The sequence below is a fragment of the Pseudopipra pipra genome, chromosome 4 (assembly GCF_036250125.1).
Source record: "Pseudopipra pipra isolate bDixPip1 chromosome 4, bDixPip1.hap1, whole genome shotgun sequence".
NCBI lineage: Eukaryota > Metazoa > Chordata > Aves > Passeriformes > Pipridae > Pseudopipra > Pseudopipra pipra.
The window spans coordinates 5,775,753-5,847,841 of NC_087552.1; the positions used below are offsets into that span (position 1 = coordinate 5,775,753).

General features: G+C 39.1%; 1 protein-coding gene across 1 annotated transcript; it reads right to left on the minus strand.

Moving 5' to 3' along the window:
• Positions 1-1,148: 1,148 nt before the first annotated feature.
• On the minus strand, positions 1,149-42,270 carry ANKRD50 (ankyrin repeat domain containing 50). The gene is made up of 5 exons (XM_064651469.1): positions 41,977-42,270; positions 39,972-41,232; positions 18,384-18,613; positions 6,446-9,993; positions 1,149-4,144 (listed from the first exon to the last, which is right to left on the minus strand). The coding sequence occupies exons 2-4, from the start codon at positions 40,448-40,450 to the stop codon at positions 6,449-6,451; spliced, it is 4,254 nt and encodes a 1,417-aa protein (XP_064507539.1). The 5' UTR covers positions 40,451-41,232; positions 41,977-42,270; the 3' UTR covers positions 1,149-4,144; positions 6,446-6,448.
• Positions 42,271-72,089: the final 29,819 nt, after the last annotated feature.

Here is a 72,089-nt window from a genome sequence, read left to right on the forward strand (position 1 = left end):
CTTTGTAGCATAAAATGATTAGGATGTAGATCAATGCCAAATTGTCACTGCTGTCTCTCAAAGGGCCTCCAACTGAAAAGCTTTAGTTGACTGAGCCAACTAGTCTCAGCTTTTTTTTGAAAAATACATTTTGGTACTACTTGGTAATAATATACAAATCAAATTGTAGTAAAGATCTCCCAGAAGATATGAAGTGCTATTCAATGAGATTGCTTATATTCCATAGAATAAGAGATTTGAAACAGGTGTTGGACAATTTTATTTAATTATTAGTACAGTGATTATCTGAAGAAAATGTCTGTATCTGAAACATAATAGAAGTTACTCAAAGATTAATTCAGTGAAAATGATTCTTTGCCTCAATGAAAAATAGCCACTGAATTAATGCTCCTCATACTTTGTTATTTCAGATATAGAAAACTTAACAAAAGAGGGTCAATAATTGCTGTGAGAAACAACAGAAATACATAGAAAACAAGTCAACAATTAATGACAATTTTGTCATTCTCCTAATCTTAGAAATCAGTTGATCCATGTCCACTAACCACTGAAATAAATCTGTGTGAATGAAAATACCTGGAGGTAAACCTGAGCCATCATTTGCAGAAGGCACAGCCGAACTCTTCCTTCACACTCAACAACTCTCTGCAGAGAAATCACAGCACCTTTATAATCCAAAGTGGAAGTGAGACAGGATCACAAAGGCAAAGGGGATTATTGCAATGACCAGAAAACTTTTCTCTCCTGCCTTTTCTAATAACAAATTCAAGAAAAACGAGTAGCCACCATCAGTAGGAGAGCTTTTGCTTAAACTGAAAATACTACAGGGTAACACTGATCAAGGTGATAATTAACAAAATCCATTTGAAGTGGTAAAGGACTTATAGCAACTAAAACAGTGAATTTATTGGCCCTCCTGGTCTTTACAGTATATAACAGTCATTTTAAACAGAAGGACACACAGCAAATTTTCTCCTGCAAATGCTCAGGGTCATAGGAATTAACATTGAGGTCTGAGGTTTGCTAGCCTGGACTGCTTACTGGACACATATATAATGTTTCATTTAGTATTACACAAATGTTAATCAAGTTTAATAACCTTTTCCTGAAATGTCCCAGGAAATGAGGTAGAAAAATTAAAACAGATGTCTGCTGAAAAGCAAATATATTTATTATGCACTTTAATATACACAGGGATTTTCGCTTAATATAATACAAGGAATAAAATAAAAATTTTACAATGTGAAATTCACTCAATGTACATTAAAGGCTATTTACAACCCACTCCAGGAAAAAAACAGTCTATCTGCAAACCAAGTTAACTGAGGAGTTCAGATGGGGAGTATTAAGCATAACAGACATTTGCATAGCAGAGTAACTGAGGAGGGAAAATACCTTTTTAGTTTTAAAGAAATGGTAATGCTTTCAATACTGATCACAGAGAAGACAAAAATGCATCAGTTGTGCCTCTGTATCTCTTAATGCATTTCTCTTCTGACGTGTTTTTCCACATGCACACAGTATTGACATCCATGTCCACAAAACAGTCTTTTTCCCTAGTTCTCCCATCAAGAATTTTAGACGTCTTGTGGAGATGATCTTGGAAGGACCAGCAAAATGGGATGCAGAAAAAGAGGATTCATGTTTTATTCAGGTTTTTTAGGCTGTGAGAATTGTTACATTGGCAAAAGAAACCGTGCTGAGTCACAGCTCTGAACCTCTGCTCACCTCCACTCCATTGTACGGACACAAAAGGGAAGAGCAGAGGGAATAACATGGGGAACAGCAACTTTGCTTGGCACACAAAACCCTCACAAACGGTGGTGCTAAAAATCACACGCAACGGCAACATGGAATTACGCAGACCTTCTGAGAAAGTGGATGATTTAAAACAATCCATGCTCTGTTCCAAAGTGATATTCAAAGTGTGGAAGAATTGTCATTCTGGAAACATTTTCAACAGGTCTACTTTCTGCTGATTTGGATGGAGGGTTTCACCAGCGACTGCTTCAAACGTAAATATTATTCACAAAAAACCCACCAGACTATCTATCTATATATTGTGGCCCCTTGTGAAACTGGCCATATTTTTACGTCCTCTTTCCACAAGGTGCAATTAATAACAACACAATAAAATTAAATAAATATAATCCCAATGACAGTCAAGGTCAGTAGAAAAATGTTGGCAATCAGGGATCCCTTTCTACAGAACAAAACATACATCTAATAACTAAGAGAAGTTGTATTCTTGCACAGTATTGCAAATGTACTACACTTGAGGTTTGGAACAAGTTTGCTGAAAACATTTTGGTACTTTCTCTTTACTGAGCCTCTTAAGGCCATTCTGCCAGACTCCTGTTATGTTTAATTTATAATTGTCCCACGGGGACAAGAAATTCAATACATGAAACATTCAGAATAATCAATATTGCCTTGTGTTAACTTCTAACATCTAATTTTACTATATGCTCAATGCCTGACTATAAAAGATTCTTTTTACATTTAGTAGCAAGCAAATAAAAATGGAGGTGCAAGATTTAAAAAAAAATGTTCTGATGACTGTTGGATCACAATAACCAGACATGAAGCCCTTCAGTGCCTCAGAATATGCACTACATCTACATCCAGGGGCCATTTATCGAAGTTTAAGGATCTAATTAATCATCTATGAAAAATAACCTCAGCTTTCTATCATCTTATTTCTGGAATGATCAGAATTAGAGTATGAAAAAGATGAAACCTAAGCCTTTAGAAGAAATACGTGCATACAAAAATAGGCTTATTTTCTAAAGAGCAAGGCTGTGTAATGGTGAATAGTAGAATATAGCTTGCATTTGTAGGAGAAAATAACCCACTAGTTTTATTTCATCACTTGCAGAACTGTGCAAGTAAGATGTGCACATTCAAAGGAAAAATTTCACACTGTTCACTTTCACAGCAATGACCTTGACTTTGCTCTCTTTCATTTAAGTAAAATTCTTCTGCTGTAAGAGCGGGAAACCAGCTTTCCATTATCTGTAGATGGACTATCCAGACTGCTGATTAACCAAGCTCCAGGTACAGACACACTCACACTGGCTCTACCTGAGCCACCTGAAGCAGCAACCACATTCATACAAGTTTGTGCTTTAAAGAGTTATTGTCTCAGGACAGGGCTAACTCAGTAATCTCTGTACTCCCCAGGCAACGCTGTCACTGACTGTGTGCTTTTCCACTGTACTCCGGCTGTATATTCCCTCAGCCCCATTAACAAAGTGTCTGCATTTTCCACCGTTTGTTTTACTGACATTCTCAATACAGTCCTTGGAATAAAGAAAGAGCTGTTTCTAATGTATAAAGATATACATGAAAGCAGGATCAGACCTTTAGCACCTCAAACATACCCATATTAGTTACCTCATTACCGTAACAATAACGGAGGCTTTTGAAGACCAAGTGCCCAAGAGAAAATTCACCTATTGCTTTCAGTGGTCCCAGTCTGCCATCCAGATTTGGTGCTGTAGTACCAGAGAGTGGATTTTTGCCTCTCAAAAATCCCAAAGACACTGCAGATGGTTGCAGTCCGACTCCTTTGCTACCACTGAACAGCGATTACACAGACAGAACACACAAGTACAGTATTTATAAAATACTGTTACGAGACTTGTAATTCTGGAGAGAACTTTTTGAAGTACACAGGGAACTGACCATACAGGACAACAATGCAAATGTGACAAACTCTTTGCTTATTTTCTTTGCTTATTACAGAAAAATAAATACAAAAAGCACTGCCTCTCCATACACAGTTCACTGTGGCACATGCACCTCTACAAGCGATCTGGAATAGGAAATCAGAATTCCTGGTTCTTACCATTTTCAGCTGTGGTCAGGGAAATACAGCATATATCTTCCTGCAATTAAAAAAAGTGCTCATTCTGTGTATTAAATACAAAGTACACAAAATAAAATTTCGAAGCACAGAGGGTTATACTGAGAAGGCAGCCTGAAAATGTAGGCACGTTACAGTAATTAAGGTAACTGTACTGTAGTAATCACATTCTTGAATTTCTAGGTGGACTAAACAAGCATTATATGCTTTCATCCCAGCCAGCTGATAAATCTTTCGGAGCAGAAGGGCTTCTGTTCACAGCATCATGGAATTGGCCTGGAAGGACAAAATAAAAAACATTAAGTTTTGAAATAGTCCATAATACAAACAGTATCGTCAGAAAGGGAGCTATATCATCTCTAATTAAAGTTTAAAGCACACAACAACCACCTGATGATGGAAAGTGCTTCCTGCCTAACCCAAATCCCATGATTGATTCTCTGTGCTCTCTGCCATCCAAAGCAGCTACAAGGTCCCCACAGCAGGAGAGCTTCCTGAATAGTGCTGGGAAGCAGCAGCCAGGGAAGGAAAACCATTCCTCCGGTGCTCCCGTAGAGTATTTCTGATGGGATTCTCCACAGGTGACTAATTTATTCACCGGTCAGGGAAATTACAGTTTCTGTGCTTGAGACTTGGCTAAAGAGGAGGTAAATTATTGCCTGTGCCAAGCAATTCATAATCCACACAAAATTGTTTTAAACTGCCATCTTTACAATGAAGCAATGAAAAACAGTTAAGAGAAAAAGCAAAAGGAACCATTTGGTTATTTGTACTCCTTTGTTTAGCCAAATGCTATTCTTAACCAAGAACTTCACAGAGAAAACCCCTGAATTTTCAGTAATGCACCATTTGTTCCAGATAAAGCAAAGCCCAATTTTAAAGTTATGTATAGATTGTTCAGATTTTTTTTATATGCTGTTTATATTTTAAAACCAACAAAGTTGGAAAAAATCATCAAAACTAGTTTTTTGATGACAAGTCAGGTAGATCAACACTTCCCAGGTGAACCAAACAATGGATTTACAATAAAGTGTAACATGAAAGCAAGCAATGAACATCAGGTGCAGGTACATAAGAGTTAGGAAACACAATTCTTAATTATATGTTTTGATGTTTTATGGAGGCAGGAAAAAATTACAATTTAAATCCTGTCTGGGCATGATGTACAACTGTGGGAATCTGAAATGCTTATAACTTTTAAGAAGATTTAGGGCCCATTCTCTCTCAGCTGATGATTCCTTTCTATGCTGGTTCCTGCTGTGCTGCCTCATCCCTTCTTCCTGCCCTACAGCTCATCTGACCCTTTGCTAATATTTGCATTTTACAAATGTGCTGGCTGTAGTACGTATGTTTTTGAAACACTTTATTGTTTCAAATATGTTAATTTAACCAAAATGCCAAGCCCAACCTAGGGTCCTGCAGAATATTCCAATACTCTCCAATTCACAAGGGTCCGCAGCTACGTTTACAGTTCTTCCATTAAAGTGAAATCATTTTCCAGGACACTTTGGGAAAACTCCCATCTGTGTGTTTTTGACAGCTGAAAACTTCGCATTTGTGGATTCTGCACCACCTGCAATTGTCCTAGAACACGAGGTCTGTGATGACCTGCAGCAGAACTGAGTCAGCTGGCAAGAACATTCTTGTTCTAAGGAGCAGCAGTTTGAGCTGTCAAAAATGCTGCATTTACGCAAAAAAAAAAAGTTTTCAGAAATAAGCAAAAAAGCAATAAGAGAAGGGCATACATATCATACAGATGCTGCTTCTCTGAAATTCAAATAGAAAATATATTAATTATTAACACATTCCAGATACCCTAAAAAAGATTAAACTCAATAGGAACAGGGAGAAAAATAGAACTATTTTAGCTGACTCACTGACAGTTCAGGCCTAAAAAAACTACTTATAATTACTTTTTCAGTTTAAAATTCAGTATGGGACAGAAAGTGAGAAATCTAAATTACCCCCACTGATTTAGAACTACAGAATGGTCTGAAAGTTGGCACCATATATAATTTCTAATCTTCCTCTGAGAAAAGCCACCTCTTTTATAGGAGGGTTACCTTTACAGTAACAGAAACATAAAATCAAAGCTTAAGAATAGCATGTTTACTTTTTAATTTCTAGATAATTGTGCTACTGTGATTCAGAAGAGTGCTTGCCTGTAACTTATAAGAACCTTCAGAAGCTTACTGAAAAGTATTTTTGTAAATAATGAAATAATGACTATATCTGAAAATACCACATATTAGATTTCCCATCTATCCTTATGTTTGAAAATTTGAAATCAATGCTAGGTGAAACTTGCTCTTTTATTTATTCACATATCAAAGACAGTGGGGGCACAGTTTGAGCAATCTGAATTCAACAGAAAACATGACAGTGACCCAATTCCTCTACAGCTGATGCTTTTAAGTGACAGCAAAACAAACAGTTGCCAGTTTAAGATTTTAACATTTGTGGTTTTCATTATGAAAGTAATTATGAAGAGAAATGATAATAAAATGTTATTTAGCATCTTTTAAATGCTAATGATGACATACAGACATTTGGTTCCTTTGTGACAGGGTAAGTTACCTTTTACAATGGTGTTTCCTTCTTGTAGTTGAAACTTGGGTCGCTACCTTCAATCTGAAGTTTTAAGGCTTGCTTAAGGCTGAGTTCCGTTTCCGCAGAAGGATAACCTTCCAGTACATCCTGATGCCCTCTATCCTGCACTGTTCGTGGGACAGAAACCCTGCCAAGAAAAACCTGATTGCTCTGGAGATGGTAGTTTGGATTCGTCATAATCCCATTCCTCTTCTTCTGCTCTCCACTCTGTTGGTGAATCAGGAACTGCTGCTGAGATCGACCAACTTCTTGCTGAGCTGGTGGGACCAAAATTTTGCACTGTGGCTCTGCCGGCATTGACTTCAGTGGCATGCTTGGGCCAGATTTGGCAATAGGTACTCGCTTATCAAACTGAGTCATTTCATATTCTAACACTTTGGGTTGGGAGGAACTGCTCTGCTTTATTTTCTTTCCAGCTGACCCAGACTTGCTGGAGTTGTCCGTTTTCCCTCCCTTGTTGCCCTTTGTTGATTTCAAACTAGGTTTTACTTGGCTCCACTCAAACTCACTACTTGGTGAATTATGATTTTGACTTAGGGAATGAGTTGTGGAAGAAGGAGAAACAATGGACTGCCTGCTTCTGCTGCGTGGCAGGGAATGCTGCTGTATCTGCTCCGTGAACGACAGGCTGTGGAAACTATCAATGGGCACTGTCTGGGCAGTCGCTGTTGAGGACGTGGTGCGGAGAGAAGAATTTTTGGAGCTTTTCAGGGAATTATTTGATAAAGATGACTTTTGACGGTCAACTGTAGAGTCAGGGGACTCAGAAGGAGAACTGAAGGCGTGCGCAGGCCCGTTAGATAATCCCCGCATACTGGGCTGCATATCTCCACCAGTACTCCCCGAACTATTGGACTTCATTGTTAAGGACTGCATTTTAGAAGAGACTGACTGTAAGGGTTTTTGCTCCATTGTGTGTACTGGAGATGGAGTGCAACCATTCAGAGTTGATGCACCATATTTTTCCAGTAATTTAATAATCTGAGAGTGTCCATTTTTAGCTGCAACTCGCATAGCTGTGCGCCCAAATTGGTCGGCATGATTTGGATCAGCACCATGCTCCAGTAATATCTGGACAACGTCAATATGCCCTTCTTGGGCTGCAATGCAGAGTCCAGTAGCACCTTGATTACATGTATGGTCAACCAGAGCTCCATGCTCAATGAGAAGCTGCACTACCTTCACATGACCTTGCCATGCAGCAGACTGCAAAGCAGATCTCTTCTCGTTATCTGCAGCGTTCACATCAGCGTGGTACGTTATCAGCACCTGTACCATCTCCAAATGGCCCTGCCAGCAGGAAACATGGAGTGCTGTTCTTCCTTCAGCATCACTTGCTTCTACGTTTGCACCGTTTTCTAAAAAATACTCAGCCATTGTAAGCTGGTTTTCTAACGCTAAGATATAAAGTGTTGGCCGGCCATCAGCATCTTTGTAGTTCACATCTGCTCCATGGCTGAGCAGTAGTTCAACTATATCTCTGTGACCTTCTAAGGCAGCAACTCGGAGAGCATTTCTCCCATCATAGCCTCTTTGATCAATGTTGGATTTATTTTCCAGTAACATCTGCACACAATCATAGTGACCCTCTTGTGCAGCTAATATGAAAGGTATACGTCCATCATTATCGATTTCATTTGTTCTAGCACCTTGTTCTATAAGAGCTTCACATATCAACCTGTGACCTTCAAAAGCTGCCATATGCAAAGGTGTCCAGCCTGCATCGTCTCTATGATTTTCATCTAGCCCCCTGTCCAGCAGAGTCCGTACTACTTCAACATTGCCCTGTGCAGATGCTATGCTCAGAACTGTTCTACCTTCACTATCAATGCTATCAACAGCTGCACCCCAAAATAAGAGAGTATTTACAACTGAAGCGTGGCCCATGGAGGCTGCTGCCAGAAGCGGTGTACGACCGTTGTTGTCTGTGTGATCAACATCAGCTCCTCCTTCTAGAAGCAGATCAACAACGTCCACGTGTCCTTCATAAGCAGCCACCAGCAGTGGGGTCATGCCATCTTTGTCACAGTGGTCAACCTCAGCCCCGCGGTCGATAAGCAGGCTGACAACCGAGGCGTGTCCCTTGCTGGCCGGCACACAGAGTGCGGCAACAGACAGAGCCGTTCTTCCATCCACGTCCTCGTGGTTCACCTCTGCACCGTGATCCAGCAGGTGCTCCACAATCTCTTTGTGCCCCATGTAGGCAGCCGCAATCAACGCCGTTCTGCCCTCGTTGTCAGCTTTATTAACTTCAGCGCCGTGCTGAAGCAGATTCAGTACAATATCTTCATGTCCCCCCCATGCCGCTGCTCTCAGCGCCGTTCGACTGTCAGCATCCGCACAGTCCACTTTGACTCCCGCATAAAGGAGTGCAGAGACCACCTCTGTGTGCCCTCCCCACGCTGCAGACCGCAGCGCCGTCCAGCCGTCGTGATCCGTGTGATTGACGTTAGCCCCGCATCCGATCAGGCAATTGACAACCTTGGTGTGTCCCTGACGAGAAGCCAAGGTAAGTGCTGTTTGCCCATGAGTATCTTCTATCTCTAAATCTGCTCCCCTCGAGACCAGCAGGTTGACGACATCGAGGTTGCCGCTGTATGCTGCATTGGCCAAGAGCGTTCTCCCATTGGAATCGCACTGGTTTACTGACGCTCCGTTGTCTAACAAGGTGCGGATGGAGTCCTCTCTCTCCAGAGCCTGCCGGACGATGCAAGACGTGCGGTCATCTTCGCTGTTGACGTGAGCACCAGCTTTTACCAGCAGCTGTAATACTTCTTGTTCTTTAGGAATTAAGGTTGACAGGGAGTCTTTGACAGGTGTGCCATTCCATATCATCCATAAGGCCAGCTCTGAGGTCTCTAACTGTAAATTTGAATTTATCAGATGCAATGCAAACTCTTGAGCTTCTAATGGTGTTAAATCCTTTGCTCGGCAGGTGTAGCTCATTGCCAGCATCCTGTGTCCCTCCGCTGCATTACACAAGTATTTCTGTGTACAGTGCTTTACATCCAGCAACCATTCTGCAAAACTGTAATGGAACAAGATTTTTGTATTTCCAAGGCCATCGATAAGGACTTTTGACAGGACATCCAATTTGCGTTGGAAGTCTTCCATCGTCAGCGTCATGTTTTTGGTCCACACTGCATGATACAACTCCGTGGTGGTTAAGGGTCTACAGGCTGCAAGAATTACATTAAGAATGGGCTGGACCTTCGCAAACTGTTTTCTCACAAAAAGTCTCTGGCAGAGCCAAAGGTAGAGGCCGTTTAATGTTCCTGGAATATCACGGATCTCTCGCAACATAATAAAATTCTCCACAACTCCATCTAGGACACGTTCCAGATACAAAAAGCAACCACTGCTTTTGATGTGAAGCTGATTCAGCATCTCTGCTGTTTCTTTTGTGAGATGTTGTCTCAGGGCTTCTTCCTGGTCTAAACGATGCAGAATATATTGCTGCACATCTTTCACAATATAAGCCTTTCGAAGGTCATCCAGACTTATTTTTCGAAAACCTATAAGGAGGGAAGAAAGTTACAATTACTTCTGATCCAGTTCTGCTTAACTCAATGTTAAAAAAAAGTAATTAAAAGACTGGGTGGGGAACACCCACAATACGATATTCTTCCTGTAAACATTGTGAATGTAAAATAGTAATAACAGGAGAAAACTTTGATAATAGATGCATTTTGATCATCATCTACTGTAAGAAGGAATATGTGCTATTAACACAGAAAATACCAAAAATCACTTTGAATTAGGCACCGTGTGTCTATCTTGGACAATACTAAATACCTAAGCAAAACCATCAGAACTACAACCAAAATAAAATTATTAAGTATTATTATACTATTAAAGGAATAATCCCTTCTCCGATGTGGTTAACACTGGAATTCCAAACAATTTTCAGTTATTTATATTAAGAAAATTATTATATTAATTTAATTACAGAAGAGGTTATTCACACCTGCTGTGTATGCATGATGAAATATATATAAAACACTAACCTGACCACCACAGTTTCTTTTAAAAGCTGTTATGATATAGAAGAGACACTCCAAAATAGTTTTAAATATCTTTAGATCACTGTGCACCAAAAATTACCTACTTTTTTCAAGTGAGGACTGAGTTTTAGATAAACACCCTGGTTCTTTGGTAGGTGACTCATTGTATAAGGAAACAGGTTTTCTCATAGTTGTATGATCTCATTGTTTTTCCAACTTGTTTACTCTTCAGAGGAAAAAGGGAAATTATTTCATATGTGCAGACTGTGCCCGTTCCCTCCCCTCTCGAAGCAAAGGACACTATTCTTAGAAGCACGTGCAAAGAATTCCCTACGGCCACCTCAGCAGCCATAAGACTCTCGGGAATGAGGTGGAATAAAGACATAGTTTCACGGATACACGGCTATCTCTGCCGCTTCAAACATTTGCTTTGGTAGGGCCAAGGAAAGCATTTGATGAAGACCTACCCTATAGGGACACATTACAGTGTTTGAACACTGCTTTTCCCGAAGCCATGGGAAAACCACAGAGGTCACAGACACAGCAGCTTCGACAACTGTGTTTCAGGCCAGAACTGTACCTCACTCCTCCAGGGACAGGCTGTAATCCCATCCTCCAGAGCACACTGCACACATTTCCTTACAGGCAGCTCAGTTAGTCAGGGAAAAAACCCAACTTTGCTTTTCCAACCAAAGCAGTTACTGAACTTCTAAATAATTTAGAAGGAAAAGTAACCATAGATCAATGTATTCAATTCAATTTTGGCCCTATCTCCCTGGAACAAATAATTTTAAGAGAGCTTCTGAAGAACGTTGCTTCTAAATCTATAGTTTTATTGTATTTGAACACTCTGTGGATCAAACTGCTCAGTCTGGGATCTTGTTCTGACAGCAAATTCAGGCTGATAACAGAGCTGTGTTTTTTGTTTCCCAGTGGCTTCAACAGAAGTTCTGAATGTCCCATTAAGCTCACTTTGTTAATTGTTTAGTCTACATGAGCATTGTACAAACACAACAGATCAGAACTGAGAGGCAAGCTATGGAAGTGTTACTAAAATATTTCTGCTTCCCTTATTAATTAAGGAAGCATTACAAACCGAACAGGGCTAAACCAATAGAATACGTAAAATAAAATCATGCTTCTCTCCACTGGAGAGGATTTGCACAGTCAGTTCAGAGGCTAAGACTACACAAATAAGATTGACTACTTGAAGATTTTTGAGTAAGAAGGCCAGGAGAAAGAAAATAATTATTTTTTTTGGGAGGGGGATATTTGTTCCAGAGGCTCTCTTTTTTTTTCCTGGCTCTCGAAAGAATCATCTTTATCCACCATCATTTGCCACAAATTTGAGTAACGTCCTAACCTGACCTGCAGAATGGGATAATTCATCTATTTACTATGTATTTTATTAAAATATTCTGTATGTAACTTTGTAAAGCCCTTAATTCTTGCACATAACCCAAATAAAAAACTTTGCTGAGTAAGAACAGACAGTGCCCTGCAACTCTGCAGATCCCAAGCTTTCACTTGAAGTGAAAAACTGTTTCTAGGTCAGGATCCTTCAGAAGATACACAAGTGAAAAAATAACATTAAAAACAGGGCATTGCTTGGTGCATGGATTCACAGTCACGTGCAGACACAGAGATGTAATTAGAGACGAGTGTCCCTTTGCTTGGCTCATGTGCACAGGGAAAAGCTCTGTTTCGCTCTATTTGGAGCAAATACACAACCCTGTTCACTCACCTTCCTTTGAACTGCTCTGCTTCTCCCAGTACTGATTTGAACCTGTCACTTGGCTAAATGAGGACAGGCAGAGAGCTCTACAAACTCATTCTCTATGTGTTTAGTCACAAGTGACCCTGCTCACAAAATCTCACACTAATCCTTTGACCACATCCTTCCTTCTACTATATACCTGCAATGTAAGCTATTTCTATTTTTACATTACTCAAGAGTTTTTTCAGTAGTTTCATTTCACCATAACAAGAAAACCCCCTGATGGACTCACACAACAGCAATCCTGGGATTTCAGCTGATGTTCAGTGTTGCCTGACTAATGACTACACTTCACCTCTCCTGACTCCCAGCCTTCCCAGGAAAACTTGCAGAGTGATAACTGTTTAAGTGCCTCAGTCCCTGTACATGTGCTTCAAAAGCAAAAGACTCTTATCTTTCAAGTGTTCTTTGAAAAAGCAATTTTCATTTTGCTTCCCAAAATGGGTAGGAAAATAAAATAATTTTGGATGTGATATAAAAACCCAAGCCCTCCAAATAAAACAAGTGAAAAAGGAAGGGTTTGTATGTTTGAGTTTTTTTCCCTTTAAATAAGGTTGCATTATTGCCCAGAGAAATTATGGATGCTCCATTCCTGGAAGAGCTTAAGGCCAGGCTGGATGAGGCCCTGAGCAACCTGGTCTAGTGCAAGGTGTCTCTGACAATGGTGGGGGGGTTGGAACTAGAGGATCTTTAAGGTCTCTTCCAAACCAGTCTATGATCCTCTGATTACTTTGTTCCATATTAGGGCTAAAAATATCACCCTGATCTGTACTTACCTGAGACACACAAAATATCAAAGCACTTCAGACAGGTAAAAAAATTTCAGAAGACTTCAGAACAGTTTTAAAATTATTTGAGTGGCTGTATGTTCATGGAAGCTAACAATTGCTTGGGTTTTTTTCTGCAATATTTCCATGTATTCCTTGTAAGTGAGATCCTATATTTTCTATCTCAAAATAAGTCTGGATACCAAGAAGCACAGTACACTCACACAGGCCTTCACACATTCCAGGGATGAAACGCACTTTAAGGGCTGGGATTAACAAACTGCCATTGTAACAAACTTTTGGACAGAAATAGGTTGTTAATTTTGACCACTGCACCATGTCATACTATAATAAGCGAATAATTCAAAAAAGGCCTCACAGATAGAACCATAGTTTTTTGAAGTCTTAAATTCTCGTTGCTAGCTTGAAGAAGGAAGACAAAGCCTTGGTTTTTTTGCCCCAAATATCTATCTAACTGAGGTCATTTTACATTTCCAAACAAAGATCCTGAAAACTTGCTTTTCAACCCTGCCCCATACAATAAGTCACTTTCATGGAAAAGAAGCACCAAAATATTAAGAGAAAGCTCATTTTGTTTCAGAAGCATTCCCATGAACTACTTCAGCTCAGCAAAACAGGAGTTGCAGTAGACAGAACCTGCAGTCCCACGACCCTGCTTTTTGCGTTGTTATAATTTTTCATACAACACATCACTTTCAAACCAACAACAGCTCCAATATGGACTGTCCTGATTTATTACATTTCTGGCAGTTCTGTAAACAAATCAGTTCCAAATGTACTTCTTGGCAAGATCTAGGGTCATTGAAAGTGGGAGAAAAAAGTATCTTGGCTATAAATACTTTTATAGTATGTCAACTTTGTCAGACTTTAATAATAAAAAATAAGCTATTAACTAGCAAGTTCCAGTAAATGCTTAAAAAATCCTTCTACTTCCATATCTTTAGATGAATTTACATAAGTAAATTACAAAAGTTTTAAACACATTTTAATATATTTAACTGAATGGTTAACTTTAGAGTAATTAAATGATTACAAACATGACAATGATTTGGCATTAATAATTTACACTGCTGATCTGTCATATAATAAATCAGGTATTTTTGTGGCCATTTATGCACACCTGCTCAAAAAGAATAACTTATCCAGCAGAGTAAAATGCACCTGATAATTCAAGTAGCACATTTGGCTTTTAGTGCATTTGCAGTATATTGTGCATTACAAATATCACTGCATCTACTGCAGGTGCTACAAGACATTGAGGCTGAAATCTGCTGCTCTCACTGGTCCGTGTCATTGCACAGAAGTTTATTTAATTAGATTTACAGGTAACAGTTCATTTAAAACAATTTAGTCTTCCCTCTTTAATTACAAGGCGATTAAGTTCCAAATTCACATACAGTTTTTTACTAGGAAATATGAAATTCCCTAGTACAGTGCTTTCAAAGCAGTAATGACAAGAAAGGAAACAATAATTAAAAGTTCTCTGTTGATTTCCCAAGCCTTTTGAACATTTGTCCTTTCCAAAACCTGAACCAAAACAAGAAATAAAGTTTTTCAAAAGCAAATTTTACAACTACAGAAATACATTATCTTTTATAGTCAAAATCCAACTCCCATAAAGTCTTTAAAGTAACATGAGGTCATCCAAATAAATTCCAAACTACAATGAAAAATTAGAGGACAACTTAGATTCTTCATTCTTAAAGCAATATCTCCTGTAGTGGTCTCATGCCATTTCTTTTCTGGAATGGCAGCTAATCAGAAAGGCTCAGCTCCAAATCAGGCAAATGCTTCAATTTGGGTATTCAGCAATATGACTTCCTGAGTGGTTTTAATCACCAAACAGTGAGTTTTTTTGGGTGCAGAGTAGCTGGGTTGTGATTTTTTACAGTATTTCTCTAAAGTATTGCTTATATTTTAGCTTTCGGAAACAGTATAAGAAAATCAACCCTCCACATCTATTCAGACCAGAACCAGTAAATAGCAGAGAGATGAGAAAGACATGCTCCCAATATTTCTAATAATAAATTTGGATAAATATCAGCTCTTAAAAATATCTGGCTGAAACTCAATGGCAGAAAAAAGGAAGAGCGAAAAATGAATGACATTGTCTAGTTTTGCCTATGGACAAGTGGGTGAATGGAACTTAAGTCACCTCTGAGTCTAAACCAAACCCTTTCACCTCCACTTTTGATTCTTTTTATTGGAGTTTTCAGTATCTTTCTGATATTTAACACTAACTTAATGAAAACTATGGATCCCTGAGATGTGACATCTGCAGGTGTTGTGCCTCACTGGTGCATTCATGCCTCATGCACGAGAAGGAATTCTTTGGAAGAATGTCAGTGTTTAATTGAGGGGTATAATCAAGCCAGATGCCACAGATACTTGATTTATGTGTGCAGCAAAAAAAAAGAAATTAAGTAAATGCCTATTGAAAAAAGCCTCTTTGACCCAATAAATAGAGTATTTGTACATATGCACTTTCGTCTATTTAACTTTGTGCTGTTGATGAGAAATTATCTGCTCTTCACTCACACTTATCTAAATCAAATTGCCTAATTTTAAAATGCCTCAAGTTTTTCAACTACTACCATGGACATTTAAGAAAGGAAATAGGTTTTGTAAGAGTGACTCCTATGCCTTCAAGATTTAGTCTCATTTTAGGAGAAGCATTTTAATTAGCTCATTAGCTGAAGCTTAAAAAAAAAAAGGATGTTCTGTGCCACTTTTAGGTTGGAAAGACTGTGTTTAATGTAGCTGCTTAACTGTCCATGCTTGTAGCCAAATGATAACAAATAATGATGTGGGAGACCCTGTGGATAACTATGGGTGCAAGATAGAATTGTTAAATTTGGGGGGGAAGTCATTATGAAAACCAAACAGGCATGATGTGGGAGTGACAGTGCACATGCAAGATAAGGCCATGCATTATCTGTTCCCCTCCTTTTTTTACTCAGTTGGCTGGCTTTTTGCTCTCTGTGGAGGGTGACCACAGACTCATGCAGGCATCATTTTACATTTGGTTCATATTTTTGAGGCTGTCTCTGCAGTCACAAGAGGCAAACCCATTTTTTTTTCTCCTTCTTTTTTTTTTTTTATTTTTTAAATTAATGAAAGCTGAGAATCTCTGTAAGGGGAAAAAAATCTGTAGCACATTGTGCTACTACAGAATCTGGGAATACAGAAGGGCCCAGAGCACAAGCTGCAGCAGAGTCAGCACAACTATTCAATTTTCATAAATAAGTCACCAACAGAAGTGAAAGAATAAAGAGGATCAGACTAAATTACCCTGCTTCTTTTTTCATTCTTAGACTGTTAGGGATTATTCACCATTAGGATGAGAAAAGCTTGACTCTCTCTTCCACGTCATGGCTATTTTTGGCTCAGGAGATACTTGCAGAACTCTCATCTGTATTGGACACCCAAAAAAGAGCATCACAGGACAAGGCCACTGCAGCAATCCAGTCATCGATAACACTTTGCTAAAATGACAGCTAAACCTATTTGTCAGAGAGATTAGGAGGAAGTTTTCACTGCATGAAAATTTTAAGTGAAAGCAGATATAATCTTATTGCAATCGGGTTAATATTGGTTAATATATATTTCATATTATACTCCAAAACTTTTTTTAGCAGAAAAAGCTACAGATGGGGCACATTTTCCTAAAACAATCCTAAAAGGGTTCCAATCTATCTTACTAAGTTACAGTGAAGCTGATTTTTTGCTTTTTGTTCCAAGTACTTATTGTTGATCTTCAATTCTGCCTGCCCACCAACTAAATATAAATAGCTTTAAAAATTGGCTCAGCTAAAAGTAAACATTCAAATACCCCAAAGGAGGAGAAGAGTTTGCCCCAGCAGAAACTTTAATGTCAGTGAATCCTTTTCAGGCTAGAACCAGAGAAGAAATCCACGTTATCTCCAGTTTTACAACACGAAGTTGCAACATTTCTGAAGTTAACAGGAGCTTCAGCAATGCTCCTCATACCCTGACCATACCTTTTGCAAACTTGAGTATTGGCTCAATCACCCAACAGTGATTGGAAAATCACCCAACAGTGTATTAAATGGGCAGCCATCACATTGGTTGTAATGTCCCATTTTTCTTTCACAGCGGCTAAACCACCACTTCTTCCGAATAGACCCTAAAATTCCTTCTCAATTTGTATCCAGTTCTTTCTTTGCTATACCTTTTCACAGCGAAGATGGGATTACAGTATCATACATCAACTTCCTTTATGCTATTCATCAACTCATGCTCTGTGGAAATGAGAAATTAACTCACTGAAATCAAATTTATTTTAAAGGCATATCCATTAGTTCTGCTGATTTTTCCTGTCAGGAATTCCATCTGGAAATACACTTAGAAAACAACAGCAATTTTTTAGGACTAGTCTGGAACACTATATGATTCAGTGGAAAAGAAATAGAGCTGCTGTGAAGAAAGTTTTGTCTGGTTTTTTGGCAATGACAACATATCTAATCAGCCAAACTTTGACAAAACTATTCTCATATGAATGTCCAAAGTGAAGCTACCCCAAAGTTTCTTTTAGTTCTCACATACTCCCAAATACCAGTCTTCATGTCTGCCGCTGATTAATACAGTACTTCATTCCAAAATGCAATTATCCCATTGACCTTTTGCCACTGTCAAATGACCAAGCCTACGGGTCTAAGTTCTATAATCACATTTTTGTCCTAATTGTGTCCTTAATACACACAGGCTTTATACATAGGCTTGGAATCCAGTCTAGATATTGCCTTTTATTAAATTTCAGAGAACTTCCAGTAACAATGTCATTATAGTGAAGAAATGTTCTCATGACATGGCAAAGCCTGGATGAAGAAGCTGTAAAGAATTTTTTTACTGTGCAACCTCTGCCAAAAGCACGCACCAAGAATCCACATCTACATTATTCCTCTCTCCAATTTCACCTTCTTACTCACTTCCTGCAAATATGGGGAGAGGTTTTAATGGGAGATTAAAGAAAAACCTTTTGAGGTTGTAAGGCATGGGTGTATGCAGCCGAAATACTTCTGTACTTACACATCACCTCGCTGTTTCAAAGCCTCATAAAAACAAGTAAAGTGAGAGGAAAACTCAAAGCAGCCCTGTTCTCGGCAGGTGCACTGCAAAGACATAATTTAACTCCAAAATACTTGTGTGATTTAAGCTATCTGTAGTCCTTTGTAAAGTGGGATGTGTGTTTTTTAGAATTGGCATTGTTGTTTTTTGTCATGTTTTAGAACTAAGCATGCAACCATCACACCCAGGGTCTGGTAAATACGACGTCCTAGTTATGGTACCAAACACTTCCTATGCTCTGCACTCACCTGTAAACATTTTTGTTACAGCTTTACTCTGCTTGCGGGCAGAGCACAGGAGGAGCAGCCAGGGAGGGAAGAACTCGAAGTGGCTTGCTAAAATCTCTGCAATTGTTCCAGATAAACTTGTGGAAGTCTGTTCACCCTCGGAAACGTTACATCCCTCATCAACCGAATCCACGAGTATGAAGAGGCTCTGCTGAGGGGGCTTCATTCCCAGGAGAGGGAGTAGAATGCACCTGTGAGAAACAGCAAACAAAAATCGGTATTCTAAATACATTTAACAATATAGTTATTCAAGGTGAAGCTGTGATCAACTTAAAATGCAAAACTAAGTAGTTACCATGGAAAATACTGAAGTAGACTGAACTAACAGAAATACTTTGAACAGGTAGCGATGTAATTCTTGTTTGGGCAACATTACTTTTTCACAAACTTATAATTTATAACAATACTTTAAAACTACGCCACGGTGTTCAAGGCTAATCAGAAGACTTGGAAAAACGTTGCTTCACTAAGAAAGAATCTACTTGGTCTAAAGTTTAATAACTTCACTGCTGTTGTCTCTGCCACAGCTGTTGTCATTGCTTATCCCAAACTAATAGTGAACAACAGTCCATCACGAAACAAAAGTCTACAATACACATAAAATACTAAAGCTCAAAGAGTTCAAGACTGAATGAATAACATGTTTACAAAGAACAGAATTTCTGCCATACCTTCACAAATAAAATGCAAATTAGACTGAGGCATTTGGTAGTGACTTTGATGTATTAGCTTTTATTTATATTGAAGTTGCCAAGCTTCTATTACTGAAAAAGGACTATCTGCATCCTTGGGATGCTAGGAGCTCTAACACCACATCTGATTGTGTGGCTAAAAATTTCAAATTTGCATCTACTGTTGCCCTCCTTAAGAGTGTTTCTTAAAAATACATCTAACTCTGCATTTACATGTATCTTTAAATAGCTACTACATAACCATCATGCATCTATTCAGTATTTCCATGCTACACTACTATTTTCGAGGAAAATTCATAGTGATTTAGGCCTGTAAGTTTCACTGACTAAATTATCTTTAAATACATTTGGCAAGCAAATTTTGACTTTATAGTACAAAGATTTGGAAAATGAAATGAGGTGACAAAAATACATATCTAACAGTTTACTCTCCTGTGTAGATTTGCTATGTGCCCATGTCCAGAAGGCACACACATTGCACTTTTTGTTTTACTCAAGTCCATAAGAATCTTTTTTCATTTCTTTTACTGAACAAATTTATCTTCAGAAGACTTTGGTCAACACATTGTCACCTACCAAGCATTCAAATGGGTATACAGGCAAATCTTGCCTCTTAATGGAAGAACACAACCCATTTCAGAAACGATTCCTAAGCCCTGTTAGGGGAAGCTTTGTTATTTTCTGGTTTTCTGACTGAGAAAATGCAAAATGGAAACAGGGGGGCACCTTTCACATCTGACAACAATAGCAGAGCAGACTAGAGAGAAATGTCCTCAAAGGTATGAAAAGGAAGTACAAAATTCTTGTGTTCTGAAAGCACTCAGCATTAGATGGATTTTAAAATCCTATTGCATCCCCTCCCCCCCTTTTTTTTCAGAAGCAGAAGACTACTGAGAATTCTTTTGGTATTTCCCCAGGTAGGTATTCTTTCAGAAGATGCCAGAAGTACAACTAAAATCACTGTACTATAAGCTGGGAAGTTAAGCAGCTACCGATTTACAGAACAGGAAATTAAAGTAGCCATAAGGTTAAAATTACTCTCCTAAGTGATGCCAATCCCACAATGAAAGGAGGCAGTTGGAAATGACCACATTTTCCACCCTTCCCCCACCACAATTCTGCCTTGTCCTCTCAGCTATTTATGTCAAGCCATTTTCCCAGTAACATTTCTTTTTCTATCAAAATTAATTTTCTTCTCACATAGTTCCCTATATAAAATTACTTTTCCAGAATGAATGTTACTATGATATGAAGAAATGGTATCTTAAAATCTGACTTAAAATCTGTGTGACCCTCACAAAATGCCTATAAAGTATCTTAGGAGCATCTGAAAACATTCTTGTGTCAGTATTTATCTGTTGGGAACATCACTGAGAAAAGGTAACTGATGTTTGGGAACGAGTCTCAAATCACCCTGCTGAATTCTTGCAGTCCATAGCAGAGGGATGTCAAGAGTCAAATCAAAAGGCTCACCCTGCCTCTAAACAAGTCTGGAAGCAGATTTCTAAGAAATAATGTAAGCACTGGGCAAGCACGAAACCACATCTTCCCAGCACTCTCAGCAATCAGTGCTTCCAGGGAGTTTCTGAGCCAGAGATTCAGTTTTTGCATTTAACATCCCTTAACTGACCACACTTCCACAGGTTTGTCCAAGTCTTCTATGAACTGATTTAAGACTCCGGCGCCCACAACATCCTGCAGCTTAGCTACACACTGCATGAAGTAACACTCCCTTTTGCAATTTAAAGCCTAAAAAGTACTCGTTTCATTTGATATCCTTCAGCTTCTGTACTAAAAGGGCAGTGAGCAGTAATGTCATATTCCCCCTCTCTATGACATTTGTACCACGGCCTCTCTGAGCCATTTCTTTCCAGGCAGAAGAGCCTTAGGATATGGATGGTGCTCCATAAAATGCTGTTGCACTGGCTGTTGCACTGACCCTTGTCTCCCCGTGCTCTGCTTTTTTTCATTTCGTAATGTATTTCTGAATCTTAATATAATTTAAATTCCACTATGAAAAATATATGCATATATATATATATATATATATTTTCACATAAGAAATGAGGCACAACGACTTTTCCCAGCTTATAGCAATATTAATAAATGTGTGGCATTGACAAGACACTGACTGGACTTTCTCTTTAAGTGCCCTTTGAAACTGTTGGATAAACTTGTGTTCTTCCTAGACACTTCATATCACGAGTTCAGAGTGGATGCCAAGTAACATAATAAGTGAAACTTTTCAGTAAGTGCTGTGCTAATTTGCCAGAAGTCACATTATGTGACAGCCAGGAGATGAGGCCTGACAGCCCAAGGTTATGAAAGGCAGGTCCTGCTTGACCAACCTGATATCCTTCTGTGACAGGGTGACCCACTTAGAGGATGAGGGAAAGTCTGTGGGTGCTGCTTACCCACACTTCAGTAAAGCCTCTGCCACTGTTTCCCACACCATTCTCCTGGAGCAACTGGCTGGATGGTCAAGTCCAAAGAGATGTGGTGAATGGAGTTAAATCCAGCTGGTGGGCAGGTATAAATGGTGCTCCCCCAGGCTCAGTCCTGGGGCCAGTCCTGTTTAGTATCTTCACTGATGATCTGGACGAGAGCACCGAGGGCACCCTCAGTCAGTCAGTCTCTTCTCCCAAGATATGTTTTAGTGATGGACTTGGCAATGCTGAGTTAACAGCTGGACTCTGTGATCTCAAAGGTCTTTTCCAACCCTAAAAAATTCTATGATTCTTTGCTTACCCCTGTAACCTGACTTAGTAATTCCACTCCCCTACTATTTCTGGCTTACATAGGAAAATAATATAAATCAACACGGAATTAACAATGTCTTAAAGTACTTCCCTCAAGGGTGATTCATCTACAGATTGTTGTAACAGATTGCTTAATGTGCAGAGTGCCTCTCAAAGGATTAGAAGTTGATTTTCTTTACCTTCTGAAAGGGTTACAGCTTTATCTTTATAACTTTTAAATTCAATACAGATATAAAAGCGGTTATCGTTAAAAACAACAAAATTAACTAGTCAGTAAAAATACAAAATCTCCAGAGAAAACAGCACAATTAGGTATTTTAAATGATGGAATTCATTTTAGTGGCAATATAATGACTTACTTATGCAGAGCAAACATGTTTTACATGCTCTGCAGCAAATAAGAATTCCTCAGAACAATGAGCCATCCCACAGAATTCCTCAGGATTGCTACTGAGTTGACTGAACCCATGCAAACATGATTTTCCACACATGGAAGGAATATACACAGGCTATGCTGCAGTTCTGCTTGAGATTTTTAGATTGGATCCACACAAACACGAAGATACAACAGAATAAAGTAGAAAGATAGCAGTGCTGTCCACAAAGGCTGAAAAGAGCCACAGTAGAATGCACATACTTGCTTTTAAAAGGAAAAAAGAAAGAAAGAAAAAAGCAAACACATACATGCCAAATAGCAATTAATGAGTGGCTCTAGGAGCAAAAGAAATTATAAATCCTAGTTTCTCATGAATGCGTTCCTCATATTTGGCTGCCACTGGTGTACAGAAAATTTGGTTATGCCCCCACTTGAACTGTCTGATGGCTGATAGAGGGTGAACGTAGCTTATCCCTAAAAGGGCTTCCTTTTCTCTACCCAGCTGCTGCCATTTACTGCTGACAAACACACAGAACAAATGTTCAAAACTTATCTCCTAAGCAGGCAACAAGCAGCAAGGGAAAAAAATTAAAGAAAAACATAATCCCCAATTTGTCAAACTCCAAGTGCTGCTACTTTTAGCAAACCATGAAATACTTCAAATTTCATGATGGAAATTACTTATTTGGAAATCTGCTTTGCTGCTACTCCTGAGCTCTTACGTTTCTTTTTCTAATCAGTGTAACAATGCTTTAACAAACTGCCTTTTGAGTCACCTTCTTGCCACTAGGTTATAGTTCAGCACTTGTATTCCACTCACAGCTGCCAATGGCAAGAACCACCATTCCAGAGGTCTGCATCGGGAATTTACAAACGCTGCTCTTTCCAAAGAAAGTTTGTAAAGAAGCAGACAACATCATTATTCCACACAGTCTCCTGCTTTTTCACAAATGCTTCTACACCAGATTCCTTGAGGAAATTCACCAGCTATTTGTCATATTCGTAATAACCTCTTTTCCCTCTTCCTTCTGTAATTAGTAAGGAGTTAACTTTTCCTCCTCATTTTAAACTAGGAGTGGCCTCCAAACATTTCTCTTCGGAGGAAATAATCTCTGTAAACTACATCTAGGGAAGCAGCTTCAGGATTAATTCTGGAAGTAGCACACCCCCTGCATTCCCTCCAAAGGTGGAATGTGACACTGATTTTGCATCTCTCACTGGAAATGTTGCATTTTAAAAGACACCACTACAGGACGTGAGCACAGGAAAAGCAAGTTAAACATCCCAAACTGATTTTTAAAAATGATGCTAAATGCTCCAAGTGGTTTTACTGCTATCAGGTAAGGTTGTCCTTAAGCTTGACTTTAGCTCATCTGCTTCTTTCTGTTTTGGGGAGTTCTAAAATGTTAGAAATTGGTATTCTCCTGTTTCAGTTCATCAGCACCTTCCTGCCAAGATGCCCCTAGACCATCATCTTACCCAAAGACTATTTGCATTTCAAAAAGGAAAGCAATATTCAGGTGAGACAATTCACATGTAATATTTACAATTAAGTTAATATTAACACCACTATTCTGAGTCACAAGAAACAGTAGCAGGTGATCACACAGAATAACAGAAAACAGCTGCAAACTCCATGAGGACTCTAATTCCTTGAAACTGAAGCAATTCCTTTAGGACTGTAAACATATGCTGAAAAAAAATGTATTTGTAAGACCTACATTTGGTGACTACCAGCAACATGATGGAGCTGACCCACTGCTATCAGCAATCAAAGTTACACTGGGTTTTACCTGATTATTATATTTGCAAAAATTTGCCAAAAACCCCTCATGAAACGTTCACTTATGTGACACAGACAACAAAGTGCTATCCTCCATATGAGATGTAGATACCTGGTAGAGTTTACAAGGAAACTGCTCATTTGATCTAAAGAATCATTGAAGATTAAATGGAGAAGTATACCTATATATATAGGATGGATATCTTTGTATGCATATATATTTATACATAGAGAGTTTAACTACCTCTAGTGTTTAAAAAAAATGGACAATTCGTCAGACACTTGTCTCAATCTTCAGAAAAGCAAACAAGCATCTTCCTTCTTATAAGTGCTTTACAACATGATATATCGCAGCCCTTTACCATGTAATTTTTAAGACTTATTTCCCTTTAAATTGTATCTGAAAATAGAGAAAACGAAGTACATGGTGAGACTGTAAATAAGCCAACTATATTTACATAACGTTGTAGTAGTTTTTGCCAGCAACATAAGATGCAGAGGGATTTTTGCCTAAAAATCACACACTGAGACCTAACAAAGATCCTAACCACTAAGAGGAAACCTGATGCTGCCTCTTCCAGCTCTAAATCAAGCGTAGCAGAAGCTTCCCCAGCCCACTGCTGGGGGACAGGCAGAGAAGCAGAAGGCTCTCTAGGGCAGTGAAGAGCTGGAGGTGCTGCATGACAGGGAAAGGGAAAGGAATTGTTAAACAGGCTCTACTGAGGGGAGCTCAGGCCATTACAGGATACCTGAGGACAGAGATGCCCAAGGGCACAAATCTATACACAACAGCGTTTTCACTGCTTCCACTGCTCATGGAATAAACTTAAAAACTTTAAAATGCCTAAGAATAGAAAACAAAAACGCAAAACTCCAGATTTTTCAAAATCATCCGTACTTGAAAAACTCTAACAAGTGAGAGCAAATACCCCACCTTCCTCTTCATGAGTTTAGAGACACATATTCATCTGTATATTGTAATAATCCACAGGCTGGTTAGTAGGGAGTATAATCCATTAAAGCTGTCTGTCCACACCACCCCCAGTTCCCAATTTGCATTTAAAAGCATGGAGCCAGTGAAGATAAAGCTGTTAAAGACTGTAGAAGCTTCAGGAAAGACAGACTTAGACTAATAGCTGCATGTTTCTCTTTTGTTTTCCAAACTGCATACGGGGCACAGGTCGCAATAAAAGATGAAAAGGTAAATTTAACTTCTAATAAAATTGACAATTCCTGCTATTCAGCTATGAAATATTACCCTCTTTCAGCAGCTGTATTCACACAGAAAGAAAAACCAGAGCATCTTTACAAATTGTTTATAGCACTGTTTGTAGAGGAGTGAGTTTTATTTTGTCCTATGACAAGGCATTTATGTCTTACGGATGACTTACAGTAAACAGTTTGTTTACCTGCCTTATAACGCATTCTGGCTAATGATTAAAAGGGAAACTAATTATCAAGTCCAAGAGCTGCTTTCTGTACAGTATCGCCCCTATTCTCGGCACTATATACATTTGTAACACAGGCCTTTGCTTCTTACTAATCGCCCAGCTGCTCAGACTGGTAATAACATCCTAAGAAACATCACAGAGGACCTTTAACTAACTGGGAATATTTAAGAAATACAGGGGCTGTGAAGCACAGTACTATTTTACACTTAGAAAAGCTGCGAAATAGAACATAAGGCAAAAGTGAAGTAACGCAGTTTGATGTGTGCACACCTGTGTGTACACACCAGATCTGATCAGGTTATTGAGGGGCTTGTTCTGTAGTTTTTCAAAACGATAAAGTGTATTGCAACTGATTATGATTTTCTGACGAAGTGCAATATTGGAATTAAGACACACTCATGGGCTACAGTGTAATGTAGATTATTGTTTTTAGTAAATTATTTATTTGCAGGTTGCACAGGACAACAAATTGGTTCTAACAATTCTACCCAACCACGCTTAATCTTATGAAGGATGAAGCAGAAAGCAGAAAGAAAAGAAAAGCCCACCCTGAGAATCACCTATTGGGAAAGCTCGAGGTGAAGTACACAGATGTAAATCAAGGGTCTGGCCTTTTCAGAATGGGTGAATTAGAAACAGCAGGCAAGTCTTGTGCAACTCAATACCTGATTTTGCAATGTCTTGTAGCAACCTGGATTTTATCTGCAATTGTAAGGCAGACTTGTAGCCCCACCAGGAAAGCACAAAAGCCACCTCCAGGGCATCAGGCCAGACAAAAGCAGAGTTTATCGCCCAACCAGAGCCACTGGTCACACAGAAACAGGCCATACTGGACCCTGTGTATTGATTAGAGACCTCCTACAGTCTCATACAAATACGTCGGTGATTTCTGGCTATACAGCACTGCCCGCAGATCTACAGGCGAGATTTACTTGAAACCTCAGAAAACAGAAGCCTTAAGAGCAAATATTTTGGTGTAATAGTTGGACTGCCCAGAACAGTTTGCAAACAACTTAGCTATTATAAAGGATGGACTACTGTGGCTGAAAACCATTCACAACTGCTACCACGACCAGGTCGACTGACTACCTTTTATACGGAACATACTTGCTAAACATACAAAACAAACATATGTGCTAACATATACAATATGTTCTAAACTACTCCAAGTCTAACACACAAAATTCTGTGTTCCCAAAGGCGAAGAGGAGGAGAGCACAGGAGACAACACAAACATTTTTGCCAATCACGTAATATAAAAAAGCAACGTATTCTACACAAACTCTCACAGGTCTGTTTTATAGTGATGGAGAGGTCACCTAGTCCACTTCCCCGTACACCTAGATCGGCTCTACATCTGTCATCCCTGAGAGATACAAGTCCAGGCATTCCTAAAGACTTCCACTGATCAATAGTGTTTCCCTAAGCAATCCATTCCAGCGCTTCAATATTCTTGTAACTGGGAAGCTTCCCAATTTTACGTGTTTTCCTGCAATTCAAACTTGTACTTCTTGCCCTATAACTTGTCCCAAGGGTCATTACAAGGAAGCCCGTAGTATCCAAAGTTTATAACCATTTCCCTCCACTCAGTCAGCTGATGGCATTAAGGAACAGCCTGAGAAAAGACAGATCTCTGTGAAACCACCAGTGCTGTGTCAGTTTGAAAGTGAGCTAGGATAATTAAGTTCAGTTACTCATCTCTTAATGCACATAGCCAAATATACTTCTACCTTGCACACAGCCTGTTTGCATGAGTCTAATGTCAGCAAAGCCTTCTTGGAGTCAAGATGACATTTATGGTTATCCCTTATCCATAAGTACTGTGACTCTTACAAACAAGTTAGATTAAATTTATCAAAACCAAGCCATGTCATACCCTGGTAGTTGTTTTTCAACTCTTTGTTATCTCCCAGCTGCTTGCAAATAGTTTGGCTGATTATTTGTCCTGGCATTTTTCATTTCAATTGACAGGCTTCTAGTTCCCCACGTCTTTTTTGTCCCTTTTTAAAGCAAGGCACTAAATATGCAACTTCTTTCAAGTCTGAATTTTCAGCCATCCTGATAAAGATAACCTGTCCTTTGAAGACAATCAGTAACAGTTTGAAAACATCTCACCTATTCTATTGGGTTTCTCTTTGTTTGTCTGGGGTTTTTTGTCTAGGCTATGTTTTTCTTTAATCTTCCCTCTTTCTTGCTAGTTTTAACTATGTTAGCTGACTGCAAAATGACTGTTTTTTTAAGAAAGGGCAACATACACAAGCACTGAACACTTCAGCTTTCCCACTGCTAACAGTTTTTCCCTCCCTAATGAATAGCAAACCAACACTTGGTGGACATTGTCTTCTTTCTGCTAAAGCAGGTATGGAGCTATTTCTTATTACCGAACAAAACACATCTCACGGGAAACATGATTAATGCCCCCTGAACTTTCAGTCTTGCCCTCATTTTTACATGAGACTTTCACTTTCACATTTAGTAGCTGCTCTACTTGCTTTCTGCAGTCTTCCTGCTCACGTTTCACACATGAACAAAGAGGAGCTCAGTTTCACTGAACCGGACATTTACTACACTGTTTTGAGACCTCGGCGTTCATTTCAGTTAATTCCTTTCATTATAGTTGTCTTCATGAGACCTTACTCACAAATTACCCGAGGTCACCAGTATCTCCAGGCCCACCGATTTTAGTTTGTCCTTCTTTCTCCTCCCCTTCTATAAAAAGAATCACAGAATCATTTAGGTTGGAGAAAACCTTTAAGATTGAGTCCAACCATTAACCCAACACATTTAAGATCATTTCATAGTCATTGTCTCCAAAAGACTTCTTTGATTTTCTCAGCTGACTTTTTCCAATCTGATTGAAGCAAATTTATGTCTTCCCACTAGCTATTTTCTCCTCTTTGACATCAGCAGTATGGTCACTGGCAGACTCCTGCTTCTATCTTGCTTTCCCAGTTGATGCTTATCTCCCGTTTGTTTTGTTATTCAAAGTTTTCAACGAGGTAGAGATTATCATCCAAATTCTACGCTTTGGATAATTTCATTTGATAGCTTAAAGCAGCTTAGTTTACTTGAGCTTGCAGATTTGGTGAAGTAAAACACTTGTATTTTAGGGAAGACATGGTTTACAGGTGTGGGAATTTCTCTTAGTTACCAACTACTACACTTGGACAAAGTAGGTAAACTTTTAGGTACACAAGATGGTCTGATAGGTAGTTGGTGGATAGTTTTATTTACAGTCCATGAAAGATAACACTTAACAACAAAATAAGTAGAAATCTCATGTTAAACTATCACCACGTATGGTATATATGTTTATACATTTTTTTGTTTATATATGTTTATATATTTTTATAATTTTATATATATATTTTTTAATCACAGATTTTTCAGTGGCTTTAATTTCTTTAGCTTATTCTAGAATACAAGCAAGCACATTATGTACAAAACAAATTACTTTTTTTTAAACATACCAGTTATACAAGATATCCTGACAGATCTTTTAGAGCATTTAACTCAATCTTGAGCGCATACTAATATTTCCAGTTCTGCTTGTTCACCCTTACCTTTTTTCCATTTGTATGAAAACACCTAAGGCACTTGATTACTCACTAACTTATCTTCTTCTTTGTCCATCCCATGACCTATATGACTAACCCTATTTTCCCTCCTCCTCCACCCCCAGTTTCTGAGCTGTTTGTTTAAGCTGCTGTTATTTATATTTACACCTCGAATTTTCCATTCACCAGGTGTTGTTTCAGAGCTCTTTTAACAGGGTCAAAATCAATGCTTTTCTTTCTATTAAGCATCAATTAAGTTTTCACTATTGGTTTCCAAAAATCCACCTCATTCCTTGAAAAAAAAAAAAGGTGTCACGGAAAGTACAAATTACATCAAGTATATGAGATGAAAGCATCAAATCAGACTCATTGAAAACTATTATTAGTAGAAATGAGAGAATTGCCTATACTGTATCTTATTTTCCATTCTTGTAAAGTTCGGATAATAACTTCGTAATATTCAAAAATATGTGGTTGAAATGCAACGTACCACAATCAGAAAACTACCAAGTTTATATATGCAAAGAATGTATTAAAATTACAAAATTAGCTTTAAATCATTTATGAAACCAAAGGTTTCACCATGTGAAATATATATACATAGTCTTTTCAGCTTTCCTTATTAACTACCTGATTCCTTAGTCATATAAAAAATATGTCTTTGTTAAACAAAAATGTAGCTGCTTCTCTGAGCAGTGTTATCTGAACACAATAGTACACAACTGAATTGAAATTCTTGTAGCTTTACAGGCATTTGAATTTGTAGGTATTATCCTATGTTTTGGAGATAGACAAAGATCCATTTCTTTTCTCTGTCTCGATTTGTACAGCACATAAACACAACATGGAACAGATATTGCTTTCCAGGTACATGATTGTATTTGCTGACGTGAGAGAAACGCTAACCAGAAAATGAAACAAAAAACCCCCACCCAGATGAGACAGGTGGAAAACTGCACTGAATACACTCATTTGTGTGGCTTTTGTCAGGCTATAGGGCAGTTTACTGTCTGGCCAACCCTATGTTCACTTATTCCATGACCATATAACAGAATACAGTAGATTAATGCACACAATGCAAAAGTCACCATTATTACTCCAGTTCAGTCTGACAATCCTCAAATTAATTAGATTTTTCCTATGCATCTGATTCCAAATGGAATAAAACCCAACATTACTGATAGGGAAGGAGGAAGAAGAGGTGCTGCAGTAGCTGTTCCCTCAGAATAGGGGGGTTCCTGAATTGCCTGCCTGGAAGAACCACGCTAAACAACAGTAGGCATTTTGAAATCTTGATCAATGCCTAATCAAATTGCTCTACTTGCCTATCTCATTTCCTGCACATCATCATAAAGCACCCCACACTTCAACTCTTGAACTGATTGCAGGATTACACTGTCCAATCTCATCTCAAGAAAATCCTCTGCACAATACCAGATGAAAAGCTGTTAAGATATTACCTTCCTAGTCAAGCACTCGAGACAGTTTCCCTACTATGTTTGTGTTACCACGTATCTTTTCCCATCTTATTTTGTCAAGAAAAATGGACTATCCTAACCTTTAACTGCACTATCTTAGTTGAAGAGGCAACAGATGGAGCAGCTCTCCTGTGTCCCACTCAAAATTATTCTCCCATACTCCCCAAAGCAGAATCCACAGCATATGTTCCTCATGCATCACTCTGGGGCCGTATTAGTCATCTTGTGGTTTGGTTTTTTAGCCCCCCAGCCCCAAGCTGATATAATTTCTCTGTTTTGACTGTAAATCTCCAGCTGATCCTTTCTGCATCTTCTCCATAATTTACTTTAAAAAAAGACTGTTAGGTTAGCACCATGTGAACCTGATTCCATTACCCTATACCAGTGATGCATTTAGCTTTGGAACTGATTCTGTAGTTTCATGTTTAGTAAGATCTGTTTTTAGCCTTAACTACACTAGAACAAGTGACAAACCACATCTTCCTCTCCCTTTCCCCCACAATTTATACAGAAAATGTTTACTGTGGATGACAACTTTATCATACTTTAAAATAAACAAAAGTACTAAAGAAAAAAGTATGGACGCACAGAATGATTTGTGGTGTTGTGCTGTTGACTGATGAAGTTTCCATCTGTTACGACTGGGCAGAGTTGGTACTCCTTTGCTAATTTACAGTAATCCAAAATCAGACAGGGCACAATTTCTCTCATCACGGATCAGATTCACTTTACCTATTAGCAGAGCTTTTTTCCAATGTCCTGCTGAATGCTACTCTAGGAAAGTGCAGAAAAGGGACAGACAGCTTAGTGATTGTATCATGTTCACTATTGCTGCAGAAGAGCCAACGTAGTTAAAACCAAGACTTGTTAATTAACTGCTCTAAGATGGAAATCATGCTGTAATCCCATTCTTAACAATTTTTCCTCATGAGGTTCATTCCTACTTTCCGGTTAATGTCATCTCTATACTGCTGGTGTTTTCCTTAACCAACCTAGAACTTCTGAAGTTTTCTGTTTCCTAGAGGACAACTCCATGACACTGCAAAAAACCTTAAATATGATGCCACCATGCCTCCTTTCCTTCTCTCGGGTACTAAGATACCATGGATCTTTAGCACACCGCCTTGCATCTGTGCAGCCAGATGCCCATCTCCCCTTCTTCACACAACCACCAGTATTACTGACTCTTCTTAGTACATGACAAAGAAAAAACCCAAGGCAAATACACCGTTTATGGTCTGTATAATCCACTCACATATGATCCTTTATTCCCATTCTTTCTCAATTTAAACAACAGCATCCACACCTGAGCCAGGAAGTCTGATGGCCTATCTACAAGACTTTTTGGTCTTTGTATGAAGGTATCTACAAACATGCAGCATAGAGGGCTTTGACTGCAATTGGTTTGCCCCTTTCACTTCATCAGTTATGTAAATGTCCCCAGTTGCCTTCTTCTCATTATCTCATTTTCAGTTCTTCTTTCATTCTCTCATCACACTTTGATGTCATCAGCATGCCAGGAACCTACCCACCTCCATTCTTTGCAGCACCTCCTCTGCAATACCTTTGAACACCTACATACAACTCAACCCTTGTGTCAACATAATTATTTTCTTGCCTTTTTTTCCCAATTATTTGTTTTTTGAGCAGTAATTCTTCAATCATGAAGCATCTTTGCATTAACTATTCAAAACATTCCTCCTCCTAAACAAAGACAGAAGATTTCTCACCATTCCCAGTGTATTGTAGACATCATCACACAGAAGAAACTGAAACCTCTTCAAGTCATTGCTTCACTAACATTTTCAGGAGGCAGTATTTCAATACTATCTTCTCCCAATATATAAGACACACTAAGTCCTTTCTACTTCACAATCTGCCAAATCCTTTTCATTTTTTCATTGAAAAAGAAGAAAGAAAAAGAAACTTAAACCCTTGCACAAGCTATGAACATGTGCATAGAAAACTGAAGGGAAGGGAAATAATTAACAAGTAAGAATTGCTACGAAGGTCCATCTAACTAAACAGCTTATAGGAAAACCTGTAAGGTTTAAGCCTGAGCCTCATTGATTAAAGGCAAAATGTTAATGCCTATAGAAGTAGAAGACAAAAAGGTCTATGTAAGTTGTCATTATTAAAATGCCTTAGGGAAACTTTCTTATGGTAATTTAATCTGAAAAGGTTAAAACCTTAAGTGGTATTATGTTCAGTCTGTAGGCTGTGCTTCCATACAATGAAAGAGGAACATACAACTTGCTCTTGCAGAAACACTAACTGCTGCTATGTGACCCGTTAACTCCACAGATTTAAGGGAAAAGCCTAAAGAGAAACATGCCACAAAGTACTTAAGCTTCAGGCAGTGCTCAGCTTTCTAACAGTCTGGAGAACACCAGAACACAGAGTTTTCTATGAAACCCAGCATCAGTTAAAAGTCGAAAGCCCCAGTGACTACACATTACGTGTAAATACTCGGAATCAGAAGCTCCAGGAGAGTCAAGATGCTCTCACAAGACTGAATTTACCTTCTGCAACTCCACTTTCATTGAGCTGGAAATGTAGGCTGAGTTGGCAGATTCTTTTTAATCCCTTTTGTATACTCTTACAGAAATAGTTTTTCATCTCACCCATGAATTGGTATAATTTTCAGTTGGTGTCCTGCCTCTACCATTTTTGAGTATAAAATAAATCATAAAAAAATAAAACAACTTGCTTTTAACTGAAATGAGATGGTTTTTAACTGAAAATCGTTATGACTCCTACTAAAAGGAGAATTCAATCTTGTACCAGATCAGGCTCCTGTGAGCTAGAATCCAAATAGCTTCAGGATTCTAGTCAAGCATAACTGAAAGATGTAGGAATAGAAAAAATTCTGGGAAAGTACAGAAGTAGAATGTTGCCTATTTAAACATCTAAAACATTGGTTTCCTTTAAATATGGAAAACATTTTCTTAGCTAAGGGATTTTTTTACGTCACATTCTTAGGTGTGACCTCTGAGGAAAGTAACAAGTTGGAATTATTTAATTTCAAGATGAGACGAAAGAGAATAAAGCCATATTCAAACATGTAAAAGGCTGTCCCAAAAAGGAAAGAAAGACTCTATTCTCCATGTCTCCGCAGAGCACCGTAAGTACTAACAATTTCAGATTATAGCAGGAAAAAACAACTGAGGTTAGACATATGGATTTTTTTTCCCTTAAGAATTGTGAGGCGTAAGAGCAGAGGTTTTGCGCATCTCTCAAAACCAGACTCAGTTTCTCCTGCCTGGGGAAGGAGATGCTGGACTTGATTTTTCTGAGGTCCCCTTACAACCTTCTCAAAGTTCAAATCAGTCACTTGCACATTTGAACTTTACATGTGGTAAATGAATAAACACACTGGAGGTTTAACAACTTTCTTCTTTAGAGGGTCTTGTAAATTAATTTATTATGCATTCAGATCTTTCTTTGCATGACATGGGATACAGTTAGTCCTTGGCTTTGTTTCTACCATTTGGAGCTCTACAACATTAGGAGACTTGGACAAGATCTATATTCACACCTTCCCTGTAAACACTGCAAAGCTACAACTACCAAGACTGCACTGGAGCTGTGGAAGCAGAGGGAAAGGCTCTGTAGCAGCCCTTTGAGATTAGAGAAAAGATGTAGATCACTTCCAGACAGTCTGAGACGTGGGTGAGAAAAACTGAGACATTTATTACCTATAAAACATTAATACTGAATTACTGTCTTATAGAGTAAATTGAGAGAAATCCCAACAGCTTTGAAGTTTCCAGTAGCTCAAGCTGAGGCATCTCTATGTCCAACATGCTGCCTCTCTCTGTTATGTTTTCAGTGGTCTCAGAACCTGGGTGCTGCAAACTGCAGCAGAAACACGTACGGTGGTTAATTCACTGGCAAAGAAAAGTCAAAGTTCGTAGGGTAAAATATCAAAACCCCATTAAAGTCAGGATACTCTAAGTCATCTCAAATTTACTCCAAAACACACTGAAGGTTTCTCAATTAAGAATAAGCTACTCCAAAACAGTGAAAAGCTCACTAGTTAATAAAGCCCACACAATCTATTATCATTTTAATTATATCACTGACTTCAAAGATGGCACAAGGAGTTCTAAAAAAAAAAACCAGCTTCTTCACACTTCATCTGTTATCATATACAACTCAATGTCTAAACCTGTTCCTTCATCTACACCTAAGAAACAGCAAGAAAATGGCATTTCAATACTGCAGATTGCAAGTCCCAGGACAAGTCACGTAACATTTGGTGAACAAACCTGTCTTTTTCTACATTGCCACACAAACAATCCAGAACTTGAATTAAAACTTCTTTCCCCATATCACTTAGAGAAGAGTAAAAGCTCTATCACCTACAATTTGCAGCTTTCTGGCAATACACAACTCTTGGGGGAAACAAGGAAGGAAAAAAAATAACTCAGTAGCATGGAAAGCCAATACAGGTGAAGGGCTGGGAGGAAGGAAATGCTTTTTAGCACTGGCTGACACTCACAGGTTTTTACTCTGAATTCTGCTGTTCATGAGGTTTCAGTCATATTGCCAAAGACAAAACACCAAACAGGCAGAAGTAACTTTACATAAGATAACAGCTATTGGCACAAGAGTTGTTGCACTTTTAACGCTATCCAAATGAGTGACTCATACAAGGCTTTCAAATTTAATCAACATAAACCCCTGCTTCAAACTTGCAGTCAGCAGAAAACCTTACATGACCTCTCACACTTTTTACAATCAAGTCTACAGATACTTGTATGTTCTAGAGAACTGTAAAACTGTTTTGCTTTCTGTATCACTCTAACGTTGTTGGTCACGTTCCACTACAAGGCAAATCTGCTGTCCATGCAGACATAGGAGCTACATCACAGATACATAGTTCAGCTTCACAGAGCACTGAAGTGCGAAGAAACTGCAACATCAAAAAATCCTTTACTGCCATTAATTTAAACTTTTGGTGTGGATGCCTCTTGTCACCTCGCCCAGCTTGGTTAACTCTCTGGGGTTTCCCTTTCCAAATACGAGCAGGAAAGATTGGTAGTTAGAAATAGAAGAAAAGCTTCACGTTGAATTTTGCATTAGCATGCACAAAACCTGGTGTCCTTTCTGAAAGAAAAAAGAAAAGGCACAGCTTCCCTATATTCATTTTGGTAAAGAGGATGAACCATCAGTTGAGAAAATTTCTATGAAATTCTTAAGTAATCACAGATTTGTTCCGCAGCTCTTTCTGTTTGTTTTGTGGTTTTATTTCTTTTAAATTTTTCATTTCTTGGGTCTCTACTGATCAGGGACATCTACTTGCATGGGAATGCAAATAAGTGGAAATCTGAATTCACAGCTTCATTTTTCCTCCAATAAAAATCACTTTGATCGGACCCTCTTCCATAAAGATAAGTGTATCGGAAATACTTTGGTAACAAAATTTTAGGATACTACACAAGCAAAAAAACACTTGAAAATCACTGAACCAAATTCAGTATCTGAGATGTATGTGAAAAGTCTTACAAGATTTGAAGTTTCCTGAAACGACATGCAAGAAAATGGAAAGAAACTTCACCTGCGAGTGAGAGCAAAGCTGCTCCATCTGCACCAACCTCACTGGGAGATGTGGAAATTCACCTTTTTTTTTTGTGATTTATTAATTTCAGCAATACACCCAGGCAAAATTCAAATTTTGCTTTAAGTTTGCAGTAGATCAACACACACTAAAGGCGAGTTTAGTGCAAATTTAAAAACATGTTATTTAACAGACATATTCCATCTCTAAATTCTCTAAACTGACCCAGGAGCTCTTGTCATGGATCTTTCAAACTCAAGAGCAATGCCTGCAAAACAAACCAGCTCTGCAGGGTAAACTATGCCCACACTTTCACTAAAAGCCACTTTCTGGGCTGGGAATCAACCAAGCTCTGCCTTCCATCAATAATCAGAACTGCAGCACAACACATGGGAATTCTATGCCTTTCCCTACTATCTGAAGATGTTTAATGTCACCTCCTCTGTCTGGAAAACATAAACCAGGAACATAAGGGAAATGCCTTTCTACAGCCTAGTTTACACAAATTTCAGTATTATCCATGGTTTATATCAGAATTCCTCAGGTCCTCATGGCCTTGGATAACTGGTATCTGCCTGTATTTCCACCAATCACTGGAAATATAAACTTGCTGCAGCAAAACCAAAACAACCCTAGAGATAGTATTGCAAAATTTGGGTTATTAATTTTTCTATATGAATAGGGAAAAAGAGTCTAGTGGATCTTTTGAATTAAATTCTCTCCATTTAACACATCATTTCTTTATGAGTTTGTAACAGTCTTTGGCTTCCCTTCTGCTTCACTTTCACCTCAAATTTGAATATGAGGCTTCAGCATCCTCCCTTAAATTTAGGACTCCTTTCTGCTCCAGTACTGTGTGACAGAAAAGAAGTGCCTCAGAAGCAGCACCATAAGTAGCTGTTCTTTCTCTCAGCTGTCAGTGCAGCAATAAATACTTCTTAAATAGATTTGTAAAGTTCAGCCCTTCCAGCTCTTCAAATCTGCAACATCTGCCCCTGAAAGAATTTTTAGGGCACATTAAGTTTATAAATGCATAAGAAATTTTTAAGATAAGACATTTAAACAGGAGGAGAACATCTTAACTCTCCAGGTCATCGCTTGCACATGCATCACTATGACCATCAGGATTGCTAAAAATCTCTTTAAAAACATTCTTCAGGAAAAGATTTCATTATTTTAGCTAACAAACTTTATATTGTTTAGAAATTAGAATGTCACAAAACATTAAAAAGCTTTTCTTTCTCACTATTTCCAGGACAATTAGCACAAAAATAGAGTGGTGTAATCTTGTTTAGCACTTATGAAGAGAAGTCTTTCCATTTTAGGCCATGAATACATGGTTGGGTCTGGAGCAGCTGTGAAAAGCAGAGCAAAAATCTGACAGCGCCTTTAAAGAAAAATCTTTCCCCTCTTATACTGAATAAACCAAAATAAGGTAAAATCGATGGAGCATTGAGACAAGAGCTTTATGCCGTCTCAGTGCCTTTACACAAAGCAAGAGGCAATCAGCTGACTGTTAAGTCTTCCTAGAACTCATTTCACGTTACAACAACTTTCACTCAACATAAACTATATATAAACGCATCAGAGCAGAAGACTAAAGTGCTCAGTGGTAAGTCTTAGAAACCATGAAACATCCTAACTTATATTTTTGTTCAATATTTATTGCATGCTTTATGTATTAACAAAACTTCAGTTAACAAATGAAGGAGGCATTTGACGGTGGGAAGGGGGTTGCCAAGTTCCTCTTGTTTGTGGACAAGAGATTGTATCATCCAGCAGAACGAGCTCCCCGTACTGCTGTCAACAGCCACCTCCTGGTCCCCTGCCACAGTGCTGAAAACTTATATTCCCAGTACAGCACCTTGTCTCTAACACCTCATCTCCCTTAAATCTGAAATATGAGAATGAAAACCATCTACCACAGCTGCTTTTGAGAGCAGGAGATCAGGGTAAGTGGGCAGCAAGGGAATACGTGAAGGGCCAAAAAAAACCAAAAACAAACAATCCCCTCAACTGAAGTTGTTGTGCTACACCAAAAGTATTTTTACTGTTTACTGTTCACAATCACTGCTGCAAAATTTGAGTAGGAAAAAACTACTACCGGATGTTGTGTCACATTTGATTGTTCCAGTACAAAACCAAGAACCCTGTATATTGACCTAAATATTCAAAGAGCCCATCCTTAAACCCTGTGTTCATAAAAATCACTCTAAAAAGCTGACTCTGACTCACAAGTATCTTCTAGATTTTCTATTTCTAGGTTGCATTTTTGTCTAAAGACATTTACCTAGCTCCTCTTCTGTGGAGTAAGGCAATCATGCTTAGAACAGAGGAAGGATTCCAGCCGAGAGAACTTGCCTGTGCCAAATTAGTAAGATTTCCTTGTAATAGACTTTTGAACATAAACAAGCTTTTACTCACCAGATTAATCCACTTTCATGATTTTAAAAGACTGCCTAAAGGTAGATGGCCAGTCTGCTATTCCATTTATAGACACTTAATTGCACCCAGTTTTTACTCATTAGAAATTAAGAGGGTTTAATACTTCTGAAATTAGGGCCTTTAATAGCTGTTAGAAGTTGCATATTCACTTAGCAAAAAACCCAAAAAAATCCAGAAGTAGTCTTGGTTTAGACTATTTAAGACACTACACTGAGAACAATGTAGACATGCATCCTGTTTATTCAGCAGGCAAAGACATAACAGCCATCAGAACTAGAAGGCTCTTTTACACCACCAGGACAATAAGAGCAAGCACAAGGGTTCAACCTCAGTACTTGTTTTCCCAGTCTTAAGGGTCAGGAAAGCAAAAAAATGAGAAAAGAGGATTTTTTTTTTTACTGCAAACATCAGTCAATAAACCCTCAAGTACCACAAAAAGTTACATCACTACACAACATTAAAAAATTTCTGTTTAACTAATATTCCAGAAAAGTTCTATACTGGCAACTAAATCTTTGTTGGTGAAGACAAGCCTTATCCTTTATGAATTTGCCTTCATTGTTAGCCCAAGGGATAAAGACTGATAGAGACACACGTGAACAGGCTGTGCTCAAGACTGCACTTTGTTCTATGCACATACACTGTTATATACACATCATAGATCCTTATACACATCCTTATGCTTACAGAAACAAAATTATCAGTGACACATGCAGGAGACTTTGGTTTGTTAGGGAACACTAATTAAAAAATATATTTTTTTCCATTCAGCTTAGACAGCTGACAAACCCTCTAAGGGGCAGGGTGAGCCTTCTTGTTCAATTTCTGATCCGCTCAACACTTTGAAGTACTTATAAAATAAGTGGCAATAAAGACTTGACATAATCTGTGCATATTGTGAAAAGTAACATAAGGAGTTAATTGGTATTTTCCTACCACATATTTTTAGACCAACATAAAACCGATGTGTTGGATCAGACCCAGAGATCCATTAGTCCAGTTTCCTCTTAGACAGAACATGTTATTGGAAGCTTTTCCAAGGGTCCTGTAAGGTCTGTTTCAGGTCTGTGAAGGACAACTGGCCTACCTTTATGGCACATGAAGGCCACAGACTAGGTATTTTCCACTCTGAAGTCAATTACTTTAAAGTCCTTCCAAAACACTAGTTACAACTGAGGGTATTAATATACAAATGTAAATAAATTCACTATTAATACTAAACTTTGTTTTAAAAGTAAATATTTATTTATGTCAGCTATAACTACAAAGTTAGATTTTTCCATGGTAGGTCTGCAAGCTCTGAAGAGAGATAAAAAGCCATGAACCAAACATGTTTTAAACTATCTGCATCTTAGACTCATTGGAAGGAAGAACTAAACAGCAGATATTTTTTGTTTTATTTGTGATTTATTTGTGATAGGGTTTTTTTTATAATTTGTTTTTACCTTTTAAATGCTTCAGCAGGGTTCCTCTCACATTCCCCGGGTTGCAAGAGACTTTGAATAGCAGGATCTCTTAGTTTGTCCTCATATCCCTGGATCAGTCCACTGCGGCAGATTTGTGTGACTAAACCTCTAATAAAGCCTCCAACACAGAGTGTGTCAGAGTCTTGGGCCCTGCAGAAGTGGAAGGCTAGAGCCTGGCGATGTAAGCCTCTCTGGAGGTTTGCAGGTGAGCTTGGCCACAGTAACTCAGTACAGAGGGCTGTCTTCCCACTACCGGGCCCTCCTACCAACAATACACCCCAGGCAGCTCCTTTCCCAGAGACACTACCGGTATTATTCCCAGAATTCGCTACAAGAGATGGTTTGTTGGCAGCGCTACCACCGCAGTTAGCTTTCTCCTGGAGGCAGTGCTGAAGCTTGTGGAAAACCCACTCCCTACAGTAGAACTGCTTTCCCTGCAGCAAGCTGGTTTGAGCCATTTTACAAAGCTTCTTCTCTTGGATGTGTCATAAGCAGCAGCACATCTTCAACATCCCGGAGCAGGGAGACACGCGCTCATCTCGCACAGAACTTGACAGAGGTTACGGAGATCAGTTAACCTTCCTCGTAAAACTTAACAGCCTCTTGGCAGGAAGGGTGTCACTCCATTTGTGTGCTTTGTTGTGATCAGCATGGCACAATCACAGCTCAGCTGACATCGTGAAGCCCTGTCTGGTACCAGCGCTCTGCAACACCTCTTGTGTGGCTCACAAGTTCACACAGCTCCATGGCTGCATCTGTAGCTTACGCGGCTGTGCGTGCTCCCAGTGTACGGGGGAGATAATACATCTGGAAAAACTGAGGGAAAGCCAACTTTGCAGTGTATACTAAATGCCTTTCAACTCTAGGCATTAATCTCCCTGGATATACATCCAGAAAAAGCTGTCCATAATAAAATGTTCCTTCTGGGAGTTTTATAAAGAAAGTGATTTTTCTTCAGAGTACTGTATACACACCACAAATGTGGTAAGTACCACTGACTAAAAGAGCCAGTTTGGACAGCGAGCTTTGCAGACTTCATACATCTGGGAGAGTGTCCGAGAAGTGCTTCATATTACGGTTTCTTATGCAGTATAGACGGCGGGGGGGAAAAAATGTTTACAGCTTCTTATTTCAATACATTCGTAAGTGTCTTCTTCAGGAACTTGGGATTGTTACTGAACCTGTTCTCAGGTATCTCAATCGCAAGATGTCAGAAGAGACAACATCTTCCCCTAGAGCTCTGAAATAAAGGAGACAGCACTTTTAACCCTACATGCAAGTCATAATTCAGTCAGCGGCAAATGCAGACAACAAAGAGTAAAGTCAAGGGCTCTTATTCCTTATTTTTGCTATTACTGTTAAATTAAACTTAAAGAGCTGTTTTAAAGAAAATTCGTTGTTACGAGGTGCGATCAGCCACATGCAAGAAAAAATAACAATAAACAATGAACAGATATGACAGTGGCCTTAAACCCACATTCTCTCCCGAGGAGAACTGAATATATCCTCTCATCTCAGAAACACTCCTCCTGACGAGGCTCCATCACCGAATCCTCTCCTCACCCCGTTTCCCAATCGCCGGCTGCGGGCGTTTCTCGGGAGTTTCGTGCGGCAGGGCACTGCTGCTCCCCGCACACTTCTTTGTTCGCGGCAGCCGAGCGCCGGCAGCCCCGGGGTCACGGCGTGACACCCGCTGCCACCGCCCCGCCCGCGCCAGCCCCTCATCCCGGGCCGGGCTGAGCCCCGCGCCCCGAGCCCTCACACCAGCGGCTCAGCAGCCGCTTGCCAGCGCGACCACCTCCCTTTGGGAAAACCCCCGAGCAGCTGGGAAGCCTCCCCAGCCCTTCCCCTGCCGCTCGCCCCCCGGCGCGGCGCCACACGCCCTGTCCCCACTGCCGCCCCCACTCACACCCCCGGGCACCCCCCGAGCCCCGGGGTCGGTGCCAGCCCCGCCCGGGCAGGGGCCTCGCCGCCGCCCGCTCACCTCCGCCGCCGCCTCGGCTCCTCCAGACGGCTCCTCTGTCCTCTCCCCGCTGCCCGCGCCCCTCCTCTTCCTCCTCCCGGCCCCTGGGCTCCCGCCCCCCGGGCGCCGCCGTGCCAGGGCCGCGGCCACCCCGCTCCGCGGCTGCCTCAGCCCGCCCGGTGCTCTCCCTGCTCGGCGCCTCCCTCGCTGCCCGCTCCGCCCGCTCCGCCCGCCCCGGCCCGCCCCTCTCCCCTCGGGCGGCGGGGACATCTGGGGCGGGGCGGAGGGAGGCGGGCGGCTCCCCGTGGCCGCCGCCCCGGGCTTTGTGCCGGCCCCGCGGGCCGCCCGCCCTCTCCCCCCGCGCCCTCCCGGCGCGGCCCTGCAGGGGGCGGCAGTGCCCCCCGCGCCGGGCGGGGCCGCGCCCTCAGGCGCCGTCCTGGCCCCGCTCCACAGCGGAAAACTTGAGGGGAAAAGGTTCTGCCTGAAGGCGAACCCGCAGTTACCCCAGCCCAGGGGCACAGGCCCTCACGTTAAAACCGTATTTCTTCCTTGTTTGTTTGTTTGTTTGTTTTTTCTTTTTCTTTTTAAGAAGCACCGACCTCACAGGGACAGAGGACACACAGCCTCCCCAAATAGTTGCACCAATTCTGACCTTCCCCCTCAACCCCCTCCCTTTCCTTTAGGGTATGCACGGACCCAAAAATTGTGTTTCCAAGACTGTGAGAGCTCCGAGGGCTCCATTGGAGTATCCCACACCCTTCTCTTCCAGCACATTAAAGCAACTCCAGAGCTTTACAGTTTTGGGTCCCTACAAGCCCTTGGAAATATGGACCTTAATACTGAAGAAAACAGGGTGGAACTTGCTCCAGGACAACTTTAACATGGAAGAAAGCAGGGTGGAACTTGCTCCAGGATGCCTTTAAGAGGCCCTTGCGAAGCCCCCTCCACCCAGGACAACAAAGTTACAACTCTCACCCTTTATTTTGTCTTGTGACACAGCAAGGGAAGGATTTTCATTAAAATTTGCTCCCCTCCTAGCCGGCTGCATTATTTATGATAATGTGCTTTTCCATTAGCTGTTGGATCAAGGTCTTCACGATTGCTAAATAGTGCCTTCATTTTAGCACAAATTCATATACCGGGTAATTAAAGTATTGTGGAGTACATACTGAATATATCCATAGGATACAACAGAGTGATTTAGGACCTTTCAAGGAGCGTCCCGAGATTCTTTGTAGGAGCAAAATGATAAATTAAATAAATTTAGTTGGTGTGCTGAAGAGCTTAGAAAAACAAGTCTGTCTGCTTCTGAAAACCAGTAGAACAAGTTTGAAGAACCTTTGGAAGTAGTGAATTACAAATTCACAAAGCAATTGGGAGTGAGGGAGAAACAGAAATAAGATTAGTAGAAAGAAAATGTTCTGTGGTTGTTTTGTTTTGGGTTTTTTTAACCTTTCTTACTTGGTTGTATTTTTTTTAACAGTACACTTTAGGCAAATAATCTTCTCTAGGTTTGTTTTTTTTTTTTTTTCCCAGCTGCACCACCCTTCCATTTCGAAATGTTGTGGAAACTCAAGACTTCCAAAACTAATGCTAATACCAGTTCAAGAGACTTTGAACTGTAAAATATTTTCTTCTTTTCTTCCTTTTTTTTTTTAACAATAAAGGAATAGGGATAGATAATGTCTGGATTGCAGCTCTGGACTGGGGAGCAGGCTGGAGGCAAAACAGAGGTTGACAGAGAAAATTATAAAAACCCCACAAGAAACAATTTCAGATTCAACACGTTAAGAAACAGATCTTAGGCACAAACATTAGAATGGTAGATGATCCAGGAAAAAAAAAAAGATGAGGAAAATTATGATACTGGGGGGGAAGTGGAACTTCTGTCTTTCTGTTGACCACGGCACAAACAAAACCCGAAGTTAGATGAAAAGGCACCGTCAGATTTCACAACATCCAATATGAATATTCTGAAGCAGGTGGAGTAACAGCATGGTTTGCTAAAATCAGATATTTAAACATAATCACGATGGAGTTATAGATAATAATTATGAAAATACTTACCTTTCCATGCTAATACAGAAATTCTACAAGCAAACAGATGACAATAATTTGATTTCAGCATGTTACAGAGGACACAAAATCACTAACTCCCCAAAATTAACCTGTGGGCACTGCATCTGAGCAAAACTTCCCTTTAGGATATCTCTTCTACAGCTTACATGAGCAGTATGAAGTACTTTTGGGAATGTAAAAGGGAAGAAGGAGGAGAAAAAGAACAGCAGTAGGAAAAAAGTGTGGCTGGCCTACAGTATAATTAGGTAAAATATTGCAGAGTCTAAATTATGACCTTTCAAAAAAGTTTTTTGTACAACCTAAAGGTGAAGATTGGGAGTGGCCTTGCACTGACCCCCCCAAATTACTACAAGGAAGCAAAAGCATATAGACACTTTCAGTGATAAATCCTTTTTTTAAAAAAAATAAATCCTAAAAACAAGGTCAAAGGGTTAAAAACCTGAGATTGTCATGAAGAGGCACAGCCGCTTAGGCTGGGGTCCTTCGTTTGTACACAAAAAACTAAGACCCTGTAGTCAACCTTCAAAAGCAAGTGAGGCATTTTGTTATCAAGTTTATTTGCATAGTACCTCCTATACCTAAGGTGACAGCTTAGATGACATCATCTTAGTGAAATATTATAGCTAAGGGTCAGATATTTCTGATACAATTGTGCAATGTTGTAGTTAATGAGACAGTATCAGGACAAGAACCAAACCTTATTTTGTGGTTTTGTATAACTTAGTTTGACACAGATAGCAAATGCCATGATCTAATTGGCTGCAACCTTGCAGGCTGCAAGACTGACAGATAAGGCCTAAAAGAGGCACAAAGAACATGAAACAGAGCAAAATTTCCTATCGGAAAAAAATCCCCCTCTCTCTACGTTTAGTTCAGTGGTCTGAAGCTGATGGGAGGTTTGTGTCATGCATGATTTTACATATGGATTTATACTTATTTAAATATTAGTTAGGGCTAAGAAAAGAAGGAACTTTTAGTAAAAAGACTGCACAAAGAGTTGTAGCATTGTGAGGTCTGTACTAACACTGAAGAACCTGATGGGGTGGGTTAAACAAAGACCTTTTATGCTTTCCAAATGATTTGCCATATCTTTTGCAGAGTGTTAGGAAAGAGTACTGTGTGTTTTTCAATTATTTTGACAGTTTCAATATGATGTTATTTGGATATGAAAGTAGGCAATCTGGATGGACAAGGGAACATAATAGATTACAATGAGAAGGGCAGCATGAGGCATACTTAAAGTCATCCAAATCTGAGCCATCATAAGCTTTTGTTTGTTTTGTGTGTAGTTTGTAGCACTATTAACCATTTTGCCTCTTTTTTGTTCCGTGACTCAGACCCGCTGTGGGTCTCGTGGTCGGGGAGCACACACATCCCAGCCCGTTCGGAGCCAACTCTGCACGGAAAGGGAGTGGAGCTGCAAATCCTTGCAAGCTTGTAATGTCTTTGGTAAAGCTTTTGATAGGGCAGTGATTCACATCCAAAAATAAATGTTTTGCAAGGGTGGGCCTGAGGCGTGATTATCTACTTAAACACGTAGTAGTTGTTTTAACTGCTTTTGTAACTTTTAAGTCACTGATTTTCATGCGTAATTATGTATTAATTCAGATACTTTCATTCTCTGACAGGTAAAATTAGTGAGGTTGATGGTAAATAAAGATAATGCAAACTTAGGATAACATAAGAACATTAACCTAAAAAATTTTATAATTTCCCGAGTGAACAGTGGAAGTCTTATCACATGAAGTATTTAGGCAAAGGCATTTCACTGACACTGATATTTCAGGTCTTAGTCCGAAAATCTGTCTGGGGTGAGATGCACTTTCTTCTTGGGCCTGTAAGTATATGGTGCCTCTACAAAATCACCTGGAAGTTCTGTACATGGGCAGCCTGTGTTCAGCCTGGCATCCACTGCCATGTTTGTGGGTCCCTTTCGGCAGGGCTGGTTGGTCTCAGCCTGGGGAGATGCCTGGGGTTGCTCTGTCCGACGCACAGAGCTCTGCACCTCTCCTTGTAGAGCTTTACGAGGTTGCTGCCAGTCCAGTTCTGAAATTCAGCAAGCTCCCTCTGGACTGAGTGTGCTGTTTGCCATGTCAGAGACATCTCCTGTGTAGCACAGTACCCTTGAGTTGCACTCTCTGTCACCATCCAGGTGAATATGCCGGAAAACATCAGCTCCTGGTGTGAATCTTGGAGCCCGCCACCAGCCCCTGGCTGCCACACGAATATTGTGCACTAATTGTTCTCTGAACCAAGCTGTGCAGCCAGTCTCAAATCCTCCTGGTCATCCATTGCTCCAGGCCATAATCCCTCAGCTCCTAAATGATGATGCTACGGGGGATGTCAAAGGCCTCACTATGGTCTGATTACTTCATATTCACCATTTGCTGATCCTCCAGAGAGTGAGTGAGTTGTGCTGGTCGCTTTGTCACATACCTGAGAATGGATTCCCAGAGGATGAAGCCCTCAGGAACTGAGGTGAGGCTGACCACTTCATCCCTGCATCCTCCTTCTTGCCTTTTTAAAAGAGGAACATAATGCTGGTTGGTTTGGGTTTTTTTTTCTTACTTATCAGGGTCTTCCCTTATCCTTGTGATTTTCAGTAAATGAAGGCAATAGTGTTCTTTTACATAAGAATATAGCTAGGAAGTATAATAGTTCCTTTCAGCTCATTCCTCACCCTTTCTCATTACCCAGTAATTTGGGTAGGAGTATTATCTATCCCATCTATTGAAACTAGATCTCTGTGAACAAAGGACGCAAGAATGATTGAGCTGAAGCAAAATTAAACAAAAGATCTGGGATAGGATCATGTGGTGGCTGGAACACTTGGCCACAAGAGGAAAGAGCTGTATTCTCATTCTCCCTGACAAGAAAATAGTTCCCACTTCCAGGCTGACAGCATTCATTTCTAGGTCATTACAGAACTGCCACCACAACATATTCTAGTTGCATTTTAGTAGAAAAATGGCTACTATGCTTTGGGTTAGAAAAGGCAATTATCTATTTCTTGATAAACAAGTCACAGAGTCTGTCCTGTAGCCACAGAAAAGGGAAGGGAGGAGATTTGCAACCACATATCTTCATCCTTTGTACAAATACACTCATGCACTGAATACCCAGCAATGGTGGATGTTAATTTTGTAGTTTTAAAACAGATTGAAGACAAACTCAAAAGTTTGCCCTTGCCTGGAAAAGACCATTTGTATCACATGTAATTATAACTGTGATTTTATCTACTACTATGTGGTGCTGTCATCCTATTAGTACAATTGCTCATCACTGCTGTCAAAGAAAACACTTCTCCCCATCTCTATTTAAAATAGGAGACCAGTTTAAATGCTTTGAATTGCTCCTGGAGCAGCTTTTTTCTTGCTCTGCCTTGATGTGAGAGCACCATCTTCCCAATGTAAGCAGTGGGATTGCACACTAAATTTAGTCAATAGGCTTAGGGACACTTTTATGTCTCTTGAGCAAAACCCCAGGCATTGGCTTTCAAGATTTGCTGCAGCATCTTTTTTTATTTTCAATATCTATATATCTATCTATATCTATACAAAGACACAAATATGCTCCTGCACAGAACTAGGAAGATATGAGTCTTCTAATTAATAATCGATGCCCAGCTTCTGATACTTACTGGGCATGGGTTTAGCTGGGTGTCTAGAAAACGCATCACAATTTTTAGACAGCTAAATAAGGAAACAAAAAAATCCAAACCAACTCCTTTTAGCATCCAAGAAACAGATGTTGTTGTAGTGCTCTGGAGTGCTACACTCTGTCCAGCCTGTGTCATTCTGATCTTGAATATAACTGTGTACACAGGAACATGAATATGCTTTAGCTTTTTCCTACATTGAAGTAACATGCTACCAGTATTTGTGCAATATAAATTATGGTATAACATCACCATTCCATTTAATAACAGTTGACAATGCATAAGGCCAACCAAAATTAACACTGAAATTCTTGAAAACAGGTGCTGCAGTTGATAACTAGTTCTGTTGGATGAAAACATATCTGTTCCTTGGGAAGAATTTGAATGGCATTAAATGATGGCATGAAAATGTCTATGGAGTGGAAAGAAAAAAAAATCCACAGCAGTAAGAGAAAACTAAGTAATGAAAATGACTTTTTTATGTGAGTTGGTCCAGAAGTATATTTTGGAAGTATCATTCTCAGACCAGGTATAAAAGAAATTGTTATATTCTTAGGCAACTGATTCTTATGTGAATAATCAAAATAACTACAATAACAGAAGACTTTATGCTGGCACAGGATCTTGCATAAACTCAGTAAAATCTAACAAAATATTTGATTTATGTGAGAAATGAATAAGATGTAAACTCTGGGAAATTTTGTGTAGAAATAGCTTAAGTACATCTATCTGTGTATATATATATATATACATATGTTCCTCACGTAACCTCACTGTTTTCATCAGTTTGTGTTGCAGACAGTATCTGAATGCTTGCCCGGACCGCTCTGTCATCTTGAGCAACTCATGTCACCTCACCTGCTTCTATTTCTCCATCAGTACAATAGTAAATGTTTCTTATCTGCTTTCTTATGCCTGGTTAAATGGCAAGCTAAAGCAAGATTTGCCAAAATATTTTATACCACTTCAGTAACGCAGGATAGCCATAAACTTGCTCTAACCAGCTAAGTGTGACTGATGTGTTATTGAATCAGCATGAACTCTTCAGGCTAAACCAGAAGTAATAAATAACCAAAATACCTTTTTGCTCTTACAAACTTTTGCCCTAAGCCTATAGTAGCTGAAAAGCTTTTGTGCAAGAAGAAGTCACACTGATACACTATAAAGAGTCAATTTAATTAATTTTCTCTCCATCTAGTTTACCCTGTCTCAAGACAGTTTTGTGTTATTTGTGAATTCATGCATTTTAAACACTATTCTGCAATCCTTAAGCAGGCAGGCTGCCCATTTCACAGAATCCCCCAGGTCAGTAGGCACTTACTGTTGCCCTTCTGCAGTTCTTCTGAATTTGTGGGTGCTCTGTAAATCATAATTTTAGAAGTGAGAAAATGACAGGATTTAAATTTGCCTTTAAACAAACTTCGCCTGAACAGGGAGCAGCCAGCTTCCTCTGAAGCTGGGTCAGCATTCTACCATCCATGGCATTATCTGCAGGACTACTACATCTATCAAATGCAAATTTACTTTTATCTATAAACTCAGCTTCCAGAGTTATCAGCATTTTGGAAAATAATATAGAATGCAATCATGCCCATCTTTATTCCTTAGCATAAAGCATGCTTAAAATAGAAAATACAGATCCTCCTTTCTTACAAGGAGCTTCATAAGTTAATAAATAAAAATAATCAGCATAATCCTAAAAAAAATTGTAATTTAAACTATATTTTTCTACAGGCTGAGGCCACTAAACTGTTGTAGACACTCAGAAAATAAAATTATTCATGACAAATCATAATCAACAGGGGTAAAGATAAAAGATTTTTTAATCTGTTTCACTGCATCTGTGAAACCACTTGATTAGTCCCCTTCTAACACATTTCTAAACACGGGGAAAATACATAGTGAGATGATGAATTTTTAGAGCATATTTTGGATAAGTTTGCTTTGAGTAATTGCAGATCTTCTGAATCTAGAAGAGGCAACTAAAATATATTCTTAGAAATGTCCCATTAGACTTTGAAAATAAAATGAGAAAGACAAATTAATGTTGATTGAAAAACAGCATGTGCATTTTGTGTGGAAGTGAATTTAGTTTGGTCATGAGTGTCATTTGATAAGCAGAGTTTCATTCCCTTTCCCTAAATAAACTCACTCTGTTTTTCATCGTCCAGACTGTCTGTTCTAATGGATTTTAAAAATCCAAAACAATTCCTTTTAAAGGGAATAAAAAGGAAAGAATCAAATTATGTTTCCTCATACAACACAATAACTCAAAACTGTTGAGGCATACTTGCATCAAAGCAACTAACTCTTCCACTTGCTATTTTCCAACATGAAAAAATTGGTAGTTTATGGGCTAAAATGTAGTTTGGTGTGTTATAATAGTAAAATCAGTTATTTCTGCACCTACCAAACACATAAGCCATGGGTTTACTTACCCTTTGCAAGCTAAACGTAGCTCAGGAGAGATTCAGGAAGTACATAAAGTTGATTCATGGCAGATACTAACTTTGGATATTAAATGGTATCGGTAGAAATCCACATACCCCCTGTTCTCTGAAGGGCAATGCCTGCAGATAGGCAGTGAAGATGCACATAGAGCTGCAGTATGGAATGGAAAATATGGGCAGTTTCCAACCACAGAGGCAACAAAATCTTCTTTGTTGTGCCTATGCAGTGTGCCATAGGCCACTGCAACCTAAATAGTGGTAGTAATACCAGTAACAGCTTCCACGTATTCCCTCTTTTTCTTTTTCTTTTTAAAGTAATTGGCAAAAAAATTCCCAGATACAGGGAGTTCCTCTGGAAAAGCCTGTATGTTTCTGAAGACGTCGCCATGTTTTCCCTCTTCATGCCGGCACAGGACCTTGGTGTCCCACGTACTTTCTATAATATCGAGAGACTCCCCTGGTTTAACTTGTAATTCTTTAAATCTCCATTTTTTCTTGGGCAAATCCTGAACTGTGGTGGTATAGAACTTTTAGTTCACCTAAAAATTTGAACTTTTTTTCAGAACTCTCTCTTCTCTTTCCGTCTTCTTATGCTTTTGTACCTCGTTTTCATCCGATTTAACATTTTCCAAAGCTTGCAAGTTTTGGTGCAGTGGGATCAGGAGGTGGTGGAGGGAAGTCTGAAGAATACATGGTCATACACATCCTCTGCACAATCTTTTCCAGACTGCTTTGTGGAAGAAGGCATGCTAGTTATAGGATCTTCATCATCGATTTCATCATAAATCTGTTGATCAGAAGGAGGAGGAGGGAACACTTCCAGCTCCACTTTGGACACTGCACGGACTGATAATCATGCCCTGCTCTGGAACATCATCGTACACTTCCATGTCACTCTCTGCAAATTTCACATCAGCTCCAGCAGGAAATTGTTGCTTTCTTTTAAAAGAATCATAATCAATCCACGGTTCTTTTAAATGTATACATAGCATCCTCTTATCCTGCCCAGCCGCTTTCCTTCTGGGCTGTCTGTGATGTGAATGATTTCAGTCTTATCCCTCTGTTTGACAGTCAGTTCATTCTTCCCTGCCTTGTGGTCAACACAAGCTCATGCCTGATGAAGGACTGCACTTGGGAACCTGGAAAACAAATGTTTTCCTGAATATCTTACTTTTACTCACTATTTTAGTCATTATTAACTGATCTTCTACCATTCAACTTGCATTACCCAGTACTCCTTTGTGAATTGCATTAGCACACTCTAGAAATCCAAACTGAATTCAAAATCTAGGGCACGTCTTAAGATCAGAGGTTTTGGGTACAGGCTGTTTTCCATGCATGTACCATCTTCATAAAATCCTGTTAACACTCTTATGATGAAGACAATTGAAATGGAACCTGTAAGAAGAGGTAAAGGCTTGGATTATGAAGCAGATAGTTTATGAGGTTGTTTTATGGCTACAGAATACACTGCCCAAAAATATTAAAGGATATTTAGATATCGAGCAAGACTCATTTTAGCTTTCTCTTGAAGACAAGTCTCATAAAAAAAGATCTAAAAAATACAAATGGAGTTGAAGAGAAAAAAGCACTAATTTAATGTTACAGTTCCTCTGGAAAAACAAAGAAACAAAACCCAATCTATTGTTGAAAATGGTGTGTTCAACTAAACAGATTTACCAGTCTGACCTATCATTGAATTGTTTAGGTTGGAAAAGACCCTTAGGATCATTGAGTCCAACCATAATTCACTTCCTTGTAGGTGAATTCCTGTGGTCCTGAACCTGCAGGAAGACTCGAAAAAAGCACAAAGTCCATTTTGTTACTTAGTCATAAGCAGCAGACAAAAGGCCAAAAGATAAATTGTCTTTCCTGGCTCTACTGAGTCTTGGCAAAACCACTCCAGTACTGTAGTTCTGGATATATTTGGAGACTTTAAGAGGTGGCACACAGGACCTTGAAGCTGAGGATTTAGCAGAGGAAAAAAAATAATAGAAGGATTTAAATGGATTAAGAGGGTGATGAGACCCAGGCAGAAGGAAGTGGAGATAACTTTAGCTGTCTAGTAAATGAGGAGAGAGAGAGAGATGATAAATGGAGTCCTAAAGCCTCCACAGATTAAATTATCTGGGTGGTAGTCAGGTGTGAATTACCAGGGAAGTGAAGGGTCTAAAGGGATTTTTGTGTTTGCTGGTGTAAGTAAAATTCCCCTTCAGGTGACACAGTCGGTGGTGGAAATGCTTGGAACTATGTCTCTCCATATTCACATTATCCAAGGCCTGGGGAATAATTCTCAGTGTGAGAAGAGGGAACCTTTAGTGTCTCACTAGAGACTCACTAAAGTGAGACAGAAGGGCAGCAGAAAAATCAACCTTGACATACATAGGAAAAAGTCATTAGTCACCATGGCAAAGGCAATCTTACTATAAAGGAGAGGATTGAAAGTAGTCTGAAAAAAAACCTGAGGAAGCTCCCTATGCAGCAAATAGGCACACACTATAAATCAGTATGTATCCATGACATCAACAGCTTTGCAATCTCATTGCTCAGTCTCATTTTAAAATACTTTTGCAACTATTTGCAGATCAATCTGTATTTCACAAACAGTAAGAATCCATTTGGTGGCTGGGACTATCATATCTGCTGTGTTTTGCTGCAGTTCTTAGCAACTCTTTATTTTCTTCCCCTTTCAAGAGGGTAATCACTATTACCATTACAGTAAATCAAACCAAACTGATTAAAAACAGGTTTATCAGAAGTTCTGTTAGGTTTTGTCAGAAAAAATAGGAAATAAACTCAATGATTTTCTAATCAAGAATGATAAATTGTGGCCTTGTATGAAGCCACTATATTAACTCCCCATATTAAGACACTTATTAGTGTCATTGCCATAATAGAGAAGGTCTTTTCCCTCTTTTGACAAGTGTTCCAGATCTCAGAAATCACTGAAAGTCAAGTAGAGGCTTTCTACTTTACAACAGCTTCTAAAGAAAGTCAATAGTTAAATGGCTGTTTCCAAGGAATTTTAGACTCATCTGTGTTTTCTCTTGCACTTTATTCACAGCACTAAATTCAGTGGAAGAGGATTAAGTGTTTTACTACTAATTCAGCGTCTTATTACTGGAGGTGATAGCATTCATGTGTATCAACAGCTTCATAATCCTAGTGACATAAACTAAAGTCAGATGTGAGCAATGTACAAGTGTGGTGGTGACCACAGCACTTGTCCAAGCAGGGCTCTATTCTCCCATTGATATAGAAATATTTTTTCAATAGTTTCATACTTACATTTTCTACTTGTTTCTGCCATACACCTTAACCATGTGCATGGGCTGGTTATGTTCTGTAGTCTTTTGCATTCTCAACAGAGGGTTACAACCACTAAATCCTCTACTAGCTTGTTAAGTAGCTTGCGTGATTTTTCTAAACCCTCCTCGAGATCCACCCACACTGTGAAAATTCCCTCCAAATGAAATCAAATTATATTTAATCGGGAAATTTAATTATGCCACGGCATTAGGTATTTTTTGAATGCCATAGATTAGGCGGATTAATCAGGTGCTCAGGAGGTGGGTGGTTGGTATTAATAAGGCAAAATTTGTTTGCACTGGATGTACAGACAATTCTGAAACTGCCAGCCAAAGCAGAAAGAAAGGATTTGCCTTGGTGCTTTTAATGAGAAGTAGATTAGTAGAAGCTGTGCAGTTAAAACAAAACTAAACTAAACCAGCCACCACTTTAAGCCAAGGAGAAGAGTGCAAAAACAGCATTAATTTTTAATAAATACAGCATCACTGGCTGCTGACTGACAGCTTCAATGTTATCTCATTAGAAATGTATAATAATTAGTTGGGTAATTTGGCTTTCTGAGGAGCATTATTAACTATATCAGAATTGCAATCAACTCAGGAGATCAGATTCCTAAATACACTGAATCCACTGCCTGCTTTGATAAACAGCTTGTGGGAGGGAGCAGGAATAATGAGCACAATTAGAGTCAGGAAAATGCAACACAAGTACTTTAGGAACCTAGACCCAGATTCTCCTTAGCTTATGGCTGAGCTGGAACTGTTTCCGGCTCCACAATGGGGCAAGACCCCAGCATAAAAACATTCCCTGTCTGGGAAGCAGCGTGCAGTCAGAGCAGGGAGATGGCCCTGGATGCTGTAGGGAGAGTGCAGCAGCAGCAGCCCTCGTGGGTATGGAGTCAGAGTGTGTGTGTATATAATTATATTCATGTTCTGATTATATAGCCAGATGACTCAAACACATGTTGCTGCTGTTCCTAGGAGCGTAGAAAATTTGGACCACACCAGTTGCCACAAAAATGTATAATGGCTGTCATCACACTGGTTTGTAAGCAAGGCACAGTGTCACCTTCAGGAAAACCTATTTCATTAATAATAACATCAATGTGACATTTTCATTTAATCCTAATGACTGCGTAATTATTAATTACTGTCACTACAGAAGCAAAATCCCAGGAAAGCTGGAATCTCAGTCATATCATCCCTCACAGTTGCCAGGTATTTTTGGATTACTTTACCCAGAAAAAAAAATAATTTAGTCATTATTTTTGAGAAACAGTCATCATTAATATAAAAAATCTGAGACCCTGAAGATTCTTATATGTCAGAATTATAAACAGCATTTCTTTTGAAAAATGTTATGACAATTCACTTTATTCAAATCACACCTTGAAGTTGTCGATATAGTGAGCACACACATCAAATAATGTTGTTCAACATTGGACTAAATCCTGCTGAGTTAATAATTAAGCATGATCCTCATTGTCAGTGAGTTGCAAATTTATATTCTATTACTAATAGCATCTGTGCTAATTTAAATCTGCTTTCTCCTGTTTAAGCTTTTGGTACTTCAAATACTTAATTTAAATTAGTGAAATAAAACCAATTTTTTGTTTTAATCAAATTTCTTTTTTCAGATTATTTAAATTACACTCATTGTAATTAGAAAAGCTCCCATTTAGCAAGTTAGGGAGAAATATCCAAATTGTCATCCCCACAGTATATTCTTTTTAGAGTTAGTTTTTCAAAATTATAGGATACTTTGAGAGGAAGGGTTTTTGATGCATTTCAAATGTGTCAATATTTACATCCATTATTAGTTTTACTCTTTTTGCAGAATTAAACAGATTCAATATTTGGAGGAGAAGGTGAAGCAAAGGGAATGTTCTAACTCCCAGTATTTTTCCCACAGTGAACCAATGAGCCAGATTACAGAGGATGAAGATAAAAGGGGATTACGCTACACATATTGTGCTCAGCAAGGGGGTCTGATAATATATAAATACTATAAATGCTATTTTTTAGTAAAGGTTTCATATTAAAATCAGCATTTTTAGCCCTCTTGGAGGAGTTAATTTTGAAGAATGGCAGCATTAGCCTGAAGTAACCTTCACCTAAGTTTCAAACTTCCACTGGTGTATTTTAGGTGTACATTTTTGCCAGAGGAAGCATACAGACATTTAGCATACAGACATAAGCATTACAGATGTGCTTATCTACCTCACAGATGTCAGTCCACCAATGAGAACCCAGGTTATTCAAGACAAGATACCATGGATGACAGACACCTATTAAGAATTTGATTCTGAAATTGCTTTTCTTTTGATATTCAGTATGTGCAAATATTCAGATTTGTACATATTAAATATGCTCATATGTAAAATACTGAGTCTTCTTTGAAGGGTAGAACCCTTTAAAACTTCACTGAACATCAAATTTGTTTGTCTTTGCCTATTTACAACACGAAGAGGACAACTTTACAAACTGCTTGGTAAAAAAGAAATGATTATTAACTAGCAATTCTTTGGTTAGGAATGAATACCCCTTCACTTACCCATGTCTCAGTGAAACTGAGAAATGTTTCTGAACCAGAACTCAGTGAACACCAACACACCTTTGTTAAATAGATGCTGATAAATAAATTTATCTGTAGAAAATGCTATGGGTATGCCCTACAGTAAGGCAAGATACAGCAGTGCAGCATCGAGAACAAGGACATCTTTAAGAAACATATGACTAGAAATGCTGTGACTATTAAGGGTCTAGGCAAGCATTTTGAGGAGTTCCGGAGATGCTAGACACAGGAATATTTGGAAAGTTTTTTTTTATGGTCATAAAAACCACAAGCAGACATGTTACAAGGGTGCCCAAGCAAGAGCAGCGTACCAAGACTATTGATATGCCAAAGATCTTTGCAGTCAGAAAATTGGCAGGGGAGAGAAGTTAGGAAACCTTGATAGGAAAATGTAAAGGCTGTACTAAAGGACATGAGTGGATTAACAAAACTTCATTCTAAAGGTAAAAAACCAGTGGTTAGTAGTAAGAAACAAGGTCCCAGAATGGAGGAATTTAATTACAACACCAACTATGTGTTCTGTAAAGAGTTCTGGGACATGAAAGACAGTATAGCAAAAAGGAGGGCAGGGTAAGCTTTAATTAAACACAGAGCATAGAGCTGGCCCTCTAAATCAATCATTATTTCTTGGAGGCAAGGACAAGTGCAGAGCTCTGCAAATGTGTGAAGAGAATTTTGGGTAACAGCCCTGCAGATTTCTCAGAGGAAAATGCTTTGACAGATGCCGAGTGGGACTACTTCTCCTTATGGTGAACCCAAAGGCAACCAAAAAAAAAATTAAAGTTACTTCATGATATCCAAGAAAAGTCTAAAAGAAATCATGGTGAGTTTATTTTTTCCCCAGGTCTGGAGTGAGATGTTGGAAGGAAAACAGACTGATAGTCTGATTCAGGTAAAATTCAAGACACCACTTTGGGAAATTTAGGACAGTTTTTTCCCCTGCAAAGACTAATTCTCTTGCTCTTTTTACATATTTAGCCACAATTAAAGCATTCTTCCAAATCTTTATGCAGTTTAAAAACACACACACACACACACTCTTCATGCAGTTTACATTCATAAACATGAGCAGGAACATGCTTCCTGGACTTTAGCCAAAGATCTTAGTCCACTTTAGTGGTAAGTGGTCTGAAATGGGAGTCTACCAGAGGATGAGAAAGTATGCTCACTATCCTTATGCAGAAATCATATCTGAATAGATTTCTTGGTAATAAACCATCACTGGGTCTTTCCAGGAAAGCTAAAAAAAAGCATTTATTTTTAAACTCTGAAACAACAGGTTCTTGGCCATGACATCTGTAAATGCCTGTCATGTAAACAGTGGGAAAGGGAACACCTTGAAGGCTTGTTATTTGCTAGTCAAGGCTTTGCATCTCCCTGTTTCTTGGAGTTATATTTCTATTCACTATTTTTTCATGAGCCTTGTCCTCGCATAATGTGACAACACCACAATGAGAAGTAGCCAGTGGTCCATGACTTGAGGAGACCAACCATGACAGAAACAGGCTTTGGAGAGGGAGGCAGATGAGATTAAGACAAGACAAAATAGTTCTGGCGATGACAACAGGAGACTAGACAGATCCTGTGAGATACACAAACCCTTATTCTATCAGAGTTGGGTGGTTAAGGCTGTAGGAATGAGAATGGCAGACGTTCAGTGAATGCAACAGAACTAGGACAACAACACGCTCAAGATTTCAAACCCACTATGACTGGAACGCAAAGATCTTTATACCTCTTTCTAGGTCTCGTGAGAGAACAGCTCTGCCTCTGAGCAGCATCAGTTTTCTCAGACCATTGTCTCTACTAGGATGCAATGAAAGTTGTTAGGTGCTTTCTGAACAGATTGTAGGGGATAGAGGGATAAATCTTATTTATCCACACAAGCCCTTGAGTCAGGAAAGGTTATAAAAATGTGTACATTTAAAATCTTACTAGCTCTGCACAAATTTATGGTCATTCATGAACAGGAAGTATTCTAAACATGTAAAGTTCTTAGATGCATTCTTAAAAAATTAATCTATCTGTAGGAAAATGAACCTTCTCTTTCTCACTGAAAGGAGTCCTGTCCCATGCAAGTAGTTGTGTCCAAGAAAAAAAAATCACCATGTGTTTATCTCTAGGTAAGAGGGTAACTTCCATATTTAAGGTTTTATACCATGTAGTGTCTTATGTGGGATAGCAGTATGGCACTATTTGCTCACAATTTCTTTGTTGACTCATATGTCTGGTTGGCTGCTCAGTGTTCAAGTGTATATTTAGTTCTTGGAAAGAAGGAGTTATTTGACTGGACATAGATTTAAGGTTAGAAAACTCCATCTTTTTTTTCTGGAAAAGCATGCTATAATCTATATAATTGTGGAAAAAAATAATTGGGAAACCAGTCAGCTACTTCTAGAACACGATAAAGTAGTCTTTTTACTGAGGAAAGGGCTTTCAATCAAACATCTGGAAACAAATCAGTCACAATATTCCTGCAGCTTTGAAGCAAAATGAATAGTTGGAATAGAAGGCAGGAGAGAAAAATGAAGCTTCAGAATGAGTTGCCTTCTTCCAGTCATCAAAACCTCATGCATTTAATTTGTCCCAGTTGTTTTGGTCTGCACCAACAGTAAGAGTAAACCTCACTGAGGAATCCCCCCTCAGATAAGATCACATCTCAGTTACAATGATATATCTTTCAGATCTGTATTTCTACTCATCTGATGTCACAGATATTCTTGCACCTGCTATCTTCCACAAACATATTCCATTCTCTAGGAAAAAGTGCTTTTGTTTTAAATCTGTTTTCATTGTAAGAGTGGAGCTGGAATGCAAAGCTATCATCTCTGGTCAGAGCACTAGCTGAGATGCACTGGATTGCTCTGAAGCACCACAGACTTACTGCTTTAGCAAATGTGGGGTTTAATACATCAATATAGTGCAAGGAAAACAGCAAATCCAATGTAAATAAAAAGTAAAACATACTGCCCAGTTTCACTGTAAATAAAGTATCTGAAGGTGAAGCTAAAAAAACATTGAATTCTGTAATATGAAACAACCATCCATAGAAGACCAATACAAACATTTAAAAGAACATTAGTTCAAGAATTAAAATGTAACTAATTTGCTCTGAAATAATTTGTTAATGTGACTTACTAGCTTGTCAAGGGGTTCCCAAGATAAATATCCTTTGATGTTTAGCTTTCCACGACTTGAAGATCATACTTAAACCTTTTGATTACTTGCCCTCCCTCCCGCCCCCTCGGTCCTGCCACCCTCCAAAAACTTGAATCCCTGTTATAGTGTGGCATCTGAATTAAGCCTCTCATAACTATTAGATTTCTAACACCACCATCAGATGTGGCAGATTTTTTTTTAAGTAGTTGCAAAAGTTTAATTCTAATGAGTGTATCATCTAATGACATTATGTGAAATGCAACAGTGAAATGAGGTTGCCAAATCATTTTAAATATGTCAGCTGTCATAAGTCAGGCTTGGCTACTATGGTTATACTCTGAGGTTTTTAAGGGGTAAAGGATGCTTAAAGACTACTTTCTGCCAAGGAAAAGCCCTAAATTAGTAGGAATTCATAGAAATGATTACACTTATCTGCCTTGAGCCTTGCATAACATGGGACTAAAGAATATTTTAAAGAAATTTTGTTACATTTGACTGAATAATTTTAAAAAACATTTTCCTTCAATTTATTTTAATGTCTACAACCTTCCTTTCTAATAGGCTGGATTTTAACTTGCAGGGACAAGTGTTTTAACACTATTATAAGGTACAAATCCCTTTTCCAGGATAAAAAGAATCCTCAGGGAATACAGAAAATTCCCTTCCATCTTTCCATTTGTCCTGTCTGTTCCTGCAACAAGATAAAGTTTCCCTTTTCAAAAGTATCTCTGAACATACCTATGAACACATAAGAAATTAATTAACATTACACACTCGTATATTCTTTAGGAGTTATGTTCTTCCAGTATTTGAGCTCTTTTGTATTTTCCTGGGGCATACTAAAAGGCCCACTGGAAAAGTAATGCAGGAAAAGTGTTTTGGGATTAAAAAACCCCGAAAACCCAGAGAATGGATTTTCTACTCTATCTACAAAAGCAAGTCTGGAAACATGACTAAGGTACCCAAAATTTGATTTTAATAATCTTTCTGGCAATAAATTGTATTATATTCTACAGGTGGTTCCAGTAAAGTGGAGTAAAGTATTATATAGGCAGTTGTAAGAATGAGCTGTTAGGACTACCCCTACCTCAAACTTAGAGTAAATGAATAAAGGCGATATTAAATATGAGAATTTGAAGAGTCACAACAAAACACAAGTTAATCAGTTTGGCTTTTTCACTGACAGCATATATAAATAATATATATTTTCAGATGTACTTGTCTGAATGGCCCATGGGAAAGGACCAAATTAAACATCTATTACAATATACTTCTCATCTTTGGTCAGTCAATATGTCAAACAAAATAGTGTTCACGTTTCTAAACCTGGAATTTTAAAAAAGTTCTTATTTTACAAGTTGGAATTTTGCCCTGGGTAATAAATTAAGAACATGAACTGTTTCAGGCTGTGCTGTGGTTCTTTGCAGAACATTAAAAGCAATGAGGATACTTGACTGTTTCTTTTTAAATAACAGAAAAAAAGAGGCAAAATAAAAGGGGGGGGCAAACCAAAAATATTCAAGAAATATCTAAATAGTTTGCATTTTTGCATCCTATTGACAAACTGCCTAACAAATCACATTCTCAATCTATTTTCAAACAATCCCTAGAAGGGTTAACTCATGCAAGTTGCATCCTGTACTTGAATTAAGCCAGATGCAGGTATATTACTGACTTACTTCAAAAGAATTGGGGTTTTCATCTTATCTAACATTTCCTAAACATTATGCAGAATTTAAAAGATGCAAGAGAATCCCAAGTGCAAGTGGTAAAATTTCCTTTGCTTTTTGGTTACTTGCTCGCTCTGGTGTTTCCGAGAGACACTTTGTGCTCTTCCATTTCCAGAATTGCCTGGCTGAAATATCAATGATTAGGCTCTTTTAAAGTGAACATTTACTCTTTAGAAATTATTCAGAAGACAGGAGGTATTCCTCACTGAAATTACTACCTTTTGATTCAAAAAAATCGCTCATCTACCTCAAAATGAAAGAAAAAAAAATCACATGAAAAATAGTCACATTACTTTTTCAAAAATCCTGTCTGGCAAATATCTTCAGATATCTGTCTGAAGAGGACAGATTATGTGTCATATGGCATTGCTTCTGCTTCTTTGGCTGCCTGAACCCATCCTGTGTAATCAGAAAATTAGCAGAAATTACTACAATAACACCTCAGAGGACAGCAGGAGGTAAACTGTGCTCCTTGCCCAGCCCTGCTTGCAGAGCTGTGGCAGAAGTGAGGGGAGCACACAGGAAGGACACAGAGCACTCCCTTATACTCTTGTGTGTGCTGTCAGATCCTGGGAAGGATGAACCCTTGGGTTGCTGTAGCTCTGCATGCTCAAAGGAGAGCCAGCCATTCCCTGGCAGACTCCAAAAGCATCAGGTCATCTCTTTCCTAATAGGGATATTCTAGGCAGGGAGAGATGCCATTAGCTGAAGACAGGCTGGTTTGGTAGGTCCTCCAGGTTCAGGTAACTGAGATAGGCATCTCAGTGCTCATTCCTCACTCTCCCAGTTTCCCCCAGCCTGTGGTTTCCCTTGCAGCATTTTTTGGTGATGTGGTGGCTGGGTGCCTTCCCAGGCCTTCTGCAGAGGGGTGCACAGGCAGCATTTGGGTGGCTGGGGGCTGGTGGGAGGCACAGCTGGCTCCATATCTGCACCTACATCACGGGAGTCACCTGCTACTACTGTGTTGACTCCCAGCTTCCTTTGATTTGGTTACCTCAAATTCAAATTGGAAGCAGCTTTCCATATGCTGACATACCACGCAGGAAGGGACATCTTCCAGTGGAAGGACTGGTGGCACAGGCAAAGTGCAGTCATTCTATCCAAGACATGTGAGGAATGAAGTAATATGGGCTATTCCTCCCACTCCTCACAGGATGTCATCAGAACTGCAGCCAGCTGAAGCCATTGATCTCAGGCTGCAGCCCTCTTGGAAGCTACTCCAAAGAGTGGGAAATTCATTTACAGAAGAATTAAAGCCTGTTTCAAACCTCAGCACTCTCCAATCCAAGCTCTTTTGGCAGCCTTTTCTTCCTAGAGCCACCCAACCAAAATAAGCTCAGATATTTTTCCCTGACAAATGCAGAGGGGGATACTAGTTACATTGTTTTTAATGTAGTTTTACCCTCCATTGAATACAATCATTTACCACAGGTATGGGTGTACAAGAAAGCAAATAAAATTGACACCCACTGGTTCACCTCCTAATGAATGGGGAAAGAGCCAAGTCATGACTGGAGTGCCATGGCAGGAATGCACAGTTTTGTCCTTCCACCTAATAGAGAATCCAGGTCAGTGTCAGCCAGTCATTTGGCCCTGTGCTTCACCATTTGCAGCAAACAATATAGCAGCTTTCAAAGTCCTACCCCCTGCCATGGACAGGGATGCCTTTCACTAGAGCAGGTTGCTCCAAGTCCCCATCCAACCCAGCCTTGAACACTTCTAGGGATGGGGCAGCCACAGCTTCTCTGGGCAACCTGTGCCAGGGCCTCACTACCCTCACAGGAAAGAATTCCTTCCTAATCTCTAATCTAATCCTACCCTCTTTCATCTTAAAGCCATTCCCCCTTGTCCTATCACTACACACCCTTGTGAAAAGTCCCTCTCCAACTCTCTTGGAGCCCCTTTCAGTACTGGAAGGTGCTCTAAGTTCACCTCAAAGCCTTCTCTCCAGGCTGAATAACCCTGGCTCTCTCAGCCTCTCCTCATATGGGAGGTGCTTCAGCTCCCCAGTCACCTTCGTGGCCTCCTCTGGACCCACTCCAAACAGGTTCATGATGTCTGACAACTACTTTTCATTTATCTACTTTCAACAGGACAAACAGTGCCAAGAGAGTTAAAGGGGTACTTGAGTAAGTGTCATGCCTCAAGAAGTGCAGAATATTCAGTAACAAGACTGCTGCAGGAGTTAGTGTGCATCACAACTGCCAAGATTCTAAAGCTCTTTTTATCCCATACACACCCTCTCTTACTCCTGTACAACACTGAGTCAGCTCCTCTGCATGAAAGAGTTCACCTTCTATTTACAGAAACATCCTAAAATTTTACGAGTTCCAGGTTTAATATTCATGCTTTCAAAACCACAAAGTATTTTAATTTCTAAATCTCCATGGCTCCTTTTCAGAAAGTGTTCCTGATGATGCTCCATTGATAGTGTTTTGTGTTAGGAACATCTTGAAAGAAAATAGTATTTGCAATACACTTTCTGCATGTTTTTGTCTTTGTACTAATCAACCATCTGCACTCACAATCTAGATATTTTCTCTCTCAAATTCTTTTGTTGTGTCTTATGGTTTATTCAGATGAGCAAATGATGACATTCACCTCTGAATCCTGGTTCTTTTCTACGAGACCTAACAAAGCTTTATACCTACATAAGGTTTTAAATAATTATTGGTTTGATTCACGAGTTCATGACATCCGTAGATAATTACTTCATAAAGCAATTTATGGCAATAAGATGTTCTCCACTAGCAAACACAAGTCAAAGGAAAACAAAACAAAACACACACAGAATGAAAACATCTTAAAGCTGCATTTTTTCCAGACAGAAGATTGGAAGATCTCCAGTGAAATCTTGATTTAATTCAAGCACTGGAGACTGTACAACTTGGGTTGCTATTTCTCTCTTTCATACAAAGTAAAGTCTTTATCCTGACCTTGGAAAAAACATCTAAAGAGGCTTTTGTCCTGTAGAACACAAATAAACAAGATTTCGTATGTTGTGATTATTTTTCTCATTAGTCAGTCTTGCATTTAAAAATAATCCACAAAGCCGTAATTTTTCCTTTGATGCTTTGCAGTAAGAGAAGTAATGATATCAACAATATTTCCATCATGTACTTGTCAACATTAGTCTTTATGTGGTTTGAATTTGCCTCCCGCACACTCCAAGATCCAAAGAGTCACTACTGGGAACTTCAGAGTTCAAGCAATGTGTGGATTCCAGAAACCTCTTCCTCATGCCAATAAAAAAAAAAGTAATTTTTCCAAAGAAGCAAGTGGCACATGGCTATTCCCTTGGAAGATCTGTATGGTTTCAAGGCAAAAGTTGGACTGTAGGATTTATCACCTTGAAGATTAGGAAAACTTTGTTCTAATAGGAGCTTGTTTAAAAGGTCTTTTTTAAGCAGCCACCATAATTTAGGAAGTCAGGCATTTGTTCCTCATAAAACCTTCACAAAATGAGTTGTAATGGTACCCTTTAAGCTGTAATTGTCTATGGTATAAGCAAAGCCATATTAAAACTGTTCAGAGACAGTAACTTACACAGTCAGCATGTAGGACTCCTCTGCCATCGAATTAGCATTTAGTTTTATTATATCTTCACCCTGTGAAGTCTTGCAAGCTGACCTTATGCAAACAGAAGAAATCTAAAGAAACTCTGGGTGCTTCAGATGCACTGCCCCTCTAAGTCTGAAAGCCCTCTCAGTACCACACTGGGATTGCAACAGGACCTAGAGTTTGCCACCGGCTTTAGTAGAATAGTAGGTCTTTGATCCAAACACGAGGTACCACTAGTTCCTCCACAAACTTGAACTGCTGGGACTTACCCAGTTAACAGCAGCAATTTCCTTATTTCCCAAAGGAGCTAAAAAGAGATGATGCACCACTCTCACATCCAGAGCGCAAAACCAGGTGCTTCCAGAGACAATATTCAGCATGGTGCTCAAGGAGCATCAAGCAATAATTTCAGAAGAGACTTAGAAGCAACCATTGATCAAAACAGGGCCAGGGCTGGGCTGAAAATACCCTCAGGGACAAGGGGCAAGTGGGGCTCCCAGGTGAGGTTGTTTGAGCAACTAATGCCTATTAGTGACCTCAGGGTTAGGAACATGGTCTTTTAATTAAATGTACTTGATGAAGTGATCTAGTCTAATTTTTTTGTTGGTTTTGGTTTTTAGTGTTTGGTTTTGGTTGGTTTGGGTTTTGGGTTTTTGTTTTTGTTTGTGGTTTTTTGTTGTTGTTGTTTTGTTTGGTTGGTTGGATTTTTTGTTGTTTTGTTTTGTTTTGTTTTGTTTTAAATTTTGGACTTTTTTTCACAGTGCTGTGGTTTTTGTTCCATCCTGTAAGTCTGCTCTGGTCCACCCCAGAGACAATCACAAGAAAGAAAATGTATTTCCAATCAGTTGCTCATCAGCCCTAAGTGTGGCAGAAGCTACAGAAAGGAGAGTAAAACACAAACTGCACCTGTAACATGGATTTGGTGTCCCAGCCCTTCTGGTGCCAGACGAGCAGTTTCTCCAAAGCAATCCCAAGCATTTGTTTTTGCCCCTTCCAAAATATTCTGGACTTTTCTGACTGTTCTATTCCAGAGAGTGGCTTGACCCATAGATAATAAAGGTGTGTGCTGTGGTCTTGAAAGGTGTAAGGCAGTTCAAAATGGAAAAGATTACTTTATTTATTGCTATTTGTTTATTTATCATCAATCTTTAGAAAAACCTCTTTGTGCTCTCATGGCTTAAGTAGAGGCTTTTGGCAAAATGAGTAAGGAAATTCCCTTCCAAACTTTCCACAGGTCTAAGTATCCCTCTTAAAACTGTCAGTAATTGAATTTTATTGCACAGCAGAAATGCTCTCAATCTCCATCTATTTATTGCATTGTAATTTAACTTCACAAAAGACACAAAAAATGTCTTACAAATGCTTAAGAATATGAACAGCTTAAATTCAAGTGGAATAAATGATGGATGTATTCACACAAAACTTCTAGACTTGTACATTTTCTTAAACAAGACACTTGTTGTCTCTATAACGTTTGGGGATTTTTGCTTCTTGTTTTGGTAGTGGCTGTTTATGTAGCAATGTTAACTGACACTTGATCATTCTTCTGATTTTAATTACTTCTGACATATTTTGTTTAAAATTCCACACTGCTGTTGTAAGACAGTTTGACTGTAGACACTGCTTAGTGATATTTCTCCCTGATGAAAACATCACAGTTAGGGGTCTCTTAAGGTCAAATATTTCCTGCTGCAGTTCTGGAAGTTCAAGAACTTCCCACCACATTTATTGGTGTTTTGCTTTTAGATAAACTTCCCACAGAAAAAAAAGATACAGACCTTAAAAATTAACTCATGATATGTCATCAAACAAATCTTAAGGGATAATTTATTGAGGGGAAATTGGCAGTTCATTTTACTTTTCTTACTTGTTAGCAGAATGCGTATTCTTTTTTGGGTTAATTTATTTCCATACTCCAGTTTCCTCTCCAGCTTCAGAGGACCACAGAATAAAATAGTATGCAGCTGGAAAAGGGGATTTGAATTATTGAATCTAGTATTATATTGCAAATAGTCCCATCATTGATCTTCCATCCCCTTAAATGTGGTGAGGTGTATTTGTGTGCAGATGCAAGAGGGTACCAAGGGACTCCTTTGTGTCAACTCTGCAATGTGAAATCTTTCAAGTTTCTCAGGATTCTCACAGTCTTAAGAGCACCTGGGACCATTTATTTCATCTCAAGGTCCTCTGAGGATGCTTTACTGTATTTCTAACACAGAAAGAACTTTTACTTTTGTTAAATGAGCTAATTTCTTCTGCTTTCCAAGGCAAATCTATTTTCATTTCACTGGACATTCTGCGTTAAATATATAATTTTACATTATATGTATCTGCCATGGTCACTGAGATACAGCTTAGACTTTCCTACAGGAGGTGAGGAGCATTCTTTATTCTTCAGATAGAGAAAAAGAGCTTGAGATTAGTGGGGCAGAAGATGAGGGGGAACCAAGGCTGAAGGCACACACATCTGGAGGAGGAAAAGGCTGGAGTCTGGTCTCTGCTTCCAATATGTTTTTATGCCTTTTGTATATATAAAAAAAAAAAAAACACCAAAAAAACGCAAAAACAACCCACTTATAGGGATTCATATTTTTGGATAGACAGGTAGATATCCTGTCTCACAGATTTTTCACTCTTATAGGTTGTCATTGAGAATAATATTTGTTCGCCTGTATCTTCATCCACTTGAAAGACAAGTCCTTCGGCTAAGCCAGTCATTTAGGACCTGTCTAAAGCTGTTTGAACTCCCTCAGTAAAGAGAAATGTCCAGGAGACATGCATTTCACTTAGTGTAGACAATTATCTTTGAATGGGAAGAAAAATCCTTTGGAGGCACTTCTCTGCATGGCCTTCTGTTTGCTTTGAGAAGGAGCCTGGGAAGTGAGGTGTCACCATCTGATGGGTCACCTCCCCGGAGACTGGTGGAATCTCAGCTATCCCTCTGCACTTCCTTTCCACAAGTTTTTTTTTATTTTCTTTTTTTTTCAATTTTTCTACCTTTCAGTACATATTTCAAAGCAATTTCCTAGCAGCATGACATCTTTATGGAATGCACAGTGATCTTCAGCAGTTTCCTTCTACGTTCAGAGGAGGCTGACACATCTCAGCTGGATTTGCAACTAGGCCTAGGTAATGACATTCTTTATAAAAATCCATCTTCTTGTGGCTCATTTGGCTGTTCACATCTGGGTAAGCAGGTTTATTTTCAGCTGAGGTTATTCAAAAATATTTTGATGAGAAATGCAATTTAGAAACAATGTCTTCACACTGGCAGCATTATCCATTAGAAGTTCACTTTGAATCTCATTTTTCCAAAGTATACTCAGATGATTTGAATAATTAAAAAGCTTAGTATAACTTGAACTTCTGCATACAACCAGTCTGGAGGAAATTCGATCAACCCAACTGGGGATTAGAGACAACATTTTATAAGTGACTTTCCCCATCTTACAGTGAAAATTGTAGTATTGAATAAATATAGAAAACCATCCTTTGGATATTTGTTGGTCAATATTAGAATCACAGCTGTATGCAGAAACAAAAAGGTTCATTTTGTCAGACACTTATAACTGAGGTCAGCTGTGAAAAACTACATCTACATGCTCTGTTAGGTATGTTGTTATGTGTAAGCAACTTACTGGCTGCAATATTTGGCTATACTTCTGAACATGGCCCTGTAGATCCAATGTGTTTCTAATGCCTTGGAAAATTCTTTTAAAACAAGGTAAAACTGAAAACCACCAAATCAATTATCTGAACAACAAATCAATTATAGTATAACTGGAAGTGTTTATAATGGAAAAGATCCCTCAATTATAAAAGAGTGATTAATAATATTAATAATAATAATAATAATATCTGCAATACTAAAAGATTTCCAGGTGCGTATGCAAGTGCAAGACTTACGTTTACATACAATAATTTAAGAATACAAAATTATCAGAGGCAAGATCAGAGGGAATTTAGTAATGATAGGGAGAGTTCCTAGGAAAATATATTGAATACACAGTTATCAGTAGATAATTGTAAAGGCTTAACTGGTATTTTTAAACAGAAGTCATGATAGTGTCCTCAGTTACAGTATTTATTGACTTTTGAAATCATGGTATCAATTCAGAAATCCCAGAATTTTAGGTTGATTCCCTATGACAAGAAATAATGGGATGAAACTGGAAAAAGAAGGAGTCACAGTCAACAGTAGGCAAAGCTTACCAATAGTAAAGTTTTGGAAGCACTGAAATAGGTCAGCTGGGCAGGGCTGTAGTTCTTGCCACTCAATGTCTTGAAGAAGAGGTTGGATAAACATCAAATGTAATGAATATGAACCTAATTAACCTTCCTCAAAGGGACAAGGTGGTCTCTGAAACTCCTCTCACTCCTAAGATTGTGTTGTAGGGGAATTACATAGCTACTCTCTACCCATAATGTTTATCTCCAGATCTGAATCCAGACTTGCACAGTGGTTTAAAGATGTTCAGACATCATGTTAGGCAAGGTAAAGACAGGAATTTCCATGTAACAGACTGAATTGAGGTAGCCCTGACTTGGACTGCCCATCGGTAGACTCAGTTTCAGTACTAAAAAAGAATATGTGTATTAAGTTGGTTAAAGCTGGCTTGAAGTAGTTTGCATTTGAGGTTCTCTGTTCTATGCAGTATAATGAACTGATCAAAGGTGCATATTGCTTTGAATTTACACATGAAATATGAGTCCTCATCTGGAAAGTTTAGAATTAGCTGAAATATGTGTGGTTGCATGCACCTTTGAATTCAGTTCAAAGCAAAAGGGCAAGGAAAGACCAGGTGATTTGTGACATGAGTTGGTAAACTCCTGCTACAGAGTATACTGTAAAGAAATCTAGGTCTTGAACCCATCATTCAGCCAGTAATCCCACTGGATTGAGCAGGAGTACTGGTATAGACTAAGAGTGCATAATCCCTCTCCCTAATTTCATTTTCATGGACAGAAACCCCACACTCAGTCCATGCATGTGATTAATGAGCTGAAACTGATTAAAAAGTGCCTAAATTTTCATCCAGACATTATGTCCACTTCTCTATTCCAGAGAGACCAGTCATCCCACTAGCTAACTTCAAACTTGCTAGAACTCCCTACTTGTTAACCAGTAAGATTTGGGGTATTTTTTTAATTAATAAACTGTGGAGGCTATGGCGGAGGTAACTATTACTATAAGACGTTATTTAATCCTCGTTCAAAGGAGAATGGTAACTTGGAGTAAAACAAACAGAATGTTAGACTACTGTGGAAGCAGCAACCATCCATTGTGGATTTCCCCAAACAATCCTGATGTGAGCCCATCATCCCGGGAGTGAAGTGCAGGCAGTTCACCAGCCCGCCACAATTACTAGCCGAGCTCCATGACCTGCTGCACCTCCCCTAATTGTGTTTTTGATAACAAGCTGTAGATATCATTAGATGTGTAAGTGCAATAAAAGAGATGTAGGTTTGGTTCACACCCTCTTATAAACGGAAAAATAATTAGATCCAGGATACTGTCGCAGAGCAGAGCATGCTGTGTGGCTGATTTCAAAAGCACAGCTTTATAGGAAAGTGGGATTGTCTGAATGACTCTGGAAAATTGTGTTCAATCCCCAGGCACTTGGAAACATAATTTCATTTTTTTATATGAGAAAATTTAGCTATAACTGTGAGGAATTTTTACCCGTTTAGGGAATTACGCCATTTTTCCTTGGTGGAGAAATATAAGTGCCTTGGTATGTTAAAAGAAAAAACAGTGGGCTTCAAAAAATGACAGCAGCTTTAATAATTCTGATGTTATAAAAAGGAGAGTCTAATCAATGAATATTTATTGATTCTCCAAACACAAGTGTCACACCAAATGTCTGTGGGCATGAAACAGTCTTGGACACCAGTCCTTATGGACTCATCCTGGTTTTGCTATTGCATGTGACCAATAGTTCCAGTCAGTACCACACTTCACTGCTCAGCTGGGCAGCTGTGTGTGTCCCACAGATCTGCACCTTATAGACTTGTTCCTTAGATGTACAGGATGTGTATGAGTTGCCATTTCTCCTGAGAGAAGGAGAGTGGCAAGAGATATTTCACTTTTTTTTCTCCCCAAAGCTACCAGCTGCTCATGATAACTTCTGAGATGACTTTGTCTCCTTGGTCAGAAAGGGTCTGACTGTGAAAATAGCTGGGAAATTACTCCCTGAAATTTGGAGGTAATGGTTGTTTGTGGAGTAGGGCCTGGGAGGGGTCCTCTAATGGAGAAAATAAATAAGGAAAAAAAAGAGGAAGGAAAAAATTGCAAAAAACAAGCATCCCTAGCTGTTAACACCCTGCTCTAAAGTCAGAGTGACTTGTCCAGGGAATATGACAATTTGCAGAATTAGTCTATCCAGTCCCTGATCAGCTGAATTATACTGACAAAAACTGCCTAGATACCGATATGCAATAATCCTTTTCAGCATGGAGATTTAACCAGAAATGACAGCTTTCAAATGCTTATAGCATCATTATCTGTGCCTAGAAATAATCTCGGGAAAGTAACACATGAATCTCTACCAAAGGCATTTGGAAGCAAAGAAAAAAAATAAATTGAAAAGCAATTTCACATTGCTTAAATTCTACAGAAAAATGCTTTACCATATATTCTGCACTATGTATGACCTGCACATATTGCATGTGCAGTAAATACATTGGTCACAAGCAAATCTCCTCATGTTTCCTGCTACATCAATAAAAAAGATGGGAAGAACAGACAGGCTACTATAAACAAGCATTCTCCCAGGGAGCATAAGAATGAATTATTTGATGGAAACTAACATAAGATGTATCATCTAATATAAATTATGACCCAAATGTATTTTTTGGTCTTTTTTCGGTCATATAGTCTCATTCCATTTTTATATGTCTTACTGGTCTCTGAGTATCTCCAGAAGAATGTGATTGCGTGGCATGATAAGATTAAGGACAACAAATCTGCTGTGCTTTATAGCATCTTATATATGGTATTGAAGATTTCATCCACCTCAGAAATGAATAATTTATGATTATTTATGCTTCTTCTTTTTGTCACAGTATTCAAAAGGATCAAGGACCAGACAGACGTGTCAGGATGCCTTCACTGCACTTGGTGCTGAACAGGAGCACAGCCCAGCCATCAGCCAGTCTTTGCACAGCACTAGTCCTCTCTTTGCTCCCTGAAGTGTCTGAGGTAAATCCCCAGAAGGGATTTCTGATATAGCCTGGAAGTGGTTAAGCGATACAGCAGGACAATGGTCAGAAAGAGGAAAAAAAGGGTTCCTTTGTGAAAAAGGCTGACCCTTGAGCTTTGCACCTTCTTCTTGAACTCTCCTACCACACCAGGTCCTACAGTGTCTCCTCATCACAGTAACATAGCCCGAGTGTTCTGTCTGCCAGATTTCAGTATCAGGACAAAACTCAATGGCTTGGGAAGGTGGTCCAGTACCAAGGCAGGTGGAAGGAAGTGGTCCTCCATACCCCCATGCCAGTTGTGTTTCTGGGTCTGGAAGGGCTTTGGGCTGCTTTTAATTGGAATGAGGTCGTGGTGTGGTGAGGTGAGGGGTGAAGCAAGGGAGCTCTGCATGGGGTAACAAGTCCCTTGCG

Bases quoted from the DNA above. Each gene is read 5' to 3' on its own strand.
- ANKRD50 (XM_064651469.1), bottom strand. From the start codon at position 40,450: ATGGCTCAAACCAGCTTGCTGCAGGGAAAGCAGTTCTACTGTAGGGAG. The intron at 18,614-39,971 runs GTAAAAACAAAT...TGTTTCTCACAG, and splicing joins CCTGCTGAAGCATTTAAAAG to GTGCATTCTACTCCCTCTCC. The intron at 9,994-18,383 runs GTGAGTGCAGAG...CCCTCCTTATAG, and splicing joins TGTAACAAAAATGTTTACAG to GTTTTCGAAAAATAAGTCTG.